General features: G+C 44.2%; 10 non-coding genes across 10 annotated transcripts; all 10 read left to right on the top strand.

The window, feature by feature from the left end:
* The first annotated feature begins 3,978 nt into the window (after positions 1 to 3,978).
* On the top strand, positions 3,979 to 4,061 carry TRNAL-CAG (transfer RNA leucine (anticodon CAG)). Its single transcript has one exon. It is a non-coding gene; the product is annotated as a tRNA-Leu (tRNA).
* A 496-nt stretch (positions 4,062 to 4,557) lies between these two features.
* TRNAF-GAA (transfer RNA phenylalanine (anticodon GAA)) lies at positions 4,558 to 4,630 on the top strand. The gene has a single exon. It is a non-coding gene; the product is annotated as a tRNA-Phe (tRNA).
* A 20,663-nt stretch (positions 4,631 to 25,293) lies between these two features.
* Positions 25,294 to 25,376, top strand: TRNAL-CAG (transfer RNA leucine (anticodon CAG)). Its single transcript has one exon. It is a non-coding gene; the product is annotated as a tRNA-Leu (tRNA).
* A 9,813-nt stretch (positions 25,377 to 35,189) lies between these two features.
* Positions 35,190 to 35,272, top strand: TRNAL-CAG (transfer RNA leucine (anticodon CAG)). The gene has a single exon. It is a non-coding gene; the product is annotated as a tRNA-Leu (tRNA).
* A 496-nt stretch (positions 35,273 to 35,768) lies between these two features.
* On the top strand, positions 35,769 to 35,841 carry TRNAF-GAA (transfer RNA phenylalanine (anticodon GAA)). The gene has a single exon. It is a non-coding gene; the product is annotated as a tRNA-Phe (tRNA).
* Positions 35,842 to 41,915: 6,074 nt separating this feature from the next.
* TRNAL-CAG (transfer RNA leucine (anticodon CAG)) lies at positions 41,916 to 41,998 on the top strand. Its single transcript has one exon. It is a non-coding gene; the product is annotated as a tRNA-Leu (tRNA).
* Positions 41,999 to 46,552: 4,554 nt separating this feature from the next.
* TRNAF-GAA (transfer RNA phenylalanine (anticodon GAA)) lies at positions 46,553 to 46,625 on the top strand. The gene has a single exon. It is a non-coding gene; the product is annotated as a tRNA-Phe (tRNA).
* Positions 46,626 to 48,485: 1,860 nt separating this feature from the next.
* TRNAL-CAG (transfer RNA leucine (anticodon CAG)) lies at positions 48,486 to 48,568 on the top strand. The gene has a single exon. It is a non-coding gene; the product is annotated as a tRNA-Leu (tRNA).
* Positions 48,569 to 50,022: 1,454 nt separating this feature from the next.
* On the top strand, positions 50,023 to 50,095 carry TRNAF-GAA (transfer RNA phenylalanine (anticodon GAA)). The gene has a single exon. It is a non-coding gene; the product is annotated as a tRNA-Phe (tRNA).
* Positions 50,096 to 53,387: 3,292 nt separating this feature from the next.
* Positions 53,388 to 53,470, top strand: TRNAL-CAG (transfer RNA leucine (anticodon CAG)). Its single transcript has one exon. It is a non-coding gene; the product is annotated as a tRNA-Leu (tRNA).
* The last annotated feature ends 18,619 nt before the right edge of the window (positions 53,471 to 72,089 follow it).

Raw genomic sequence — 72,089 nt, 5'->3', positions numbered from 1 at the left:
ATTTGGTGATATAAATTTATTCAGAAAAAATACTCTGTCAAAATGGTGCCGACAGTGCCTGCACAGTAGCATCTATCGGATCGCCAACAAATGCTGCTGTGCAGGAGCCGCCGGCACCATTTTGCTAGAGGGAAAAAATTGTCTCCTCAAAGATGCTTTCTTGTAACTAAGCTCAAAATTAGCTTAGCCTGTAAGGGATTCAAAATCAATATTAAAGTACTGTATATACTCGAGTATAAGCCGACCCGAGTATAAGCCGACCCCCCTAATTTTGCCACAAAAAACTGGGAAAACTTATTGACTCGAGTATAAGCCTAGGGTGGAAATGCAGCAACTACCGGTGAATTTCAAAAATAAAAATAGATACCAATAAAAGTAAAATTAATTGAGACATCAGTAGCTGCGTTCATATATCCCCATATCTGCCCCATACTGTGCTCTGCTGCGTTCATATATCCCCGTATCTGCCCCATACTGTGCTCTGCTGCGTTCATATATCCCCATATCTGCCCCATACTGTGCTCTGCTGCGTTCATATATCCCCATATCTGCCCCATACTGTGCTCTGCTGCGTTCATATATCCCCATATCTGCCCCATACTGTGCTCTGCTGCGTTCATATATCCCCATATCTGCCTCATACTGTGCTCTGCTGCGTTCATATATCCCCATATCTGCCCCATACTGTGCTCTGCTGCGTTCATATATCCCCATATCTGCCCCATACTGTGCTCTGCTGCGTTCATATATCCCCATATCTGCCTCATACTGTGCTCTGTTGCGCTCATATATCCCCATATCTGCCCCATACTGTGCTCTGCTGCGTTCATATATCCCCATATCTGCCCCATACTGTGCTCTGTTGCGCTCATATATCCCCATATCTGCCCCATACTGTGCTCTGCTGCGTTCATATATCCCCATATCTGCCCCATACTGTGCTCTGCTGCGTTCATATATCCCCATATCTGCCCCATACTGTGCTCTGCTGCGCTCATATTGCCCCATAGATGCTTGGTATAAGTCTGTGCCATGGCCGCTGCTGCTGCAATTAAAAAAAGAAAATGCCATACTCACCTCGCTGATTGCAGCTCCCAGCGTCCAGTCCCGGCGTTTCTCTGCTCTGACTGATCAGGCAGAGGGCGCCGCGCACACTAGTGCGTCATCGCGCCCTCTGACCTGAACAGTCAGAGCGCAGATAGACGCCGGGAAGATGGATCGGCGCCCGGCGGCTGGAACGTGGACAGGTGAATATAACATACTCACCTAGTCCTGGCGATCCTCGCGCTGTCCCCGCCTGTCACAGCTGTCTTCGGTGCCGCAGCTTCTTTCTCTATCAGCGGTCACCAGCACCGCTGATTAGAGAAATGAATAGGCGGCTCCGCCCCTATGGGAGGTGGAGCCGCCTATTCATTTTTCTAATGAGCGGTCCCACGTGACCGGTGAAGAGAGGAAGAAGCTGCAGCGCCGAAGCCCGTGGGACGGCAGGGACAGCGCGAGGATCGCTGGGACTAGGTAAGTATACCTCAGCGCCCTCTCCCCCTCACCCGCCGACCCCACCGCTACCGTGACTCGAGTATAAGCCAAGGGGGGCACTTTCAGCCCAAAAATTTGGGCTGAAAATCTCGGCTTATACTCGAGTATATACGGTAATAATAGTTCTTGAAAAAGAATGAAAATTTGCTGCAAACATTTATCCCTTCTAACTTCTAAACAAAATAAAAAGAGATTTACAAAAATGATGCAGAAATAGACATAGAAAGTAAAATAGAAATATGGGAAATGTTATTTATTGACTATTTTGACACAGCCCATGTAATATATAGCACAGCCACGTAGTATATAACACAGCCCACGTAATATATAGCACAGCACATGCAGCATATAACACAGCCCACGCAGTACAGTATATAACAAAGCACACGCAGCATATAACACAGCACATGCAGAATTTAGCACAGCCCATGCAGTATATAACACAGCCCACGTAATATAAAACACAGCCCATGCAGTATATAACACAGCCCACGCCGTATATATCTCAGCACACGTAATATAAAACACAGCCCACACAGTATATAACACAGCCCACGCAGTATATAACACAGCACATGCAGCATATAGCCAGCCCACGCAGTATAAAACACAGCCAACGCAATATATAACACAGCCCACATAAAATATAGCACAGCCCATCCAGTATATAACACAACCACGCAGTATATAACACAGGGCACACAGTATGTAACACAGCCACGTGGTATATATCACAGCCCATGTAATATATAGCACAGCACACGTAGCATATAACACAGCCCACGCAGTATATAACACAGCACATGCAGCATATAATACAGCACATGCAGCATTTAGCATAGCCCATGCAGTATATAACACAGCCCACACAGTATATAGCACAGCCCACACAGTATATAACACAGCACATGCAGCATATAGCACAGCCCACGCAGTATAAAACACAGCACACACAGCATATAGCACAGCCCACGCAGTATAAAACACAGCCCACGCAATATATAACAGAGCCCAAGTAAAATATAGCTCAGCCCACGCAGTATATAACACAGCCACGCAGTATATAACACAGGGCACGCAGTATATAACACAGCCATGCAGTATATAACACAGCCCACGCAGTATATAACACAGCCCACGCAGTATATAGCACAAGCCACGCAGTATATAACACAGGCCACGCAGTATATAGCACAGCCCACGCAGTATATAACACAGGCCACGCAGTATATAACAGTGGCCACGCAGTATATAACAGTGGCTACGTAGTATATAACAGTGGCCACACAGTATGTAACACAGCCAACGCAGTGTATAACACTGCTCACGTAGTATATAACACTGCCCACATAGTATATAGCAGCGACGCAATATATAACACAGCCCGCATAATTTATAGCACAGCCCACACAGTATATAACACAGCCCATGCAGTAAATAGCAGCCAGGCAGTGTATAACACAGCCCATGTAGTATATAGAAAAAATAATTAAAATAAAAATCGTTATATACTCACCCTCCGGCGTTCAGCGAAGCTGTCCCGATGCGCGTGTGGCTCCCGCCAGCTTCCGTTACCAGAGATGAATTGCGAAATTACCCTGATGACTTAGCGGTCTCATTAGACCGCTAAGTCTTCTGGGTAATTTTGCAATGCATCTCTGGGAACGGAAGCTGGCGGCTGCCGCATGCGCATCGGCGGTTGACTGAAGGTGAGAACAGCAGGTTTGTTTGTTTTTTATTGTTTTTAACATTAAATTTTTTACTATTGATGCTGCATAGACAGCATCAATAGTAAAAAGTTGGTCACACAGGGTTAATAGCAGCGTTAACGAAGTGCGTTATGCGGACCGTTAACGTTGCCATTAACCCTGTGTGAGCACTGACTGGAGAGGGGTATAGAGCGGGCGCCGGGCACTGACTGGACGGAAGTAGGGAGGGACTAATTCTCAGCCGAGTTGCGGCTGCGACTAATCAGCGACGCGGTATTTCCGTGACAGACAGACAGACGGAAGTACCCTTTAGACGATTATATAGATAGATTTTGTGTGATGTGACTATCTGGCTTAAGGATAAAAACAGTTAAAGTGTTAAAATGTCTAATTTCCCAAAATTTTAGACACAAAACTATAGATATTTTCAGAAAAAGGCTAAAAACATGTTGACCTAAATTTACTGCTAACATAAAGGACAATATGTCACAAACAGACACTTGCAAAATGATTGTGATATGTTGAAACATTGCAGAGTTATTAACGCATAAAATGACACTTGTCACATTGGAAAAATTGGGCTTGGTCATTAAGCTCAAAAGTGTCTCTGTCACTAAAGAGTTAATGATCAATAATAAAAATAAATTATGATACATTGCTATACATCCAAAGCAATGATCATCTCTCTACCATCTGGTTCACAAACAGTTAATAACAGAGAGAATTCAGTGAAGTCAGGATGGCCGAGCGGTCTAAGGCGCTGCGTTCAGGTCACAGTCTCCTCTGGAGGCGTGGGTTCAAATCCCACTTCTGACATCAGTTTTTTTCTGCCATCAGGTTCTTCAGCTTTATTACCCTTTACTCTTTATTACATTATTACCCTGCAAGTAACGCCTCCTTGTAAAAGACATAAACACGATCACTAAATAAAAATGCCCGTATCTCAGGACCTGTATGGAGAATTGTAAAAAAGCTAAAAAGTAGTAAACTCAAAGGAACAGTGGGAATAAAATAAGTGCAAAAACTGGCCAGTTCTGACCTTGGGACAGGTCCTCTTGAAGGCGTTTCTCTGTACAGTAAAATTTAGTATTTTAGTCTGTTCTAAATATAATAAAAAGGTCTTGTAATAAATTGTGACTATCTATACCCCGACTTGTCCACTATTGTATCACTTTCAATATGCTACTATAACTTACTGTTTTTCCACCAGGACGATAAATCTTCAGAACTACTGATGATATAAAAATAATTTTCTTTTCTGAAACTCTTCTGTACCTCAGTTCACACTGTGGAATATTGAAGACCCCCATCAGCCGAAATAGCTCAGTTGGGAGAGCGTTAGACTGAAGATCTAAAGGTCCCTGGTTTGATCCCGGGTTTCGGCATAAGGATTGGTATTTTGTTAAAGAATATTTTAAAATTTTCATTTGCACAGATATTTTTTCTAGGTCTCCACTAGAGTTGAGCGACCTTGACCTTTTTAGAGTCGAGCCGGGTTTCGCGAAACCCGACTATCTCAAAAGTCGGGTCGAGTGAAATCGGCCGATTATGACGTAAAGTTGGGATCGACCGAAACACGAAACCCAATGCAAGTCAATGGGGCAGCATAGTCGGCAGTGAGTGGGGGACAGGAAAACACCTAGAGTGCCCATTTTAATGTCAAAACCATCCATTCTCCTTAATGAAGCTTGTCAAGCGTAATTTACCTTATAATAATTGGAAGGCATTTGAAATTGGGGGTCATTTGGCTAAAGTTGTGGTGGGTAGGGCTGGTTCAAGTAATTAGTGGGCCCAGGAAATCTGGACCACGTCACGGCAGTGGAGCAGGGAGAGGTAAGTATTTCAACTTTGCAAGTGCTGTGAACCTGAGCAAGCAGGGGGGGCCCACTCGTTGGCATTGGCACTGGCACAGGGCCCCTCAAAGTACAGCGGTGTGTTTGCACGGCGGGGGCGCCTCCCACCGGCAGCAACACTTTTGCGTACCATGAGAGGCCCTGTGCCAGTGACGTCGCCAACTAGTATTCCTCCCCCCACCTGATGAAGGAACCTGCACTTTCATCTGCACCTTCCTGTTTGTCCCCGTGTAAGGTGGTATGGTATGCGGGAAGGGGGACCTGACTTTCAGCAGGGTCACAATCTTGCAGTGTAGCGTGCACGGGAAATGTTGCGTTATGGGTCAATGTACCAGCAGACTCATCTATCACTGGCTGGGCAATGGGCAGGATGAGGAGGAAACACAGATATAGGCCCAAAGAATAAAGTGGGCTAAATGCAGTTCAAAATTGGTAACACAGGACTAATCAGGGGGCATTGCAGTGGAGGACAACTGGAATGAGAGGCTGACACAGAGAGTAGGCCCAAATCAGTAAGTAGTCGAAATGCAGTTCAAAATTGGCAACCGTAGTAAACAGGCGGCACAGCTTTGTTCAGTGGAGGAGAACAGCAAGGAGTGGCAGACACCGATAGTAGGCCCCAACCCAACTAGTAGGCCAAATGCAGTCTAACATTAACAACTACTTAACGAGCGCCTGAAAATGGAATTTCAGGACAGGAAACCAGGAGAACAGCAAGGAGCGGCAGACACCGATAGTAGGCCCCAAACCAACTAGTACGCCAAATGCAGTTGTTCCGTTTAACCACAATTTAATGAGAGCCTGAAGATAGAAGTTCAGGAAAGGCAACCTGGAGAACACCTTGGAGTGGAACACACCATCTCTCTACACCCCATACCCAATTTGTAGGTCTAATGCAGCGTAGTTTCCAACAACTACTAAACGAGAGCATGATGATCGAAGCAATGGAGAGGAAACCTGGGGAACACCTTGGAGTGTAACACACCATCTCTCTACACCCCATACCCAATTTGTAGGCCTAATGCAGCGTAGTTTCCAACAACTACTAAACGAGAGCCGGAAGATCGAAGCTCAGGAAAGGCAACCTGGGGAACACCTTGGAGTGTAACAAACCCTCTCTCTATACCACGGAAGGGCTGATTCTTAGGAAGGAAGGCTGTTGGAAAGAAGCAGGGCGCGTCCGAGGGTGATTATATTCTTATTAGGTATATACTCACCCTCGGACGCGCCCTGCTTCTTTATTTGTAATGAATGTTTATTTGCAATGTGGTTTTGACTTACTCTATTTTTTTGGTAAATAATGATTTTATTATTTTCATTGTTTTGCATCTTCTTGGCAATAATATAAAGAAGACGCGACAGGACAACACTCGGTGGATGCCATATCTGTGTTTAAAATTGAAAAAACCTTTCAGTTAACTACTTGCAGGAGAAAGTTATTGTAGCTGGTGGCCATTTTTAGTACTGTACCAGATTTTTGTTGTATGTGTTTGTTTTTAATGTTAAAATGTCTGCATTTGATATCTCTCCAGTATTTTCTTTTTTATAAGCAAAATACTTATTTTTATATTTTCTGATGTTGGTTCCAGGGGTACACGGGCAGCAGTGGTGTGGTCAGTGGAGGCCTAGTGGAAGGAGTGACCGCAGACAGGCATCGAAGGCCTGAAATAATAACACATGGCTGTAGGCAATTTTAAATTGGTTCCAGGGGTACACGGGCAGCAGTGGTGTGGTCAGTGGAGGCCTAGTGGAAGGAGTGACCGCAGACAGGCATCGAAGGCCTAAAATAATAACACATGGCTGTAGGCAATTTTAAATTGGTTACAGGGGTACACGGGCAGCAGTGGTGTGGTCAGTGGAGGCCTAGTGGAAGGAGTCACCGCAGACAGGCATCGAAGGCCTAAAATAATAACACATGGCTGTAGGCAATTTTAAATTGGTTACAGGGGTACACGGGCAGCAGTGGTGTGGTCAGTGGAGGCCTAGTGGAAGGAGTCACCGCAGACAGGCATCGAAGGCCTAAAATAATAACACATGGCTGTAGGCAATTTTAAATTGGTTCCAGGGGTACACGGGCAGCAGTGGTGTGGTCAGTGGAGGCCTAGTGGAAGGAGTGACCGCAGACAGGCATCGAAGGCCTAAAATAATAACACATGGCTGTAGGCAATTTTAAATTGGTTACAGGGGTACACGGGCAGCAGTGGTGTGGTCAGTGGAGGCCTAGTGGAAGGAGTCACCGCAGACAGGCATCGAAGGCCTAAAATAATAACACATGGCTGTAGGCAATTTTAAATTGGTTACAGGGGTACACGGGCAGCAGTGGTGTGGTCAGTGGAGGCCTAGTGGAAGGAGTCACCGCAGACAGGCATCGAAGGCCTAAAATAATAACACATGGCTGTAGGCAATTTTAAATTGGTTCCAGGGGTACACGGGCAGCAGTGGTGTGGTCAGTGGAGGCCTAGTGGAAGGAGTGACCACAGACAGGCATCGAAGGCCTAACATAACAAAAATGTCAATACAATGGTATTGTCAGTGGCAGGCATTGAAGGATGTCAGCGCATAGACTAAACATTGGTGGAGCTGTGAGATAATTTTGCAAGTGGTAGAGCACTGTTTGAGCTGGGGTGGGGGGAAACTGTCTTGTGGCTGGCGGTACAGGCCCAGGGCCCCTCATATTACAACGGTGTGTCTGACGTTGGGTGCGCACCACCACCGCCAGAGACACTTTATTGTACTAGGAGGGACCCAGTGGCAGTGCCGTCGACCAAAAGCGGGCTCACCCACCTCTTCAGACAAACTGCACTCTCACGGGTGCTGTCGCCAAGTGTCGATACCACGGCCCCGTGTGGGGAGTTTGGCCATTTAGTGAGGTGTAAACATGTCGTATGCTGGACAATCAGGTGCAGAAAATTACGAGATTGGAAAAGGCATTCAGAATAGTCCACAGGCAAGACCTTTTCATAGGAAAGCTAGGTGTCAGCCGGGCAAGGTGGGGCAAAAGATTTCGAAATCCAGTTGTGGTTCATTTTAATGAAGGTTAGATCATCTACATTTTGGGTAGCCAGACGAGTCCTTTTTTCTGTTAGTATTGAACCTGCAGCACTGAATACTCTTTCTGATAGGACACTAGCTGCCGGGCAAGCAAGCTCCTGCAATGCATATTCTGCCAATTCTGGCCAGGTGTCTAATTTTGATGACCAGTAATCAAATGGGAATGACGGTTGAGGGAGAACATCGATAAGGGATGAAAAATAGTTTGTAACCATACTGGACAAATGTTGTCTCCTGTCACTTTGAATTGATGCTGCAGTACCTGTCCTGTCTGCGGTCATAGCAAAATCACTCCACAACCTGGTCAGAAAACCCCTCTGGCCAAGGCCACTTCTGATTTCTGCCCCTCTAACTCCTCTGGTCTGCTGGCCCCTGCAGCTCGTGTGAGAACGATCACGGGCGCTGTGTGCAGGGAATGCCAGAAGCAAACGGTCAACAAGAGTTGATTGTTTGGTTGCTAATATTAGTTCCAAGTTCTCATGTGGCATTATATTTTGCAATTTGCCTTTATAGCGAGGATCAAGGAGGCAGGCCAACCAGTAATCGTCATCATTCATCATTTTAGTTATGCGTGTGTCCCTTTTGAGGATACGTAAGGCATAATCCGCCATGTGGGCCAAAGTTCCAGTTCTCAAATCTGCGGTTGTGCTTGGTTGAGGGGCAGTTTCAGGCAAATCCACGTCACTTGTGTCCCTCAAAAAACCAGAACCTGGCCTTGCCGCGCCACCAATTTCCAGTGGCCCCGGAAAAGCTTCCTCATTAAAAATATAATCATCCCCATCATCCTCCTCGTCCTCCTCCTCCTCTTCGCCCGCTACCTCGTCCTGTACACTGCCCTGGCCAGACAATGGCTGACTGTCATCAAGGCTTTTCTCTTCCTCAGCTGCATACGCCTGATCCTTTATGTGCGTCAAACTTTGCATCAGCAGACGCATTAGGGGGATGCTCATGCTTATTATGGCGTTGTCTGCACTAACCAGCCGTGTGCATTCCTCAAAACACTGAAGGACTTGACACATGTCTTGAATCTTCGACCACTGCACACCTGACAACTCCATGTCTGCCATCCTACTGCCTGCACGTGTATGTGTATCCTCCCACAAAAACATAACAGCCCGCCTCTGTTCACACAGTCTCTGAAGCATGTGCAGTGTTGAGTTCCACCTTGTTGCAACGTCTATGATTAGGCGATGCTGGGGAAGGTTCAAAGAACCCTGATAGGTCTGCATACGGCTGGAGTGTACGGGCGAACGGCGGATATGTGAGCAAAGTCCACGCACTTTGAGGAGCAGGTCGGATAACCCCGGATAACTTTTCAGGAAGCACTGCACCACCAGGTTTAAGGTGTGAGCCAGGCAAGGAATGTGTTTCAGTTGGGAAAGGGAGATGGCAGCCATGAAATTCCTTCCGTTATCACTCACTACCTTGCCTGCCTCAAGATCTACAGTGCCCAGCCACGCGTTTCTTTCTGCAAGAACTCGGACAGAACTTCCGCGGTGTGTCTGTTGTCGCCCAAACACTTCATAGCCAATACAGCCTGCTGACGTTTGCCAGTAGCTGCCCCATAATGGGAGACCTGGTGTGCAACAGTGGCAGCTGCGGATGGAGTGGTTGTGCGACTGCAGTCTGTGGACGAGCTCTCGCTTCTGCAGGAGGACGAAGAGGAGGAGGAGGGGGTGCGAACGGCTACAGCCAATTGTTTCCTAGACCGTGGGCTAGGCAGAACTGTCCCAAACTTGCTGTCCCCTGTGGACCCTGCATCCACCACATTTACCCAGTGTGCCGTGATGGACACGTAACGTCCCTGGCCATGCCTACTGGTCCATGCATCTGTTGTCAGGTGCACCTTTGTGCTCACAGATTGCCTGAGTGCATGGACGATGCGCTCTTTAACATGCTGGTGGAGGGCTGGGATGGCTTTTCTGGAAAAAAAGTGTCGACTGGGTAGCTCGTAGCGTGGTACAGCGTAGTCCATCAGGGCTTTGAAAGCTTCGCTTTCAACTAACCGGTAGGGTATCATCTCTAACGAGATTAGTCTAGCTATGTGTGCGTTCAAACCCTGTGTACGCGGATGCGAGGCTAAGTACTTCCTTTTTCTAACCATAGTCTCATGTAGGGTGAGCTGGACTGGAGAGCTGGAGATCGTGGAACTAGCGGGGGTGCCGGTGGACATGGCAGACTGAGAGACGGTGGGAGATGGTTTTGTTGCCACCGGTGCCCTAGATGCAGTGTTTCCTACTACGAAACTGGTGATTCCCTGACCCTGACTGCTTTGGCCTGGCAAAGAAACCTGCACAGATACTGCAGGTGGTGCGGAAAATGGTGGCCCTACACTGCCGGAAGGGATGTTGCGTTGCTGACTAGCTTCATTGGCCGAGGGTGCTACAACCTTAAGGGACGTTTGGTAGTTAGTCCAGGCTTGCAAATGCATGGTGGTTAAATGTCTATGCATGCAATTTGTATTGAGACTTTTCAGATTCTGTCCTCTGCTTAAGGTAGTTGAACATTTTTGACAGATGACTTTGCGCTGATCAATTGGATGTTGTTTAAAAAAATGCCAGACTGCACTCTTTCTAGCATCGGATACCTTTTCAGGCATTGCAGACTGAGCTTTAACCGGATGGCCACGCTGTCCTCCAACAGGTTTTGGCTTTGCCACGCGTTTTGGGCAAGATACGGGCCCGGCAGATGGAACCTGTTGCGATGTTGATGCCTGCTGCGGCCCCTCCTCCTCAGCTTCAGAACTGCTGCCGCCTGCACCCTGTTCCCCCAATGGCTGCCAATCGGGGTTAAGAACTGGGTCATCTATTACCTCTTCTTGTAGCTCGTGTGCAACTTCGTCTGTGTCACCGTGTCGGTCGGTGGTATAGCGTTCGTGATGGGGCAACATAGTCTCATCAGGGTCTGATTCTTGATCAGCACCCTGCGAGGGCAATGTTGTGGTCTGAGTCAAAGGACCAGCATAGTAGTCTGGCTGTGACTGTGCATCAGTGCACTCCATGTCAGATTCAACTTGTAATGGGCATGGACTGTTAACTGCTTCACTTTCTAAGCCAGGGACGGTATGTGTAAAGAGCTCCATGGAGTAACCCGTTGTGTCGCCTGCTGCATCCTTCTCTGTTGTTGTTTTTGCTGAAGAGGACAAGGAAGCGACTTGTCCCTGACCGTGAACATCCACTAACGACGCGCTGCTTTGACATTTACCAGTTTCACGAGAGGAGGCAAAAGAGCTAGAGGCTGAGTCAGCAAGATAAGCCAAAACTTGCTCTTGCTGCTCCGGCTTTAAAAGCGGTTTTCCTACTCCCAGAAAAGGGAGCGTTCGAGGCCTTGTGTAGCCAGACGACGAACCTGGCTCCACAGCTCCAGACTTAGGTGCAATATTTTTTTCCCCACGACCAGCTGATGCTCCACCACTACCACTACCCTCATTACCAGCTGACAATGAACGCCCCCGGCCACGACCTCTTCCACCATACTTCCTCATTGTTTTAAAAACGTAAACAAACTAACGGTATTTGTTGCTGTCACACAAATTACACGGTGAGCTATAACTTCAGTATGATTTAGCTACCCCTTTACAGGTGAGTGAGACCACAACGAAAATCAGGCACAATGTTACACACTCTGTTGTTGGTGGCAACAAATGAGAGAGATGCCACACACGCAGGACTGTCACTGAAGCACAAATGTAAATATTAATCTCCCACTGATTTGATTTTTTTTTTTTAAGGGAGACTTTAGGAAAAAAAATAATAGAATAAAATGATTTTTTCAGGAAGAATTTAGAAACCAAATAAAATAAAATGATTTTTTCAGGGAGAATTTAGAAAACAAATAAAACAAAAAAAGGCTTTCAATGGCCCACTGAGTGAGAGATGACGCACACAGGAGTCAGGAGTGGCACACAAGCCCAGAGGCCAATATTTATCTCCCACTGATTGATGTAGTGATTTTTTCAGGTAGATTTTGGAACCCAAATCAAGCTAAAAAAAATAATAGGCTTTCTATGGCCCACAATTGGAGAGAGAGAGAGAGATGGCACACCCAGGAGTCAAGACTGGCACACAAGCAGAAAGGGCAATATTAATCTCCCACTGATTTGTTTGTTTTTTTTTTTTTTCAGGGAGACTTTAGGAAAAAAAAAAATAGAATAAAATGATTTTTTCAGGAAGAATTTAGAAACCAAATAAAATAAAATGATTTTTTCAGGGAGAATTTAGAAAACAAATAAAACAAAAAAAGGCTTTCTATGGCCCACTGAGTGAGAGATGACGCACACAGGAGTCAGGAGTGGCACACAAGCCCAGAGGCCAATATTTATCTCCCACTGATTGATGTAGTGATTTTTTCAGGTAGATTTTAGAACCAAAATCAAGCAAAAAAATAAATAGGCTTTCTATGGCCCACTGAGTGAGTGATGATGCACACAGGAGTCAAGAGTGGCACACAAGCCCTGAGGCCAATATTTTTCTCCCACTGATTGATGTAGTGATTTTTTCAGGTAGATTTTATAACCCAAATCAAGCAAAAAAATAAATAGGCTTTCTATGGCCCACTGAGTGAGAGATGACACAGACAGGGATGGCACTCTAGCAGAAATGTCAACCTTAATCTCCCACAAAAAAAAAAAAAAAACAGGGAGTGTCCAACAATTACTATCTCCCTGCAGTAATCTCAGCCAGGTATGGCAGGCAGCAATAAGGAGTGGACTGATGCACAAATTAAATAAAAAGTGTGTACAAACCAAAAAGATAGCTGTGCAGAAAGGAAGGAACAAGAGGATTTGTGCTTTGAAAAAAGCAGTTGGTTTGCACAGCGGCGTACACACAGCAATGCAGCTATCAGGGAGCCTTCTAGGGCAGCCCAATGAGCTACAGCGCTAAGGGGAAAAAAAAAAAAATGTAGCTTCCACTGTCCCTGCACACCGAAGGTGGTGTTGGGCAGTGGAAATCGCTACAGCACAAGCGGTTTGGTGGTTAATGGACCCTGCCTAACGCTATCCCTGCTTCTGACGAAGCGGCAGCAACCTCTCCCTAAGCTCAGATCAGCAGCAGTAACATGGCGGTCGGCGGGAACGCCCCTTTATAGCCCCTGTGACGCCGCAGACAGCAAGCCAATCACTGCAATGCCCTTCTCTAAGATGGTGGGGACCAGGACCTATGTCATCACGCTGCCCACACTCTGCGTTTACCTTCATTGGCTGAGAAATGGCGCTTTTCGCGTCATTGAAACGCGACTTTGGCGCGAAAGTCGCGTACCGCATGGCCGACCCCGCACAGGGGTCGGATCGGGTTTCATGAAACCCGACTTTGCCAAAAGTCGGCGACTTTTGAAAATGAACGACCCGTTTCGCTCAACCCTAGTCTCCACAATTCATATATTTTAAACACATAATATCATAACCTTAAAATTTGTAATCGCGGTTTAAAAGTCTGTAACATGTGTATGTGATACTGACATCTAGTGGCCAATATGACGACTGCAACGTTTCATTACTAATTGTTATTTACAAATCAAATCTAAACTTATAAAAAATCCTAACATGTATATGATACTTTCTAATGAAAGGCTAAAATTCCTAATTTTACTTTTTCCTGATACAGGGATCTCTAGATTTTTTTTTTTTTTTATTAGTATTTTGTGTTATAAGGAATAAACATCGCAGCAAAGAAAACAAAGAAAATATGGTTTAATTACTTTACTAATTTGAATATATTAAAAATAAAGTATAAGACTGTGTTTACATGATGCCTTCCCAAAGCATTTTATTGTTGCAAATTTAAAAAATATAGAAAAACGCAGGAGTTTTACTGCATTTTCCTTTTTGTTTGGGAATGCATTGTGTGAGCAAGTTCTTAGCGTGAATTCAGTGGTGTACCAGTAATAGTGGCAAACTACATGTCTGCTATCAGGCTTGTGAGTCGGGAGTCCACTGCCAGTGCCAGCCCCCATGCCCGGTATCACACTTTCAGCTGTATCTGTATCATGGAGGAAGATACAGGTGAATGCAATGATGGAACAAGGATCCATTCTCTGAGCTCTGATGTCTAAGGGCAGCAGGCGCTATAGAGACTGGAGCAGCGAGGGAACAAGTAAACCCCGGGCAGCAGGCTGGGAGAAGCCACCAAGGACCAGACAGTCTGACTATTCTGGATCGTGGCTCGGTCCCTGCTAGTAAACTAGCCAAGCATGAGTTTTTTTGACAAGCTGAAAACTATTTGATGTTTCCAGAGTCTATTTTGACCAATGATATCTGGGTGATGAAATCTGTCTTGTGGTTGTTGTTTAATCTTTATTTGCATCTAACTAATCAAATAAACAATATTGGACAAGGGTAACAATTCAAAATCTTTGCAACTTTCAGTTAATGAGATTCTCGTGCTCTGTGGCGGCCTGTGGCGGGGCTGTGGGCGGGGCTTTGGGAGGTGTGTGGGTGGGGCTATATGTGATTCTATGCTTACATTTGCATCTGTATGGGCTTATGACTGGTCAGTGATCCTGCAGTGACCTGCCCCCTATTTTACATACTGCATAGAATATTGTCTAGAAAAGAAAAAAGTACATTCATCATGCATGTGCTGGCACTGTAGGATGGTACAATGGATAATGTGCATGTATTTATTCATGATTTGTCATATATTATTGTGGGGGGGAAAAATTATCTTCATCAACATAGCGCTGGCGGCACTTGCGCTGTAGCATGATTGCATGTATAATGTCCACTTATTTATTTTATTTGGTGATATAAATTTATTCAGAAAAAAAAACTCTGTCAAAATGGTGCCGACAGTGCCTGCACAGTAGCATCTATCGGATCGCCAACAGATGCTACAGCGCAGGAGCCGCCGGCGCCATTTTGCTAGAGGAAAAACAATTGTCTCCTCAAAGATGCTTTTTGGTCACTAAGCTCAAAATTAGCTTAGCCTGTAAGGGATTCAAAATCAATATTAAAATAATAATAGTTTTTGAAAAAGAATGAAAATTTGCTGCAAACGTTTAACCCTTCTAACATTTAAACAAAATAAAAAGAGGTTTACAAAAATGATGCAGAAATAGATATAGAAAGTAAAATAGAAATATGGGAAATGTTATTTATTGACTACTAGATGGTGGCCCGATTCGAATGCATCGGGTATTCTAGAATATGTATGTATGCATATAGCAGCCACATAGCATATAGCACAGGCCACGTAGTATATAGGAGCCACGTAGTATATAGCAGCCATGCAGTATAGAACACAGCCACGTAGTATATAACACAGCCCACATAATGTATAGCAAGGGCCACGCAGTATATAACGCAGGCCATGCAGTATATAACACAGCCCACGCAGTATATAACACAGCCCACTCTGGCGGCAGCGGTGAGGCAGCGGCTCTGGCGGCGGTGAGGCGGTGTCATGATTATTGTAGGCTGTAGGCTTTCTTGAAGAGATAGGATTTCAGGTTCCGTCTGAAGGATCCGAGGGTGGTGGATATTCGAACGTGTTGAGGCATGGAATTTCAGAGGATGGGGGATGTTCGGGAGAAATCTTGGAGGCGGTTGTGTGAGGAACGAATAAGTGTGGAGGAGAGTAGGAGGTCTTGGGAGGATCGAAGATTACGTGAGGGAAGATATTGGGAGATTAGTTCAGAGATATAGGGAGGGGACAGGTTGTGGATGGTTGTTGTGAATTCTGTGGCTGAATTCACTCCTGTGGTCACAAGTGGTACTGCTGCTTCTGAGCTTCCTCCCTCAGGTGTTCTGGTGAGCTCGTTAACTGCTTCATTACTTAACTCCGCCTGATGCTGCTATCCTTGCTCCTTGTCAATGTTTCAGTGTTGGATCTGAGTTTCTCCTGATTGTTCCTGTGACCTGCTGCTCTGTATAGCTAAGTGCTTTTTGCTTTTTTGTTGCTTTTTTTCTGTCCAGCTTGTCTTTTGTTTTGCTGGAAGCTCTGAGACGCAAAGGGTGTACAGCCGTGCCGTTAGTTCGGCACGGTGGGGTTTTTTTGCCCCCTTTGCGTGGTTTTGCTTTAGGGTTTTTTGTAGACTGCAAAGTTCGCTTTACTGTCCTCGCTCTGTCCTAGAATATCGGGTCCCACTTTGCTGAATCTATTTCATCCCTACGTTTTGTCTTTTCATCTTACTCACAGTCATTATATGTGGGGGGCTGCCTTTTCCTTTGGGGAATTTCTCTGGGGCAAGTCAGGCCTATTTTTCTATCTTCAGGCTAGCTAGTTTCTTAGGCTGTGCCGAGTTGCCTAGGTAGTTGTTAGGCGCAATCCACAGCCGCTTTTAGTTGTGTTTAGGATAGGATCAGGTGTGCAGTCTACAGAGTTTCCACGTCTCAGAGCTCGTTCTTATTTTTTTGGGTATTTGTCAGATCACTGTGTGCGCTCTGATCGCTAAGCACACTGTGTTTCTGGATTGCCTTCATAACACCTGTCATTAGCAAACATAACAGTATAAGGAGCCTAACTAATGATTCTCAATAGAGGGAAAGAAAAAGTTCTGACATCATTTTTTTTTTTTTTCTGCTCTGTGTTCACTTTTTTTTTTTTCCCCTAGACATTTGGGTGATTCTGGACACAGGTGTGGACATGGATATTCAGGGTCTGTGCTCTTCAATGGATAATCTCGTTATAAATGTACAAAAAATTCAAGATACTATTGATCAGAAATCTATGTTAGAACCAAGAATTCCTATTCCTGATTTGTTTTTTGGAGATAGAACTAAGTTTCTAAGTTTCAAAAATAATTGTAAGCTATTTCTGACCTTGAAACCTCATTCTTCTGGTAATCCTATTCAACAGGTTTTGATTATTATTTCTTTTTTGCGCGGCGACCCTCAAGACTGGGCATTTTCTCTTGCGCCAGGAGACCCTGCATTGAGTAGTGTCGATGCGTTTTTCCTGGCGCTCGGATTGCTGTACGATGAGCCTAATTCAGTGGATCAGGCTGAGAAAAATTTGCTGGCTTTGTGCCAGGGTCAGGATGATATAGAAGTATATTGTCAGAAATTTAGGAAATGGTCAGTACTCACTCAGTGGAATGAATCTGCGCTGGCAGCTTTGTTCAGAAAGGGTCTCTCTGAGGCTCTTAAGGATGTCATGGTGGGATTTCCTATGCCTGCTGGTTTGAATGAGTCTTTGTCTTTGGCCATTCAGATCGGTCGACGCTTGCGCGAGCGTAAATCTGTGCACCATTTGGCGGTACTGCCTGAGGTTAAACCTGAGCCTATGCAGTGCGATAGGACTATGACTAGAGTTGAACGGCAGGAATACAGACGTCTGAATGGTCTGTGTTTCTACTGTGGTGATTCCACTCATGCTATTTCTGATTGTCCTAAGCGCACTAAGCGGTCCGCTAGGTCTGCCGTCATTGGTACTGTACAGTCCAAATTCCTTCTGTCCATTACCTTGATATGCTCTCTGTCGTCGTTTTCTGTCATGGCGTTTGTGGATTCGGGCGCTGCCCTGAATCTGATGGATTTGGATTATGCTAAACGTTGTGGGTTTTTCTTGGAGCCTTTGCGGTGTCCTATTCCATTGAGAGGAATTGATGCTTCACCTTTGGCCAAGAATAAACCTCAATACTGGGCCCAGCTGACCATGTGCATGGCTCCTGCACATCAGGAAGTTATTCGCTTTCTGGTGTTGCATAATCTGCATGATGTGGTCGTGTTGGGGTTGCCATGGCTACAAACCCATAATCCAGTATTGGATTGGAATTCCATGTCGGTATCCAGCTGGGGTTGTCAGGGGGTACATGGTGATGTTCCATTTTTGTCGATTTCGTCATCCACCCCTTCTGAGGTCCCAGAGTTCTTGTCTGATTATCAGGATGTATTTGAAGAGCCCAAGTCCGATGCTCTACCTCCGCATAGGGATTGTGATTGTGCTATCAATTTGATTCCTGGTAGTAAATTCCCTAAAGGTCGATTATTTAATTTATCCATGCCCGAACACGCCGCTATGCGCAGTTATGTGAAGGAATCCCTGGAGAAGGGACATATTCGCCCATCGTCATCACCACTGGGAGCAGGGTTCTTCTTTGTAGCCAAGAAGGATGGTTCGCTGAGACCGTGTATTGATTACCGCCTTCTTAATAAGATCACTGTTAAATTTCAGTATCCCTTGCCATTGTTATCTGACTTGTTTGCTCGGATTAAGGGGGCTAGTTGGTTCACTAAGATAGATCTTCGTGGTGCGTATAATCTGGTGAGAATCAGGCAAGGAGATGAATGGAAAACTGCATTCAATACGCCCGAGGGTCATTTTGAGTATCTGGTGATGCCGTTCGGACTTGCCAATGCTCCATCTGTGTTTCAGTCTTTTATGCATGACATCTTCCGTGAGTATCTGGATAAATTCCTGATTGTTTACTTGGATGACATTTTGATCTTCTCAGATGATTGGGAGTCTCATGTGAAACAGGTCAGAATGGTTTTTCAGGTCCTGCGTGCTAACTCTTTGTTTGTGAAGGGATCAAAGTGTCTCTTCGGTGTGCAGAAAGTTTCATTTTTGGGGTTCATCTTTACCCCTTCTACTATCGAGATGGATCCAGTTAAGGTCCAAGCCATCCAGGATTGGATTCAGCCGACATCTCTGAAAAGTCTGCAAAAGTTCCTGGGCTTTGCTAATTTTTATCGTCGCTTCATCTGTAATTTTTCTAGCATTGCCAAACCATTGACCGATTTGACCAAGAAGGGTGCTGATTTGGTTAATTGGTCTTCTGCTGCTGTGGAAGCTTTTCAGGAGTTGAAGCGTCGTTTTTGTTCTGCCCCTGTGTTGTGTCAACCAGATGTTTCTCTTCCGTTCCAGGTCGAGGTTGATGCTTCTGAGATTGGAGCAGGGGCGGTTTTGTCACAGAGAGGTTCTGATTGCTCAGTGATGAAACCATGTGCTTTCTTTTCCAGGAAGTTTTCGCCCGCTGAGCGTAATTATGATGTGGGCAATCGAGAGTTGCTGGCCATGAAGTGGGCATTCGAGGAGTGGCGTCATTGGCTTGAAGGAGCTAAGCATCGCGTGGTGGTATTGACTGATCATAAGAACTTGACTTATCTCGAGTCTGCCAAGCGCTTGAATCCTAGACAGGCCCGTTGGTCGTTATTTTTTGCCCGCTTCGACTTTGTGATTTCGTACCTTCCGGGCTCTAAAAATGTGAAGGCGGATGCTCTGTCTAGGAGTTTTGTGCCCGAATCTCCGGGTTTATCTGAGCCAGCGGGTATCCTCAAGGAAGGAGTCATTGTGTCTGCCATCTCCCCTGATTTGCGGCGGGTGCTGCAAAAATTTCAGGCGAATAAACCTGATCGTTGTCCAGCAGAGAAACTGTTCGTCCCTGATAGGTGGACTAATAAACTTATCTCTGAACTTCATTGTTCGGTGTTGGCTGGTCATCCTGGAATCTTTGGTACCAGAGAGTTAGTGGCTAGATCCTTCTGGTGGCCATCTCTGTCACGGGATGTACGTACTTTTGTGCAGTCCTGTGGGATTTGTGCTAGGGCTAAGCCCTGCTGTTCTCGTGCCAGTGGGTTGCTTTTGCCCTTGCCGGTCCCAAAGAGGCCTTGGACACATATTTCGATGGATTTCATTTCTGACCTTCCCGTTTCTCAAAAGATGTCAGTCATTTGGGTGAGCAAAAAAAGGGGAGAAGCCAGCGCAGCCTAAGGTTAAGGCGCAATACATAAAGTGCAAATGCACCTATTAATTTCTAACTGTATTATCAAAATGAGACATTTAGCAAACAATTGATCAATTCTTTGAGCCACCCCGCCTCTTCACGGCAATCTCATATTGGGGCAGTCCTACACTACGTTTTTTATATTCGCTGTGCCATAAAGGCCTCCTAAATGAACTAAATGCAAGACCACATTAAAAACATGCTGTACCTGGAGCATATACTGAGTCACCCCCATGGCGCCAGAGTAGGCAAGCGAGGATAAAGGTTGACCCGGTCCAAACAGACATTTCGGATCCAACCTCCACACTGCCCATCCAGAGCCACAGATGAAGAGTGAAACAGGCTGAGGCACAGGTGCATAATTAAACAAAGCCTGAGGCAGGGCAGGGCTGCTGTATGTGAACAGCAGCCTATCAATCACTGAGACACAGAAAGAATGGCGCACATAACCAGGCGCGGCGCACGGCAACAGTGGTGGTCAGCCACTTACCAATAACAGAGCAAAAAAAGGGGAGAAGCCAGCGCAGCCTAAGGTTAAGACGCAATACATAAAGTGCAAATGCACCTATTAATTTCTAACTGTATTATCAAAATGAGACATTTAGCAAACAATTGATCAATTCTTTGAGCCACCCCGCCTCTTCACGGCAATCTCATATTGGGGCAGTCCTACACTACGTTTTTTATATTCGCTGTGCCATAAAGGCCTCCTAAATGAACTAAATGCAAGACCACATTAAAAACATGCTGTACCTGGAGCATATACTGAGTCACCCCCATGGCGCCAGAGTAGGCAAGCGAGGATAAAGGTTGACCCGGTCCAAACAGACATTTCGGATCCAACCTCCACACTGCCCATCCAGAGCCACAGATGAAGAGTGAAACAGGCTGAGGCACAGGTGCATAATTAAACAAAGCCTGAGGCAGGGCAGGGCTGCTGTATGTGAGGTTCTGATTGCTCAGTGATGAAACCATGTGCTTTCTTTTCCAGGAAGTTTTCGCCCGCTGAGCGTAATTATGATGTGGGCAATCGAGAGTTGCTGGCCATGAAGTGGGCATTCGAGGAGTGGCGTCATTGGCTTGAAGGAGCTAAGCATCGCGTGGTGGTATTGACTGATCATAAGAACTTGACTTATATCGAGTCTGCCAAGCGCTTGAATCCTAGACAGGCCCGTTGGTCGTTATTTTTTGCCCGCTTCGACTTTGTGATTTCGTACCTTCCGGGCTCTAAAAATGTGAAGGCGGATGCTCTGTCTAGGAGTTTTGTGCCCGAATCTCCGGGTTTATCTGAGCCAGCGGGTATCCTCAAGGAAGGAGTCATTGTGTCTGCCATCTCCCCTGATTTGCGGCGGGTGCTGCAAAAATTTCAGGCGAATAAACCTGATCGTTGTCCAGCAGAGAAACTGTTCGTCCCTGATAGGTGGACTAATAAACTTATCTCTGAACTTCATTGTTCGGTGTTGGCTGGTCATCCTGGAATCTTTGGTACCAGAGAGTTAGTGGCTAGATCCTTCTGGTGGCCATCTCTGTCACGGGATGTACGTACTTTTGTGCAGTCCTGTGGGATTTGTGCTAGGGCTAAGCCCTGCTGTTCTCGTGCCAGTGGGTTGCTTTTGCCCTTGCCGGTCCCAAAGAGGCCTTGGACACATATTTCGATGGATTTCATTTCTGACCTTCCCGTTTCTCAAAAGATGTCAGTCATTTGGGTGGTCTGTGATCGCTTTTCTAAAATGGTCCATCTGGTGCCCTTGGCTAAATTGCCTTCCTCCTCTGATTTGGTACCTTTGTTCTTTCAGCATGTGGTTCGGTTGCATGGCATTCCTGAGAATATTGTTTCTGACAGAGGTTCCCAGTTTGTTTCAAGGTTTTGGCGAGCCTTTTGTGGTAGGATGGGCATTGACCTATCCTTTTCCTCGGCTTTCCATCCTCAGACTAATGGCCAGACCGAACGAACCAATCAGACCTTGGAAACATATCTGAGATGTTTTGTTTCTGCAGACCAGGATGATTGGGTGTCCTTTTTGCCGTTGGCTGAGTTCGCCCTAAATAATCGGGCCAGCTCGGCTACCTTGGTTTCTCCATTTTTTTGCAATTCCGGGTTCCATCCTCGTTTCTCTTCAGGACAGGTTGAGTCTTCGGACTGTCCTGGTGTGGATTCTGTGGTGGATAGGTTGCAGCAGATCTGGACTCAGGTAGTGGACAATTTGATCTTGTCCCAGGAGAAAGCTCAACTTTTCGCTAATCGCAGACGCCGTGTGGGTCCCCGACTTCGTGTTGGGGATCTGGTTTGGTTATCTTCTCGTCATATTCCTATGAAGGTTTCCTCTCCTAAATTTAAACCTCGTTTTATTGGTCCGTATAGGATTTCTGAGGTTCTCAATCCTGTGTCTTTTCGTTTGACCCTCCCAGACTCCTTTTCCATACATAATGTATTCCATAGGTTGTTGTTGCGGAGATACGTGGCACCTATGGTTCCATCTGTTGAGCCTCCTGCCCCGGTTTTGGTGGAGGGGGAATTGGAGTATATTGTGGAGAAGATTTTGGATTCTCGTGTTTCTAGACGGAAACTCCAGTATCTGGTTAAATGGAAGGGTTATGCTCAGGAAGATAATTCCTGGGTTTTTGCCTCTGATGTTCATGCTTCCGATCTTGTTCGTGCCTTTCATGCGGCTCATCCTGGTCGGCCTGGGGGCTCTGGTGAGGGTTCGGTGACCCCTCCTCAAGGGGGGGTACTGTTGTGAATTCTGTGGCTGAATTCACTCCTGTGGTCACAAGTGGTACTGCAGCTTCTGAACTTCCTCCCTCAGGTGTTCTGGTGAGCTCGTTAACTGCTTCATTACTTAACTCCGCCTGATGCTGCTATCCTTGCTCCTTGTCAATGTTTCAGTGTTGGATCTGAGTTTCTCCTGATTGTTCCTGTGACCTGCTGCTCTGTATAGCTAAGTGCTTTTTGCTTTTTTGTTGCTTTTTTTCTGTCCAGCTTGTCTTTTGTTTTGCTGGAAGCTCTGAGACGCAAAGGGTGTACCGCCGTGCCGTTAGTTCGGCACGGTGGGGTTTTTTTGCCCCCTTTGCGTGGTTTTGCTTTAGGGTTTTTTGTAGACTGCAAAGTTCGCTTTACTGTCCTCGCTCTGTCCTAGAATATCGAGTCCCACTTTGCTGAATCTATTTCATCCCTACGTTTTGTCTTTTCATCTTACTCACAGTCATTATATGTGGGGGGCTGCCTTTTCCTTTGGGGAATTTCTCTGGGGCAAGTCAGGCCTATTTTTCTATCTTCAGGCTAGCTAGTTTCTTAGGCTGTGCCGAGTTGCCTAGGTAGTTGTTAGGCGCAATCCACAGCCGCTTTTAGTTGTGTTTAGGATAGGATCAGGTGTGCAGTCTAAAGAGTTTCCACGTCTCAGAGCTCGTTCTTATTTTTTTGGGTATTTGTCAGATCACTGTGTGTGCTCTGATCGCTAAGCACACTGTGTTTCTGGATTGCCTTCATAACACCTGTCATTAGCAAACATAACAGATGGTTTTGTAGATTAGTGTTAGTTTGAACTGGATTTGTTGGGGAACTGGGAGCCAGTTGAGGGATTTGCAGAGGGGAGAAGCAGGGGAGTAGCGAGGAGAGAGGTGGATTAGCCGGGCAGCAGAGTTGAGGACAGACTGGAGTGGTGCAGGAGAGTTAGCTGGCAGGCCACAGAGGAGGGTGTTGCAGTAATCGAGGTATGAGATGATGAGGGCATGCATAAGTGTTTTGGTAGATTGTGGGCTGAGGAAGGAATGGATTCTGGCAATATTTTTGAGTTGGAGGCGACAGGAGGTGGCAAGAGCTTGAACGTGAGGTTTGAAGGACAGGGCAGAGTCGAGAGTTACCCTGAGGCAGCAGATTTCAGGTGCGGGAGAGAGCGTGATGTCGTTTACCATAATAGAAAGATCGGGTAGGGGGGATAGGTGAGGTGGGAGAAAGATTATGAATTCGGTTTTGTCTACATTGAGATTTAGGAAGCGAGAGGTGAAGAAGTAGGATATGGCTGACAGACACTTTGGGATTCTGGACAGCAGCGAGGTGACATCTGGGCCAGAGAGGTAGATCTGAGAGTCGTCTGCATACAGGTGGTACTGGAAGCCATGGGACTTTATCAGTTGTCCTAGGTCAAGGGTATAGATGGAAAAAAAGTAGGGGCCCTAGGACAGAGCCTTGGGGGACTCCAACAGAGAGAGGGCGGGATGAGGAGGTAGTGTGGGAGTGGGAAACGCTAAATGTGCGGTTGGATAGGTATGAGGCAATCCAGGACAGGGCAAGGTCTTTGATGCCAAGGGAAGAAAGAATCTGTAGCAGTAGGCAGTGATCGACTGTGTCGAAAGCAGAAGACAGGTCAAGAAGGAGGAGGATGGAGAACTGTCTGTTAGCTTTGGCTGTGACTAAGTCATTAGTAATTTTTGTCAGGGCAGTTTCGGTGGAGTGGTGGGGGCGGAAGCCAGATTGGAGGTTGTCAAGGAGAGCATTAGATGAGAGGTGGGTGGAAAGTTGAGCATGGACATGTTCATGGACACGCTGTATATAACAAAGCCCACACAGTATATAACACAGGCCGCGCAGTATATAACACAGGCCACGCAGTATATAACAGTGGCTATGCAGTATATAACACAGCTAACGCAGTATATAACTGAGACTTAGCGAGACCGCTAAGTATTCTGGGTAATTTCACAATGCATCTCTGGGAACGGAAGCTGGAGGCAGCCGCGTGCGCATCGGCGGTTGACAGAAGGTGAGAACAGCAGGTTTTTTTTTTATTATTATTTTTAACATTAGATTTTTTTACTATTGATGCTGCATAGGCAGCATCAATAGTAAAAAGTTGGTCACACAGGGTTAATAGCCGCGTTAACGAAGTGCGTTATGCGTGCCATTAACCCTGTGTGAGCACTGACTGGAGGGGAGTATGGAGCGGGCGCCGAGCACTGACTGGATGGAAGTAGGGAGGGACTAATTCTCGGCGGGCTGCAGCCGCGACCAATCAGCGACGCGGGATTTCCGTGACAGACAGACAGACGGAAGTACCCTTTAGACGATTATATAGATAGATTTTGTGTGATGTGACTATCTGGCTTAAGGATAAAAACAGTCAAAGTGTTAAAATGTCTAATTTCCCAAAATTTTAGACACAAAACTAGATATTTTCAGAAAAAGGCTAAAAACATGTTGACCTAAATTTACTGCTAACGTAAAGGACAATATGTCAGAAACAGACACTTGCAAAATGATTGTGATATGTTGAAACATTGCAGAGTTATTAATGCATAAAGTGACACTTGTCACATTGGAAAAATTGGGCTTGGTCATTAAGCTCAAAAGTGGCTCTGTCACTAAAGGGTTAATGATCAATAATAAAAATAAATTATGATACATTGCTATACATCCACAAAGCAATGATCATCTTTCTACCATCTGGTTCACAAACAGTTAATAATAAAGAGAAACCAGCAAAGTCAGGATGGCCGAGCGGTCTAAGGCGCTGCGTTCAGGTCACAGTCTCCTCTGGAGGCGTGGGTTCGAATCCCACTTCTGACATCAGTTTTTTCTGCCATGAGGTTCTTCATCTTCTCTCCTGTTGCTGATTAATTCATGTTACATTACATAATGGAATTTATATTTGTAAGCAGCAATACCAGGAACCTTCAGCTCTTCTGTCTAACTCTCCTTTAACTAATTTCAGCCTACAATGGTTTCTTACAGACACCTAAGGAATTGAAAGCTAAATAAATATTTATTTGTGTGACACCTTTAACCCTATCCCTGCCGTTTATATAGTACACCGTAATGAGAATATCACAAAGTCTAACCCTTTCTATACTGCGATCAGACCCCATACCTTGTGGATAATCACGACCTGTCTGATCCCATTCCTTATCTTAGAGTGCAGTTATGTGCGCTAACACCTGTAGCTAATGTACACACCTCAAAGATAGATCAGCTTTTCATAGATAAGGAACACGCAGGAATTGGATAATTTCTGCACTAAACACCTAACAGTTCATAAGTATAATGTGTTTGGTGGTAATGTAATCTAAAAGGAACCTGACCGACCTTTCCCACCAGTCTCCTGTGGAGCTCGGTGTCTGGTGTAAAGAAGTCCAGGGAATGTGGTCAATCAATCACCACTAAGGCCCAGTGGCCTAATGGATAAGGCACTGGCCTCCTAAGCCAGGGATTGTGGGTTCGAGTACCATCTGGGGTGGTTCAGAAAAATATTATTTTTTTTTCTTAAAACATTTCTTTATGGTCTCCATTATGTTAAGTGTAATGTTTGTACTAAGAGTGAGTTTCTTTTACTTTGCCAGTGATTGTCATTTATGTATTTATATATATAAAAATGAGTGTATCTGTGTATGTGTGTATTTGTGTGTGTATCGATGATGATGTCATAATGGTTGCCATGGCGATGATGATATCATAAAGGTTGCCATGGCGAAGATGATATCATAATGGTTGCCATGGCGACAATGATGTCATAATAGGTTGCAATGGTGACAGTTATGTTATAATGGTTGCCATGGTGACGATGATGTCATAATAGATAGCCATGGCAACGATAATGTCAGAATGGTTGCCATGGCGAAGATGATGTCATAATGGGTATATGGGCAAGGAACTGTGGGATGGAGGATATGTGATGGGTATATGGGCACAGGACTATAAGATGAAGGATATATCTGTTAGGAATATGGGCACGAGACTATGAGATGAAGGATATCTATGATGGGTATATGGACACGGGACTATGAAATGAAGGATATGTATGATGGGAATATGGGCACGGGACTATGGGATGGAGGATATGTATGATGGGAATATGGGCACGGGACTATGGGATGGAGGATAATCATTATAATTTGTTATAAGTAACCACAGTTTGTTTCTGTGCTTGGGCAATGCAGGGCTCTTCAGCTAGTACACTATAAATTCCAGGACTGCTGATTGTATTATCGACTCTTCTACAAGGAGTTAATATCTTGGTAGAAAATCTAAGGCAGGGTTAATGTTAATGTCAGGAAAGTGGCTGACCCGGTATGAAACGACCCAACCGTAGGTCAGTCACCAACAGCACAACAAACAAGGGAACACTGGGGACACAATTACAATGGTGGGCCCTGCGATAGGGAACGGGGAAATGGACACCTCCTGCACTCTCCTAAGGATGTGCCCTGATCTCCCTGACGTCCCTATACAGGTTCTTTCAACCTGTCGCCGAGCAGGATACTTAACCCTCGCTTGCCCTGCACATATCCCTAAGTTAGGAATTGGCAAGTGAGGACACTGGTCCAACCGCTACACTAATAAAACACAAAGGGAAGGTATGACAAACAAGGTAAAGGAAAACAACACTTAGCTCACTGCTGCAAAGCACAGAAGGAATAAAACACCAGATTCACCGGACTCAGCTGAAGAACAACTGCTCCCAGCAAGCTCCTTCTCCCAGCTTGGTCACGGCAGAATGATCTAACACCGACAGTCAGCTGATGCATCAGGTGACCTCTTGAAGGATGGTGGGAGTGGTCGCCACCCACATCAGCTGACCCAGCACAAATTTTATCACTATCATGAAGTACAATATGTCATGAAAAAATATCTCAGAATCATCGAGATCCATTGAAGCGCTCAAAAGTTAACTGATAAAGTGACACTGGTCAGAATGGTAAAATGTGGCCTCGTCATGAAGTTAAAAAGCTGCTTGGGGGATGAAGGGGTTAAAGATGACCTATCACCAGGTCAAAACTTTCCGTATTTTCCCCCTTGTTTTATTTCCGCTGCTTCTCTCATTATTTATCTTTTTTTTTAATCTGCCATGCAGTTCCAGAGATCTGGGATCTTTATGTTTAGTTCTTATTTTAATGTCCTTTACAAAGGTGCGTGGCTCACAGGGTTCTCTGTCGGCGTGTCTTTAGGCTGCTCTGCATTATTACCCTGCAAGTAACGCCTCCTTGTAAAAGACATAAACACGATCACTAAGTAAAAATGCCCATATCTCACGACCTGTATGGAGAATTGTAAAAAAGCAAAAAAGGTAAACTCAAGGGAACAGTGGGAATAAAATAAGTGCAAAAACTGGCCAGTTCTGACCTTGGGACAGGTCCTCTTGAAGGTGTTTCTCTGTACAGTAAAATTTAGTATTTTAGTCTGTTCTAAATATAATAAAAAGGTCTTGTAATAAATTTCGAGTATCTATACCCCGACTTGTCCACTATTGTATCACTTTCAATATGCCACTATAACTTACTGTTTTTCCACCAGGACAATTAATCTTCAGAACTACTGATTATATGCAAATAATTTTCTTTTCTGAAACTCTTCTGAACCTCAGTTCACACTGTTGAATCTTATAGACCATCATCAGCCGAAATAGCTCAGTTGGGAGAGTGTTAGACTGAAGATCCAAAGGTCGCTGGTTTGATCCCGGGTATTGCCATAAGGATTGGTACTTTGTTTAAGAATATTTTTACGTGTTCTTTTGCATAGATATTTTTTCTAGGGCTCCAAAATTCATAGATTTTAAACAAATAATATCATAACCTTAAAAATTGTAATCGTGGTTTAAAAGTCTGTAACATGTGTATCTGATTCTGACATCAAGTGGCCAATATGACGACTGCAACGTTTCATTACTAATTGTTATTTACAAATTAAATCTAAACTAATAAAAATCCTAACATGTATATGATACTTTCTAATGAAAGGCTAAAATTCCTAATTTTACTTTTTCCTGATACAGGGATGTCTAAATTTGTTGTTTTTTTTAATTAGTATTTTGTGTTATAAGGAATAAACATTGCAGCAAAGAAAATAAAGAAAATATGGTTTAATTACTTTACTAATTTGAATATCATAAAAATAAAGTATAAGGCTGTGTTTACATGATGCGTTCCCAAAGCATTTTATTGTTGCAAATTTAAAAAAATATAGTAAAACGCAGGAGTTTTACTGCATTTTCCTTTTTGTTTGGTGAATTCATTGTGTGAGCAAGTTCTTAGCGTGAATTCAGTGGTGTACCAGTAATAGTGGCAAACTACGTGTCTGCTATCAGGCCTGTGAGTCAGGAGTAGGGTTGAGCGAAATGGGTCGGCCAGATTCAGAAGTCGCCGACTTTTGGCAAAGTCGGGTTTCATGAAACCCGACCTGACCCCTGTATGGGGTCGGCCATGAGGTCGGCGATCTTCTTATCTGGAATCGGAATTCCGATACCGAGTTTCGATATGTTTAAGATATCGGGAATCGGTATCGGAATTCATATTTAAGTGTAAAATAAAGAATAAAAATCAAAAAATATTGATATACTCAACCTCGGACGCGCCCTGGTTCTCACCGGCAGCCTTCCTTCCTAAGAATGAGCGCCTGAAGGGCCTTTGATGACGTCGCAGCTTGTGATTGGTCGTGTGAGCGGTCACATGGGCGGTCACGCGACCAATCACAAGCCGCAACGTCATCTAAGGTCCTTCAGGCGCTAATTCTTAGGAAGGAAGCGTCCGAGGGCGCGTCCGAGGGTGAGTATATTCCTAATAGGTATATACTCACCCTCGGACGCGCCCTGGTTCTAACCCGCAGCCTTCCTTCCTAAGAATGAGCACCTGAAGGACCTTAGATGACGTCGCGGCTTGTGATTGATCGTGTGACGCCCATGTGACCGCTCACGCGACCAATCACAAGCCGCGACGTCATCGAACGTCCTTCAGGCGCTCATTCTTAGGAAGGAACGCTGCCGGTGAGAACCAGGGCGCGTCCGAGGGAAAGTATATCAATATTTTTTATTTTGATTCTTTATTTTACACTTAAATATGGATCCCAGGGCCTGAAGGAGAGTTTCCTCTCCTTCAGACCCTGGGAACCATTAGAAACCCAATGCACTGCATTGGGTTTCGTGTTTCGGCCGACCCCGACCCCGACTTTTCTATAGGATCGGCCGATTTCACTCGACCCGACTTTTGAAAAAGTCGGGTTTCGTGAAACCCGACCCGATCCTATAAAAAGAAAAGTCGCTCAACCCTAGTCAGAAGTCCACTGCCAGTGCCCAGTCCCCCTGCCCGGTATCACACTTTCAACTGTATCTGTATCATGGAGGAAGATACAGGTGAATGCAATGATGGAACAAGGATCCATTCTCTGAGCTCTGATGTCTAAGGGCGGCAGGCGCTATAGAGACTGGAGCAGCGAGGGAACAAGTAAACCCCGGGCAGCAGGCTGGGAGAAGCCGCCAAGGACCTGACAGTCTGACTATTCTGGATCGTGGCTCGGTCCCTGCTAGTAAACTAGCCAAGCATGAGTTTTTTTGACATGCTGAAAACTATTTGATGTTTCCAGAGTCTATTTTGAAAGGAAAAATTCAGGACATTTCAAATTTGCCCCAAGGATCCTCAGGAATTCTGCAAAAATGCCAACTTTGGGGACTGGTTTAGCTGCTCAGGATGTCTCTTGAGAGAAATAATATGTAGCAAAAATATATCATCAGGCATTAGATCAATCAGATGAGCAATAAATGCTATTTAGTGTCAAATATATTTTCCTGCACAAAAACTAAAAGAAAACAAAAAACCCTTATTAGGAAACGCCATCACTATAATAGCCTGAGAAAGTAATTAATAAGAATACTTAGTGCAAGGCCGGGTTCAGATGAGCGTATGAATATTCATCATATTTTCACCCAGAAAACTCAATCATTCGGATCTGTATTCCATCCGTGTGTCTGTTTTATTACATTCATAATTATACATTAACAGTTTAAAATTAAAATAATCAAATACAGTTTCTAGTGATACAGCAGTGACCCATAAGGAGAGAGAGAGCTCGGGTACAGTTCTGGTACCGGATACAAAATCCAAAACTGATGAACCTGAAATGAAGGGTTAACACATTTACTAACAGCCATTTTGCAGTTTTTCACATGGTATCACTACTGGGGGTTTTCCTATAGGCCCCTCACAGTCACTTCAAAACTGAATAGATCTGTAAAAAATAGGACTTGGAAATTTTCTTGAGAAGAAAATGAAATCTTGCTGCTAAATTTTGACGTCTCTAACATTCTAACAAAATAAAAGGAGGTTTGAGAAATAATGCTGAAAAAAAGTACACATATGGGAAATGTTATTTATTAACTATTTTGTGTGGCGCAACAAGTTGGTTTAAAGTGAATCGGTCAGCAGTAAACTACAGATACTGTCAGGTCAGCGCAGTTATACTGATTACAATGATATCTGGGTGATGAAATCTGTCTTGTGGTTGTTGTTTAATCTTTATTTGCAACTTTCAGTCAATGAGATCCTCGTTCTCTGTGGTGGCCTGTGGCGGGGCTGTGGGAGGTGTGTGGGTGGCCTGTGGTGGGGTTGTGCGCGGGGCTGGGGAGGTGTGTGGGTGGGGCTTTATGTGATTCTATGCTTACATTTGCATCTGTATGGGCTTATGACAGGTCAGTGATCCTGCAGTGACCTGCCCGCTATTTTACATACTGGATAGAATATTGTCTAGAAAAGAAAAAAGTAGATTCATCATGCAGGCGCTGGCGCTGTAGGATGGTACAATGGATAATATGCATGTATTTATTTATGATTTAGTCATATATTATTGTGGGGGGAAAAAAATTATCTTCATCAACATAGCGCTGGCGTGTGTGGGCGGTATCTGTAGCATGATTGCATGTATAATGTGCACTTATTTATTTTATTTGGTGATATAAATTTATTCAGAAAAAAAAACTGTCAAAATGGTGCTGACAGTGCCTGCACAATAGCATCTATCAGATTGCCAACAAATGCTACAGCGCAGGAGCCGCCGGCACCATTTTGCTAGAGGAAAAAATTGTCTCCTCAAAGATCCTTTCTTGTCACTAAACTCAAAATTAGCTTAGCCTGTAAGGGATTCAAAATCAATAATAAAGTAATAATAGTTCTTGAAAAAAGAATGAAAATTTGCTGCAAACGTTTATCCCTTCTAACTTCTAAACAAAATAAAAGAGGTTTACAAAAATGATGCAGAAATAGACATAGAAAGCAAAATAGAAATATGGGAAATGTTATTTATTGACTATTTTGACACAGCCCACGTAATATATAACACAGCCACGTAGAATATAACACAGCCCACGTAATATATAGCACAGCACATGCAGCATATAACACAGCCCACGCAGTATATAACACAGCACATGCAGCATATAACACAGCACATGCAGAATTTAGCACAGCACATGCAGTATATAACACAGCCCACGTAATATAAAACACAGCCCACGCAGTATATAACACAGCCCACGCCGTATATATCACAGCACACGTAATATAAAACACAGCCCACACAGTATATAACACAGCCCACGCAGTATATAACACAGCACACGCAGCATATAGCACAGCCCACGCAGTATAAAACACAGCCAACGCAATATATAACACAGCCCACATAAAATATAGCACAGCTCACGCAGTATATAACACAGGGCACGCAGTATATAACACAGCCACATAGTATATAACACAGCCCACGCATTATATAACACAGCCCACGAAGTATATTTCACAGCACATGCAGCATATAACACAGCACATGCAGCATTTAGCACAGCCCATGCAGTATATAACACAGCCCACATAATATAAAACAGCCCACGCAGTATATAACACAGCCCACACAGTATATAACACAGCACATGCAGCATATAGCACAGCCCACGCAGTATAAAACACAGCCAACGCAATATATAACACAGCCCAAGTAAAATATAGCACAGCCCACGCAGTATATAACACAGCCACGCAGTAATTAACACAGGGCACGCAGTATATAACACAGCCACGCAGTATATAACACAGCCCACACAGTATATAGCACAAGCCACGCAGTATATAACACAGGCCATGCAGTATATAGCACAGCCCACGCAGTATATAACACAGACCACGCAGTATATAACAGTGGCCACGTAGTATATAACAGTGGCCACGCAGTATGTAACACAGCCAACGCAGTATATAACACTGCTCACATAGTATATAACACTGCCCACATAGTATATAGCAGCCACGCAATATAAAACACAGCCCGCATAATTTATAGCACAGCCCACACAGTATATAACACAGCCCACGCAGTAAATAGCAGCCAGGCAGTGTATAACACAGCCCACATAGTATAAAGCAAAAATAATTAAAATAAAAAATAGTTATATACTCACCCTCCGGCGTTCAGCGAAGCTGTCCCGATGCGCGTGTGGCTGCCGCCAGCTTCCGTTATCAGAGATGAATTGCGAAATTACCTTGATGACTTAGCGGTCTCGTAAAGTTTACCTAAATGATGCAGAAATAGACATAGAAAGTAAAATAGAAATATGGGAAATGTTATTTATTGACTATTTTGACACAGCCCACGTAATATATAACACAGCCACGTAGTATATAACACAGCCCACGTAATACATAGCACAGCACACGCAGCATATAACACAGCACATGCAGAATTTAGCACAGCCCATGCAGTAAATAACACAGCCCACGTAATATAAAACACAGCCCACGCAGTATATAACACAGCCCACGCCGTATATATCACAGCATACGTAATATAAAACACAGCCCACACAGTATATAACACAGCACATGCAGCATATAGCACAGCCCACGCAGTATAAAACACAGCACACGCAATATATAACACAGCCCACATAAAATATAGCACAGCCCACGCAGTATATAACACATGGCACGCAGTATATAACACAGCCACATAGTATATAACACAGCCCATGTAATATATATCACAGCACACGCAGCATGTAACACAGCCCACGCAGTATATAACACAGCACATGCAGCATATAACACAGCACATGCAGCATTTAGCACAGCCCATGCAGTATAAAACACAGCCCACGTAATATAAAACACAGCCCACGCAATATATAACACAGCCCAAGTAAAATATAGCACAGCCCATGCAGTATATAACACAGCCACGCAGTAAATAACACCGGGCACGCAGTATAAAACACAGCCACGCAGTATATAACACAGCCCACACAGTATATAACACAGCCCACGCAGTATATAGCACAAGCCACGCAGTATATAACACAGGCCACGCAGTATATAGCAAAGACCACGCAGTATATAACACAGGCCACACAGTACATAACACAGGTCACGCAGTATATAACACAGGCCACGCAGTATATAACAGTGGCCACGCAGTATATAACAGTGGCCACGCAGTATATAACACTGCCCACGTAGTATATAACACTGCCCACATAGTATATAGCAGCCACGCAATATATAACACAGCCCGCATAATTTATAGCACAGCCCACACAGTATATAACACAGCCCACGCAGTAAATAGCAGCCAGGCAGTGTATAACACAGCCCACATAGTATATAGCAAAAATAATTAAAATAAAAAATAGTTATATACTCACCCTCCGGCGTTCAGCGAAGCTGTCCTGATGCGCGTGTGGCTGCCGCCAGCTTCCGTTACCAGAGATGAACTGCGAAATTACCCTGATGACTTAGCGGTCTCGTGAGATCGCTAAGTCTTCTGGGTAATTTAACAATGCATCTCTAGGAACGGAAGCTGGCGGCTGCCGCATGCACATCAGCGGTTGACTGAAGGTGAGAACAGCAGGTTTGTTTTTTTTAATTATTTTTAACATTAGATTTTTTACTATTGATGCTGCATAGACAGCATGAATAGTAAAAAGTTGGTCACACAGGGTTAATAGCAACGTTAACGAAGTGCGTTATGCGGACCGTTAACGTTGCCATTAACCCTGTGTGAGCACTGACTGGAGAGGGGTATAGAGCGGGCGCCGGGCACTGACTGGATGGAAGTAGGGAGGGACTAATTCTCGGCCGGGCTGCGGCTGCGACCAATCAGCGAAGCGGGATTTCCGTGACAGACAGACAGACAGACGGAAGTACCCTTTAGACGATTGTATAGATAGATTTTGTGTGATGTGACTATCTGGCTTACGGATAAAAACAGTTAAAGTGTTAAAATGTCTAATTTCCCAACATTTTAGACACAAAACTATAGATATTTTCAGAAAAAGGCTAAAAACATGTTGACCTAAATTTACTGCTAACGTAAAGGACAATATGTCAGAAACAGACACTTGCAAAATGATTGTGATATGTTGAAACATTGCAGAGTTATTAACGCATAAAGTGACACTTGTCACATTGGAAAAATTGGGCTTGGTCATTAAGCTCAAAAGTGGCTCTGTCACTAAAGGGTTAATGATCAATAATAAAAATAAATTATGATACATTGCTATACATCCAAAGCAATGATCATCTTTCTACCATCTGGTGCACAAACAGTTAATAATAAAGAGAAATCAGTGAAGTCAGGATGGCCGAGCGGTCTAAGGCGCTGCGTTCAGGTCGCAGTCTCCTATGGAGGCGTGGGTTCGAATCCCACTTCTGACATTAGTCTTTTTCTGCCATGAGGTTCTTCAGCTTTATTACCCTTTACTCTTTATTACATTATTACCCTGCAAGTAACGGCTCCTTGTAAAAGACATAAACACGATCACTAAATAAAAATGCCCGTATCTCAGGAACTGTATGGAGAATTGTAAAAAAACTAAAAAGTAGTAAACTCAAAGGAACAGTGGGAATAAAATAAGTGCAAAAACTGGCCAGTTCTGACCTTGGGGCAGGTCCTCTTGAAGGCGTTTCTCTGTACAGTAAAATTTAGTATTTTAGTCTGTTCTAAATATAATAAAAAGGTCTTGTAATAAATTGTGAATATCTATACCCCGACTTGTCCACTATTGTATCACTTTCAATATGCTACTATAACTTACTGTTTTTCCTCTAGGACAATTAATCTTCAGAACTTCTGATGATAGAAAAATGATTGTATTTTCTGAAACTCTTCTAGACCTCAGTTCACACTGTCAAATATTGTAGACCACCATCAGCCGAAATAGCTCAGTTGGGAGAGCGTTAGACTGAAGATCTAAAGGTCCCTGGTTTGATCCCGGGTTTCGGCATAAGGACTGGTATATTGTTAAAGAATATTTTCTTTTGCACAGATATTTTTTCTAGGGCTCCACAATTCATAAATTTTAAACACATAATATCATAACCTTAAAAATTGTAATCGCGGTTTAAAAGTCTGTAACATGTGTATCTAAGGGTGGTTTCACACTTGCGTTTTTGTCTGCAGCGTTTTTTTTCAAAAAAACGCATGCGTTTTTTTTCCTATATTTAACATTGAAAACACATGCGTTTTTTTGTGTACGTGTTTGGTCGCGTTTTTTGACGCATGCGTTTTTTTACTGCATGCGTTCATTTTCTGAAATGCTACTTGTAGTATTTTTACAAGCATTTTTTTGACCAAAAAAAACCGCATGCGTTTTCATGCGTTTTTTTGGGGTCAAAAAATACATTGGAGTCAATGGGGACGCATGCGTTTTTTGGTGCATGCGTTTTTTGCGGTAAAAAACGCATGCGTTTTTTTATTAAAAAACCCAGAAAACACATTGATATGCCACCCCCCAACATAAAGGTGATAAAGGGAACCTAACCCTACCCCTAACCCTACCCCTAACCCTAACCCTAAGGGATCCTAACCCTAACCCTACCCCTAACCCTACCCGTAACCCTACCCCTAACCCTAACCCTACCCCTAACCCTAAGGGATCCTAACCCTAACCCTAACCCTAACCCTAATCCCTTTATGGTTAGGGTTAGGGTTAGGGGTAGGGTTAGGGTTAGGGTTAGGATCCCTTAGGGTTAGGGTTAGGGGTAGGGTTAGGGTTAGGATCCCTTAGGGTTAGGGGTAGGGTTAGGGGTAGGGTTAGGGTTAGGATCCCTTAGGGTTAGGGTTAGGATCCCTTAGGGTTAGGGTTAGGGGTAGGGTTAGGGGTAGGATCCCTTTAGGGTTAGGGTTAGGGTTATGATCCCTACCCCTAACCCTACCCCTACCCCTAACCCTAACTATTTCTGTTTACAGTGGGTTTTTTACTTTATTTTGATGATTGGCAGCTGTCACACATTTCTCAGCATGCGTTTAAAAAACGCAAACGCATGTAAAAACGCATGTTAACGCGTCAAAACGCCACGTTTTTTTCACCACATGCAAAAACGCATGCGTCATAAAAACACAGCGTTTACACGCGTTTACATGCGTTTTTTCACCATGCGTTTCTTTGCGTTTTTTACCGCAAAAACGCACCCGAAAAAACGCCAATGTGAAACCAGCCTGATACTGACATCAAGTGGCCAATATGACGACTGCAACGTTTCATTACTAACTGTTATTTACAAATCAAATCTAAACTTAAAAAAATCCTAACATGTATATGATACTTTCTAATGAAAGGCTAAAATTCCTAATTGTACTTTTTCCTGATACAGGGATCTCTAGATTTGTTGGGTTGTTTTATTGGTATTTTGTGTTATAAGGAATAAAAATCGCAGCAAAGAAAATAAAGAAAATATGGTTTAATTCCTTTACTAATTTGAATATTATAAAAATAAAGTATAAGGCTGTGTTTACATGATGCGTTCCCAAAGCATTTTATTGTTGCAAATTTAAAAAAAATAGAAAAACGCAGGAGTTTTACTGCATTTTCCTTTTTGTTTGTTGAAAGCATTGTGTGAGCAAGTTCTTAGCGTGAATTCAGTGGTGTACCAGTAATAGTGGCAAACTACGTGTCTGCTATCAAGCCTGTGAGTCGGGAGTCCACTGCCAGTGCCAGCCCCCCTGCCCGGTATCACACTATGAGCTGTATCTGTATCATGGAGGAAGATACAGGTGAATGCAATGATGGAACAAGGATCCGTTCTCTGATCTCTGATGTATAAGGGCAGCAGGCGCTATAGAGACTGGAGCAGCGAGGGAACAAGTAAACCCCGGGCAGCAGGCTGGGAGAAGCCGCCAAGGACCAGACAGTCTGACTATTCTGGATCGTGGCTCGGTCCCTGCTAGTAAACTAGCCAAGCATGAGTTTTTTTGACACGCTGAAAACTATTTGATGTTTCCAGAGTCTATTTTGACCAATGATATCTGGGTGATGAAATCTGTCTTGTGGTTGTTGTTTAATCTTTATTTGCATCTAACTAATCAAATAAACAATATTGGACAAGGGTAACCATTCAAAATCTTTGCAACTTTCAGTTAATGAGATCCTCGTGCTCTGTGGCGGCCTGTGGCGGGGCTGTGGGCGGGGCTTTGGGAGGTGTGTGGGTGGAGCTTTATGTGATTCTATGCTTATATTTGCATCTGTATGGGCTTATGACTGGTCAGTGATCCTGCAGTAACCTGCCCCCTATTTTACATACTGCACAGAATATTGTCTAGAAAAGAAAAAAGTACATTCATCATGCAGGCGCTGGAGCTGTAGGATGGTACAATGGATAATATTCATGTATTTATTCATGATTTGTCATATATTATTGTGGGGGGGAAAATTATCTTCATCAACATAGCGCTGGCGGCACTTGCGCTGTAGCATGATTGCATGTATAATGTCCACTTATTTATTTTATTTGGTGATATAAATTTATTCAGAAAAAAAACTCTGGCAAAATGGTGCCGACAGTGCCTGCACAGTAGCATCTATCGGATCGCCAACAGATGCTGCTGCGCAGGACCCGCCGGCGCCATTTTGCTAGAGGAAAAAAAATTGTCTCCTCAAAGATGCTTTTTGGTCACTAAGCTCAAAATTAGCTTAGCCTGTAAGGGATTTAAAATCAATATTAAAATAATAATAGTTTTTGAAAAAGAATGAAAATTTGCTGCAAGCGTTTAACCCTTCTAACATTTAAACAAAATAAAAAGAGGTTTACAAAAATGATGCAGAAATAGACATAAAAAGTAAAATAGAAATATGGGAAATGTTGTTTATTGACTACTAGATGGTGGCCAGATTCTAATGCATATGGTATTCTAGAATATGTATGTATGCATATAGCAGCCACATAGTATATAGCACAGGCCACATAGTATATAGGAGCCACGTAGTATATAGGAGCCACATAGTATATAGCAGCCATGCAGTATAGAACACAGCCACGTAGTATATAACACAGCCCATATAATGTATAGCAAAGGCCATGCAGTATATAACACAGGCCATGCAGTATATAACACAGCCCACGCAGTATATAACACAGCCCACACAGTATATAACACAGCACATGCAGCATATAGCACAGCCCACGCAGTATAAAACACAGCCTATGCAATATATAACACAGCCCAAGTAAAATATAGCACAGCCCACGCAGTATATAACACAGCCACGCAGTAATTAACACAGGGCACGCAGTATATAACACAGCCACGCAGTATATAACACAGCCCATGCAATATATAACACAGCCCACGCAGTATATAGCACAAGCCATGCAGTATATAACACAGGCCACGCAGTATATAGCACAGCCCATGCAGTATATAACACAGGCCACACAGTACATAACACAGGTCACGCAGTATATAACACAGGCCACGCAGTATATAACAGTGGCCACGCAGTATATAACAGTGGCCACGTAGTATATAACAGTGGCCATGCAGTATGTAACACAGCCAACACAGTATATAACACTGCCCACATAGTATATAACACTGCCCACATAGTATATAGCAGCCACGCAATATATAACACAGCCCGCATAATTTATAGCACAGCCGACACAGTATATAACACAGCCCACGCAGTAAATAGCAGCCAGGCAGTGTATAACACAGCCCACGTAGTATATAGCAAAAATAATTAAAATAAAAAATAGTTATATACTCACCCTCCGGCATTCAGCGAAGCTGTCCCGATGCGCGTGTGGCTGCCGCCAGCTTCCGTTACCAGAGATGAATTGCGAAATTACCCTGATGATTTAGCGGTCTCGTGAGGTTTACAAAATTGATACAGAAATAGACATAGAAAGTAAAATAGAAATATGGGAAATGCCATTTATTGACTATTTTGACACAGCCCACGTAATATATAACACAGCCCCGTAGTATATAACACAGCCCATGTAATATATAGCACAGCACATGGAGCATATAACACAGCCCACACAGTATATAACACAGCACACACAGCATATAACACAACACATGCAGAATTTAGCACAGCCCATGCAGTATATAACACAGCCCACGTAATATAAAACACATCCCACGCAGTATATAACACAGCCCACGCCGTATATATCACAGCACACGTAATATAAAACACAGCCCACACAGTATATAACACAGCCCACGCAGTATATAACACAGCACACACAGCATATAGCACAGCCCACGCAGTATAAAACACAGCCAACGCAATATATAACACAGCTCACATAAAATATAGCACAGCCCATGCAGTATATAACACAGGGCACGCAGTATATAACACGGCCACATAGTATATAACACAGCCCATGTAATATATAGCACAGCACACGCAGCATATAACACAGCCCACGCAGTATATAACACAGCACATGCAGCATATAGCACAGCACATGCAGCATTTAGCACAGCCCATGCAGTATATAACACAGCCCACGTAATATAAAACACAGCCCACGCAGTATATAACACAGCCCACACAGTATATAACACAGCACACGCAGCATATAGCCCAGCCCACGCAGTATAAAACACAGCCCACGCAATATATAACACAGCCCAAGTAAAATATAGCACAGCCCACGCAGTATATAACACAGCCACGCAGTAAATAACACAGGGCACGCAGTATATAACACAGCCACGCAGTATATAACACAGCCCACGCAGTATATAACACAGTCCACACAGTATATAGCACAAGCCATGCAGTATATAACACAGGCCACGCAGTATATAGCACAGCCCACACAGTATATTACACAGGCCACACAATACATAACACAGGTCACGCAGTATATAACACAGGCCACGCAGTATATAACAGTGGCCACGTAGTATGTAACACAGCCAACGCAGTATATAACACTGCCCACGTAATATATAACACTGCCCACATAGTATATAGCAGCAACGCAATATATAACACAGCCCGCATAATTTATAGCACAGCCCACACAGTATATAACACAGCCCACGCAGTAAATAGCAGCCAGGCATTGTATAACACAGCTCACGTAGTATATAGCAAAAATAATTAAAATAAAATATAGTTATATACTCACCCTCCGGCGTTCAGCGAAGCTGTCCCGATGCGCGTGTGGCTGCCGCCAGCTTCCGTTACCAGAGATGAACTGCGAAATTACCCTGATGACGTAGCGGTCTCGTGAGACTGCTAAGTCTTCTGGGTAATTTTGCAATGCATCTCTAGGAACGGAAGCTGGCGGCTGCCGCATGCGCATCGGCGGTTGACTGAAGGTGAGCACAGCAGGTTTTTTTTTTTTTATTATTTTTAACATTAGATTTTTTACTATTGATGCTGCATAGACAGCATCAATAGTGAAAAGTTGGTCGCACAGGGTTAATAGCAGCGTTAACGAAGTGCTTTATACGGACCGTTAATGTTGCCATTAACCCTGTGTGAGCGCTGACTGGAGGGGGGTATAGAGCGGGCGTGGAGCACTGACTGGACGGAAGTAGGGAGGGACTAATTCTCAGCCGGGCTGCGGCTGCGACCAATCAGCGACACGGGATTTCCGTGACAGACAGACAGACGGAAGTACCCTTTAGACGATTGTATAGATAGATTTTGTGTGATGTGACTATCTGGCTTAAGGATAAAAACAGTAAAAGTGTTAAAATGTCTAATTTCCCAAAATTTTAGACACAAAACTATAGATATTTTCAGAAAAAGGCTAAAAACATGTTGACCTAAATTTACTGCTAACGTAAAGGACAATATGTCAGAAACAGACACTTGCAAAATGATTGTGATATGTTGAAACATTGCAGAGTTATTAACGCATAAAGTGACACTTGTCATATTGGAAAAATTGGGCTTGGTCATTAAGCTCAAAAGTGGCTCTGTCACTAAAGGGTTAATGATCAATAATAAAAATAAATTATGATACATTGCTATACATCCAAAGCAATGATCATCTTTCTACCATCTGGTTCACAAACAGTTAATAGTAAAGAGAGCTCAGCAAAGTCAGGATGGCCGAGCGGTCTAAGGCGCTGCGTTCAGGTCGCAGTCTCCTCTGGAGGCGTGGGTACGAATCCCACTTCTGACATCACTTCTTTTATGCCATGAGGTTCTTCAGCTTTATTACCCTTTACTCTTTATTACATTATTACCCTGCAAGTAACGCCTAAGGTTGAGCGAAACGGGTCGTCCAGATTCAGAAGTCGCTGATTTTTGGCAAAGTCGGGTTTCATGAAACCCGACCCGACCCGACCCCTGTGTGGGGTCGGCCATGAGGTCGGCGATCTTCTGATCTGGAATCGGAATTCCGATACCGAGTTCCGATATGTTTAAGATATCAAGGAATCGGTATCGGAATTCATATTTAAGTGTAAAATAAAGAATAAAAATAAAAAAATATTGATATACTCACCCTCGGACGCGCCCTGGTTCTCACCGGCAGCCTTCCTTCCTAAGAATGAGCGCCTGAAGGGCCTTCGATGACGTCGCGGCTTGTGATTGGTCACGTCAGCGGTCACATGGGCGTCACGCGACCAATCACAAGCCGCGACGTCATCTAGGGTCCTTCAGGCGCTAATTCTTAGGAAGGAAGCGTCCGAGGGCGCGTCCGTGGGTGAGTATATTCCTAATAGGTATATATACTCACCCTCGGATATGCCCTGGTTCTAACCCGCAGCCTTCCTTCCTAAGAATCAGTGCGTGAAGGACCTTAGATGACGTTGCGGCTTGTGATTGGTCGCGTGATGCCCATGTGACCGCTGACGCGACCAATCACAAGCCGCAACGTCATCGAAGGTCCTTCAGGCGCTCATTCTTAGGAAGGAAGGCTGCCGGTGAGAACCAGGGCGCGTCCGAGGGTGAGTATATCAATATTTTTTATTTTGATTCTTTATTTTACACTTAAATATGGATCCCAGGGCCTGAAGGAGAGTTTCCTCTCCTTCAGACCCTGGGAACCATTAGAAACCCAATGCACTGCAGTGGGTTTTGTGTTTCGGCCGACCCCGACCCCGACTTTTCTATAGGATCGGCCGATTTCACTCGACCCGACTTTTGAAAAAGTTGGGTTTCGTGAAACCCGACCCGATCCTATAAAAAGAAAAGTCGCTCAACCCTAGTAACGCCCCCTTGTAAAAGACATACACATGATCACTAAATAAAAATGCACATATCTCAGAAACTGTATGGAGAATTGCAAAAAAGCTAAAAAGTGGTAAACTCAAGGGAACAGTGGGAATAAAATAAGTGCAAAAACTGGCCAGTTCTGACCTTGGGACAGGTCCTCTTGAAGGTGTTTCTCTGTACAGTAAAATTTAGTATTTTAGTCTGTTCTAAATATAATAAAAAGGTCTTGTAATAAATTTTGACTATTTATACCCCGACTTGTCCACTATTGTATCACTTTCAATATGCTACTATAACTTACTTACTTACACCTCAACAAACCTGGGAAACACACACTCGCTACACTCATCAGGAGGGCGTTAAACTAGAAGAAGAGGGGACGGGAAGAAAAACATTAGACTCGAACAAAGACGACCCAGGAAAACATACTCTGAAGGGAGGTAAGAACATTTCTAAAACAATCCACAGTGAGGAGATTGGAACAAAACAAAATCCTCTAAACTGCATGCTCGCAAACGCCAGAAGCCTGACAAACAAGATGGAAGAACTAGAAGCAGAAATATCTACAGGTAACTTTGACATAGTGGGAATAACCGAGACATGGTTAGATGAAAGCTATGACTGGGCAGTTAACTTACAGGGTTACAGTCTGTTTAGAAAGGATCGTAAAAATCGGAGAGGAGGAGGGGTTTGTCTCTATGTAAAGTCTTGTCTAAAGTCCACTTTAAGGGAGGATATTAGCGAAGGGAATGAGGATGTCGAGTCCATATGGGTTGAAATTCATGGAGGGAAAAATGGTAACAAAATTCTCATTGGGGTCTGTTACAAACCCCCAAATATAACAGAAAGCATGGAAAGTCTACTTCTAAAGCAGATAGATGAAGCTGCAACCCATAATGAGGTCCTGGTTATGGGGGACTTTAACTACCCGGATATTAACTGGGAAACAGAAACCTGTGAAACCCATAAAGGCAACAGGTTTCTGCTAATAACCAAGAAAAATTATCTTTCACAATTGGTGCAGAATCCAACCAGAGGAGCAGCACTTTTAGACCTAATACTATCTAATAGACCTGACAGAATAACAAATCTGCAGGTGGTCGGGCATTTAGGAAATAGCGACCACAATATTGTGCAGTTTCACCTGTCTTTCACTAGGGGGACTTGTCAGGGAGTCACAAAAACACTGAACTTTAGGAAGGCAAAGTTTGAACAGCTTATAGATGCCCTTAATCTGGTAGACTGGGACAATATCCTCAGAAATAAGAATACAGATAATAAATGGGAAATGTTTAAGAACATCCTAAATAGGCAGTGTAAGCGGTTTATACCTTGTGGGAATAAAAGGACTAGAAATAGGAAAAACCCAATGTGGCTAAACAAAGAAGTAAGACAGGCAATTAACAGTAAAAAGAAAGCATTTGCACTACTAAAGCAGGATGGCACCATTGAAGCTCTAAAAAACTATAGGGAGAAAAATACTTTATCTAAAAAACTAATTAAAGCTGCAAAAAAAGGAAACAGAGAAGCACATTGCTAAGGAGAGTAAAACTAATCCCAAACTGTTCTTCAACTATATCAATAGTAAAAGAATAAAAACTGAAAATGTAGGCCCCTTAAAAAATAGTGAGGAAAGAATGGTTGTAGATGACGAGGAAAAAGCTAACATATTAAACACCTTCTTCTCCACGGTATTCACGGTGGAAAATGAAATGCTAGGTGAAATCCCAAGAAACAATGAAAACCCTATATTAAGGGTCACCAATCTAACCCAAGAAGAGGTGCGAAACCGGCTAAATAAGATTAAAATAGATAAATCTCCGGGTCCGGATGGCATACACCCACGAGTACTAAGAGAACTAAGTAATGTAATAGATAAACCATTATTTCTTATTTTTAGTGACTCTATAGCGACAGGGTCTGTTCCGCAGGACTGGCGCATAGCAAATGTGGTGCCAATATTCAAAAAGGGCTCTAAAAGTGAACCTGGAAATTATAGGCCAGTAAGTCTAACCTCTATTGTTGGTAAAATATTTGAAGGGTTTCTGAGGGATGTTATTCTGGATTATCTCAATGAGAATAACTGTTTAACTCCATATCAGCATGGGTTTATGAGAAATCGCTCCTGTCAAACCAATCTAATCAGTTTTTATGAAGAGGTAAGCTATAGGCTGGACCACGGTGAGTCATTGGACGTGGTATATCTCGATTTTTCCTAAGCGTTTGATACCGTGCCGCACAAGAGGTTGGTACACAAAATGAGAATGCTTGGTCTGGGGGAAAATGTGTGTAAATGGGTTAGTAACTGGCTTAGTGATAGAAAGCAGAGGGTGGTTATAAATGGTATAGTCTCTAACTGGGTCGCTGTGACCAGTGGGGTACCGCAGGGGTCAGTATTGGGACCTGTTCTCTTCAACATATTCATTAATGATCTGGTAGAAGGTTTACACAGTAAAATATCGATATTTGCAGATGATACAAAACTATGTAAAGCAGTTAATACAAGAGAAGATAGTATTCTGCTACAGATGGATCTGGATAAGTTGGAAACTTGGGCTGAAAGGTGGCAGATGAGGTTTAACAATTATAAATGTAAGGTTATACACATGGGAAGAGGGAATCAATATCACCATTACACACTGAACGGGAAACCACTGGGTAAATCTGACAGGGAGAAGGACTTGGGGATCCTAGTTAATGATAAACTTACCTGGAGCAGCCAGTGCCAGGCAGCAGCTGCCAAGGCAAACAGGATCATGGGGTGCATTAAAAGAGGTCTGGATACACATGATGAGAGCATTATACTGCCTCTGTACAAATCCCTAGTTAGACCGCACATGGAGTACTGTGTCCAGTTTTGGGCACCGGTGCTCAGGAAGGATATAATGGAACTAGAGAGAGTACAAAGGAGGGCAACAAAATTAATAAAGGGGATGGGAGAACTACAATACCCAGATAGATTAGCGAAATTAGGATTATTTAGTCTAGAAAAAAGACGACTGAGGGGCGATCTAATAACCATGTATAAGTATATAAGGGGACAATACAAATATCTCGCTGGGGATCTGTTTATACCAAGGAAGGTGACGGGCACAAGGGGGCATTCTTTGCGTCTGGAGGAGAGAAGGTTTTTCCACCAACATAGAAGAGGATTCTTTACTGTTAGGGCAGTGAGAATCTGGAATTGCTTGCCTGAGGAGGTGGTGATGGCGAACTCAGTCGAGGGGTTCAAGAGAGGCCTGGATGTCTTCCTGGAGCAGAACAATATTGTATCATACAATTATTAGGTTCTGTAGAAGGACGTAGATCTGGGTATTTATTATGATGGAATATAGGCTGAACTGGATGGACAAATGTCTTTTTTCGGCCTTACTAACTATGTTACTATGTTACTATGTTACTGTTTTTCCACTAGGAAAATTTGTCTTCAGAACTACTGATGATAGAAAAATGATTGTCTTTTCTGAAACTCTTCTCAACCTCAATTAACACTGTTGAATATTGTAGACCACCATCAGCCGAAATAGCTCAGTTGGGAGAGCGTTAGACTGAAGATCTAAAGGTCCCTGGTTCGATCCCGGGTTTCGGCATAAGGATTGGTATTTCTTTAAAGAATACGTGTTCTTTTGCATAGATATTTTTTCTAGGGCTCCACAATTCATACATTTTAAACACATAATATCATAACCTTAAAAATTGTAATCGCGGTTTAAAAGTCTGTAACATGTGTATCTGATACTGACATCAAGTGGCCAATATGACGACTGCAACGTTTCATTACTAATTGTTATTTACAAATCAAATCTAAACTAATAAAAAATCCTAACATGTATATGATACTTTCTAATGAAAGGCTAAAATTCCTAATTTTACTTTTTCCTGATACAGGGATCTCTAGATTTGTTGGGGTTTTTTTATTAGTATTTTGTGTTATAAGGAATAAACATCGCAGCAAAGAAAACAAAGAAAATATGGTTTAATTACTTTACTAAATTGAATATCATAAAAATAAAGTATAAGACTGTGTTTACATGATGCCTTCCCAAAGCATTTTATTGTTGCAAATTTAAAAAATATAGAAAAACGGAGGAGTTTTACTGCATTTTCCTTTTTGCTTGGGAATGCATTGGTGTGAGCAAGTTCTTAGCGTGAATTCAGTGGTGTACCAGTAATAGTGGCAAACTACGTGTCTGCTATCAGGCCTGTGAGTCGGGAGTCCACTGCCAGTGCCCAGCCCCCCTGCCCGGTATCACACTTTCAGCTGTATCTGTATCATGGAGGAAGATACAGGTGAATGCAATGATGGAACAAGGATCCATTCTCTGAGCTCTGATGTATAAGGGCAGCAGGCGCTATAGAGACTGGAGCAGCGAGGGAACAAGTAAACCCCGGGCAGCAGGCTGGGTAAAGCTGCCAAGGACCTGACAGTCTGACTATTCTGGATCATGGCTCGGTCCCTGCTAGTAAACCAGCCAAGCATGAGTTTTTTTGACAAGCTGAAAACTATTTGATGTTTCCAGAGTCTATTTTGACCAATGATATCTGGGTGATGAAATCTGTCTTGTGGTTGTTGTTTAATCTTTATTTGCAACTAACCAATCAAATAAACAATATTGGACAAGGGTAACCATTCAAAATCTTTGCGACTTTCAGTTAATGAGATCCTCATGCTCTGTGGCGGCCTGTGGCGGGGCTGTGGGCGGGGCTTTGGGAGGTGTGTGGGTGGAGCTTTATGTGATTCTATGCTTACATTTGCATCTGTATGGGCTTATGACAGGTCAGTGATCCTGCAGTGACCTGCCCTCTATTTTACATATTGCATAGAATATTGTCTAGAAAAGAAAAAAGTACATTCATCATGCATGTGCTGGCGCTGTAGGATGGTACAATGGATAATATTGATGTATTTATTCATGATTTAGTCATATATTATTGTGGGGGAAAAAAATTATCTTCATCAACATAACGCTGGCGGCACTTGCGCTGTAGCATGATTGCATGTATAATATCCACTTATTTGTTTTATTTGGTGATATAAATTTATTCATTTTGTGTGATGTGACTATATGGCTTAAGGATAAAAACAGTAAAAGTGTTAAAATGTCTAATTTCCCAAAATTTTAGACACAAAACTATAGATATTTTCAGAAAAAGGCTAAAAACATGTTGACCTAAATTTACTGCTAACGTAAAGGACAATATGTCACAAACAGACACTTGCAAAATGATTGTGATATGTTGAAACATTGCAGAGTTATTAACGCATAAAGTGACACTTGTCACATTGGAAAAATTGGGCTTGGTCATTAAGCTCAAAAGTGGCTCTGTCACTAAAGGGTTAATGATCAATAATAAAAATAAATTATGATACATTGCTATACATCCAAAGCAATGATCATCTTTCTACCATCTGGTTCACAAACATTTAATAGTAAAGAGAGCTCAGCAAAGTCAGGATGGCCGAGCGGTCTAAGGCGCTGCGTTCAGGTCGCAGTCTCCTCTGGAGGCGTGGGTTCGAATCCCACTTCTGACATCACTTCTTTTATGCCATGAGGTTCTTCAGCTTTATTACCCTTTACTCTTTATTACATTATTACCCTGCAAGTAACGCCTAAGGTTGAGCGAAACGGGTCGTCCAGATTCAGAAGTCGCTGATTTTTGGCAAAGTCGGGTTTCATGAAACCCGACCCGACCCGACCCCTGTGTGGGGTCGGCCATGAGGTCGGCGATCTTCTGATCTGGAATCGGAATTCCGATACCGAGTTCCGATATGTTTAAGATATCAAGGAATCGGTATCGGAATTCATATTTAAGTGTAAAATAAAGAATAAAAATAAAAAAATATTGATATACTCACCCTCGGACGCGCCCTGGTTCTCACCGGCAGCCTTCCTTCCTAAGAATGAGCGCCTGAAGGGCCTTCGATGACGTCGCGGCTTGTGATTGGTCACGTCAGCGGTCACATGGGCGTCACACGACCAATCACAAGCCGCGACGTCATCTAGGGTCCTTCAGGCGCTAATTCTTAGGAAGGAAGCGTCCGAGGGCGCGTCCGTGGGTGAGTATATTCCTAATAGGTATATATACTCACCCTCGGATATGCCCTGGTTCTAACCCGCAGCCTTCCTTCCTAAGAATCAGTGCCTGAAGGACCTTAGATGACGTTGCGGCTTGTGATTGGTCGCGTGACGCCCATGTGACCGCTGACGCGACCAATCACAAGCCGCAACGTCATAGAAGGTCCTTCAGGCGCTCATTCTTAGGAAGGAAGGCTGCCGGTGAGAACCAGGGCGCGTCCGAGGGTGAGTATATCAATATTTTTTATTTTGATTCTTTATTTTACACTTAAATATGGATCCCAGGGCCTGAAGGAGAGTTTCCTCTCCTTCAGACCCTGGGAACCATTAGAAACCCAATGCACTGCAGTGGGTTTTGTGTTTCGGCCGACCCCGACCCCGACTTTTCTATATGATCAGCCGATTTCACTCGACCCGACTTTTGAAAAAGTCGGGTTTCGTGAAACCCGGCCCGATCCTATAAAAAGAAAAGTCGCTCAACCCTAGTAACGCCCCCTTGTAAAAGACATAAACATGATCACTAAATAAAAATGCACATATCTCAGGAACTGTATGGAGAATTGCAAAAAAGCTAAAAAGTGGTAAACTCAAGGGAACAGTGGGAATAAAATAAGTGCAAAAACTGGCCAGTTCTGACCTTGGGACAGGTCCCCTTAAAGGTGTTTCTCTGTACAGTAAAATTTAGTATTTTAGTCTGTTCTAAATATAATAAAAAGGTCTTGTAATAAATTTCGACTATCTATACCCCGACTTGTCCACTGTTGTATCACTTTCAATATGCTACTATAACTTACTGTTTTTCCACTAGGAAAATTTGTCTTCAGAACTACTGATGATATACAAATAATTGTCTTTTCTGAAACTCTTCTGCACCTCAATTAACACTGTTGAATATTGTAGACCACCATCAGCCGAAATAGCTCAGTTGGGAGAGCGTTAGACTGAAGATCTAAAGGTCCCTGGTTCGATCCCGGGTTTCGGCATAAGGATTGGTATTTCTTTAAAGAATATTTTTACGTGTTCTTTTGCATAGATATTTTTTCTAGGGCTCCACAATTCATACATTTTAAACACATAATATCATAACCTTAAAAATTGTAATCGCAGTTTAAAAGTCTGTAACATGTGTATCTGATACTGACATCTAGTGGCCAATATGACGACTGCAACGTTTCATTACTAATTGTTATTTACAAATCAAATCTAAACTAATAAAAAATCCTAACATGTATATGATACTTTCTAATGAAAGGCTAAAATTCCTAATTTTACTTTTTCCTGATACAGGGATCTCTAGATTTGTTGGGGTTTTTTTATTAGTATTTTGTGTTATAAGGAATAAACATCGCAGCAAAGAAAATAAAGAAAATATTGTTTAATTACTTTACTAATTTGAATATCATAAAAACAAAGTATAAGGCTGTGTTCACATGATGCATTCCCAAAGCATTTTATTGATGCAAATTTAAAAAATAAAGAAAAACGGAGGAGTTTTACTGCATTTTCCTTTTTGTTTGGTGAAAGCATTGTGTGAGCAAGTTCTTAGCGTGAATTCAGTGGTGTACCAGTAATAGTGGCAAACTAAGTGTCTGCTATCAGGCCTGTGAGTCGGGAGTCCACTGCCAGTGCCAGCCCCCCTGCCCGGTATCACACTATGAGCTGTATCTGTATCATAGAGGAAGATACAGGCGAATGCAATGATGGAACAAGGATCCATTCTCTGATCTCTGATGTATAAGGGCAGCAGGCGCTATAGAGACTGGAGCAGTGAGGGAACAAGTAAACCCCAGGCAGCAGGCTGGGAGAAGCTGCCAAGGACCTGACAGTCTGACTATTCTGGATCATGGCTCGGACCCTGCTAGTAAACCAGCCAAGCATTAGTTTTTTTTTGACAAGCTGAAAACTATTTGATGTTTCCAGAGTCTATTTTGAAAAGAAAAATTCACGACATTTCAAATTTGCCCCAAGGACCCTCAGGAATTCTGCCAAAATGACAACTTTGGGGACTGGTTTTGCTGCTCAGGATGTCTCTTGAGAGAAATAATATGTAACAAAAATATATCATCAGGCATTAGATCAATCAGATGAGCAATAAATGCTATTTAGTGTCAAATATATTTTCCTGCACAAAAACTACAAGAAAACAAATAAAACCTTACTAGGAAACGACGTCACTATAATAGCCTGAAAAAGTAATTAATCCGAATACTTAACGTAAGGCCGGGTTCAGATGAGCAAATTAATATTCATCCTATTTTCACCCAGAAAACTCAATCATTCGGATCTGTATTCCATCCGTGTGTCTGTTTTATTACATTAATAATTACACATTAACAGTTTAAAATTAAAATAATCAAATACAGTTTCTAGTGATACAGCGGTGACCCGTAAGGAGAGAGCTCGGGTACAATTCTGGTACCGAATACAAAACCAAAAACTGATGAATCCGAAATGAAAGGTTAACACATTTACTAACAGCCATTTTGCGGTTTTTCACATGGTATCACTACTGGGGGGTTTCCTATAGGCCCCTCACAGTCACTTCAAAACTGAACAGATCTGTAAAAAATAGGTCTTGGAAATTTTTTTGAGAAGAAAATGAAATCTTGCTGCTAAATTTTGACGTCTCTAACATTCTAACAAAATAAAAGGAAGTTTGAGAAATAATGCTGACAAAAAGTACAGATATGGGAAATGTTATTTATTAACTTTTTTGTGTGATGCAACAAGTCAGGGCAAGGTCTTTGATGCCAAGGGAAGAAAGAATCTGTAGCAGTAGGCAGGGATTGACTGTGTCGAAAGCAGAGGACAGGTCAAGAAGGATGAGAATGGAGAACTGTCTGTTAGCTTTGGCTGTGACTAAGTCATTAGTAATTTTTGTCAGGGCAGTTTCGTTGGAGTGTGGAGGCAGAAGCCAGATTTGAGGTTGTCAAGGAGAGCGTTAGATGAGAGGTGGGAGGAAAGTTGAGCATGGACATGCTGTATATAACACAGCCCACACAGTATATAACACAGGCCATGCAGTATATAGCACAGCCCACGCAGTATATAACACAGGCCATGCAGTATATAACACAGGCCCTGCAGTATATAACAGTGGCCACGCAGTATATAACAGTGGCCACGCAGTATATAACAGTGGCCACGCAGTATATAACACAGCCAACGCAATATATAACACTGCCCAAGTTGTATATAACACTGCCCACATAGTATATAGCAGCCACGCAGTATATAACACAGCCCACGCAATATATAACACTGCCCACGTAGTATATAGCAGCCAGGCAATGTATAACACAGCCCACTTAGTATATAGCAAAAATAATTAAAATAAAAAAGTTATACACTCACCCTCCGGCGTTCAGCGAAGCTGTCGCGATGCGCGCAGCTGCCGCCAGCTTCCGTTACCAGAGATGAATTGCGAAATTACAATGATGACTTAGCGGTCTCGCAAGACCGCTAAGTCTTCTGGGTAATTTTGCAATGCATCTCTGGGAACGGAAGCTGGCGGCAGCCGCGTGAGCATTGGCGGTTGACGGAAGGTGAGAACAGCAGGTTTTTTTTAATTATTTTTAACATTAGATTTTTTACTATTGATGCTGCATAGACAGCATCAATAGTAAAAAGTTGGTCACACAGGGTTAATAGCAGCATTAACGAAGTGCGTTATGCGGTCCGTTAACGCTGCCATTAACCCTGTGTGAGCACTGACTGGAGGGGAGTATAGAGCGGGCAACGGGCACTGACTGGACGGAAGTAGGGAGGGACTAATTCTCGGCCGGGCTGCGGCCGCGACCATTCAGCGACGCGGGATTTCCGTGGCAGACAGGTAGACGGAAGTACCCTTTACACGATTATATAGATAGATTTTGTGTGATGTGACTATCTGGCTTAAGGATAAAAACAGTTAAAGTGTTAAAATGTCTAATTTCCCAAAATTTTAGACACAAAACTATAGATATTTTCAGAAAAAGGCTAAAAACATGTTGACCTAAATTTACTGCTAACATAAAGGACAATATGTCAGAAACAGACACTTGCAAAATGATTGTGATATGTTGAAACATTGCAGAGTTATTAACGCATAAAGTGACACTTGTCACATTGGAAAAATTGGGCTTGGTCATTAAGCTCAAAAGTGGCTCTGTCACTAAAGGGTTAATGATCAATAATAAAAATAAATTATGATACATTGCTATACATCCACAAAGCAATGATCATCTTTCTACCATCTGGTTCACAAACAGTTAATAATAAAGAGAAACCAGCAAAGTCAGGATGGCCGAGCGGTCTAAGGCGCTGCGTTCAGGTCGCAGTCTCCTCTGGAGGCGTGGGTTCGAATCCCACTTCTGACAACAGTTTTTTCTGCCATGAGGTTCTTCAGCTTCTCTCCTGTTACTGATTAATTCATGTTACATTATATAATGGAATTTATATTTGTAAGCAGCAATACCAGGAACCTTCAGCTCTTCTGTCTAACTCTCCTTTAACTAATTTCAGCCTACAATGGTTTCTTACAGGCACCTAAGGAATTGAAAGCTAAATAAATATTTATTTGTGTGACACCTTTAACCCTATCTCTGTTGTTTATATAGTATACCGTAATGAGAATATCACAAAGTCTAAGGGTACCGTCACACAGTGGCACTTTGGTCGCTAGGACGGCACGATCAGTGACGTTCCAGCGATATCTTTACGATCTCGCTGTGTCTGACACGCTACTGCGATCAGGGACCCCGCTGAGAATCGTACGTTGTAGCAGATTGTTTGAAACTTTATTTCGTCGCTGGATCTCCCGCTGACATCGCTGAATTGGCGTGTGTAACGCTGATTCAGCGATGTCTTCACTGGTAACCAGGGTAAACATCGGGTTACTAAGCGCAGGGACGCGCTTAGTAACCCGATATTTACCCTGGTTACCAGTGTAAATGTAAAAAATAAAAAAAACACTACATACTTACATTCCCGGTGTCTGGTCAGGTCCCTCGCCTTCAGCTTCCCGCACTGACTGGTGAGCGCCGGCCGGCCGTAAAGTACAGCGGTGACATCCCCGCTCTGCTTTACGGCTGACGCTCAGTCAGTGCGGGAAGCTGAAGGCGAGGGACATGACCAGACACCGGGAATGTAAGTATGTAGTGTTTTTTTTTTTTTTTACATTTACAACGGTAACCAGGGTAAACATTGGGTTACTAAGCGCTGCCCTACGCTTAGTAAACCCAATTTTTACCCTGGTTACCGGGGACTTCGGGATCATTGGTCGCTGGAGAGCTGTCTGTGTGACAGCTCTCCAGCGACCAAACAGCGACGCTGCAGCGATCGACATCATTGTCGGTAGGGTTGAGCGACCTTTACTTTTATAGGATCTGGTCGGGTTTCACGAAACCTGACTTTTGAAAAAGTCGGGTCGAGTGAAATCGGCCGATCCTATAAAAAAGTCGGGGTCGGGGTCGGACGAAACTCGAAACCCAATGCAGTGCATTGGGTTTCCATGGTTCCCAGGGTCTGAAGGAGCGGAAACTCTCCTTCAGGCCCTGCAATCCATATTTTAGTGTAAAATAAAGAATAAAAATAATAGGAATATACTCACCCTCGGACGCGCCCTGCTTCTTTCCGGCAGCCTTCCTTCCTAAGAATCAGCCCTTCCAGGACATTTGGTGACGCCGCGGGTGACGTCGCGGCTTGTGATTGGCCGCGCGAGCAGTCACATGGGCGGCCGCGCGGCCAATCACAAGCCGCGACGTCACCGCGACGTCACCTCAGGGTCCTGGAAGGCTGATTCTAAGGAAGGAAGGTTCCCGGGTAGTACCAGGGCGCGTCAGAGGGTAAGTATTGCGATATTTTTTATTTGAATTCTTTATTTTACACTTAAATCTGAATTCCGATACCAATTCCCGATATCTTAAACATATCGGGAATCGGTATTGGAATTCCGATTCTAGATTCAAAAGATCGCCGACTTCATGGCCGACCCCACACTGGGGTCGGGTCGGGTTTCATGAAACCCGACCTTGCCAAAAGTCGGCGACTTTTGAAAAATTTCGACCCGTTTCGCTCAACCCTAATTGTCGGTATCGCTGCAGCGTCGCTTAGTGTGACGGTACCCTAACCCTTTTTATACTGCGATCCGACCCCATACCTTGTGTGGACAATCACGACCTGTCTGATCACATTCCTTATCTTAGAGTGCCGTTATGTGTGCGCTAACACCTGTAGCTAATGTAGGCACTAGGGTTGAGCGACCTTGACCTTTTTAGAGTCGAGCCGTGTTTCGCGAAACCCGACTATCTTAAAAGTCGAGTCGAGTGGAATCGGCCGATTATCGCAAAAAGTCGGGTATCGACCGAAACACGAAACCCAATGGAAGTCAATGGGGGAGCATAGTCGGCAGTGGGTGGAGGCCAGGAAAACACCTACACTGCCCATTTTAATGGCAAAAACATCCATTCTTGTTACAGAAGCTTGTCAATCGTAATTTAGCTTATAATAATTGGAAGGCATTTGAAATTGGGGGTCATTTGGCTAAAGTTGTGGGGGGTAGGGCTGGTTCAAGTAATTAGTGGGCCCAGTAAATCTGGACCACGTCACGGCAGTGGAGCAGGGAGAGGTAAGTATTTCAACTTTGCAAGTGCTGTGATCCTGAGCAAGCAGGGGGGCCCACTCGTTGGCATTGGCACTGGCACAGGGCCCCTCAAAGTACAGCGGTGTGTTTGCACGGCGGGGGCGCCTCCCACCGGCAGCAACACTTTTGCGTACTATGAGAGGCCCTGTGCCAGTGACGTCGCCAACTAGTATTCCTCCCCCCACCTGATGAAGGAACCTGCACTTTCATCTGCACCTTCCTCTTTGTCCCCGTGTAAGGTGGTATGGTATGCGGGAAGAGGAACCTGACTTTCAGCAGTGTCACAATCTTGCTGTGTAGCGTGCACGGGCAATGTTGCGTTATGGGTCAATGTACCAGCAGACTCATCTATCACTGGCTGGGCAATGGGCAGGATGAGGAGGAAACACAGATATAGGCCCAAAGAATAAAGTGGGCTAAATGCAGTTCAAAATTGGTAACACAGGACTAACCAGGGGGCATTGCAGTGGAGGACAACTGGAATGAGAGGCTGACACAGAGAGTAGGCCCAAATCAGTAAGTAGTCGAAATGCAGTTCAAAATTGGCAACAGTAGTAAACAGGCGGCACAGCTTTGTTCAGTAGAGGAGAACAGCAAGGAGTGGCAGACACCGATAGTAGGCCCCAACCCAACTAGTAGGCCAAATGCAGTCTAACATTAACAACTACTTAACGAGAGCCTGAAAATGGAATTTCAGGACAGGAAACCAGGAGAACAGCAAGGAGCGGCAGACACTGTTAGTAGGCCCCAAACCAACTAGTACGCCAAATGCAGTTGTTCCATTTAACAACTATTTAACAAGAGCCTGAAGATAGAAGCTCAGGAAAGGCAACCTGGAGAACACCTTGGAGCGGAAGACACCGTCTCTATAACCCAGACCCAACTTGTAGGCCTAATGCAGTGTTGTTTCAAAAACTACTTAACGAGAGCTAGAAGATCGAAGCTATGGAGAGGCAACCTGGAGAACACCTTGGAGCGGAAGACACCGTCTCTATGACCCAGACCCAACTTGTAGGCATAATGTAGTGTTGTTTCAACAACTACTTAACACGAGCATGAAGATTGAAGCAATGGAGAGGCAACCTGGAGAACACCTTGGAGCGGAGGACACCGTCTCTACAACCCAGACCCAACTTGTAGGCCTAATGCAGAGTAGTTTTCAACAACTACTAAACGAGAGTAGGAAGATCGAAGCAATGTGGACGAAATCTGGGGAACACCTTGGAGTGTAACACACCGTCTCTCTACACCCCATACCCAATTTGTAGGCCTAATGCAGTGTAGTTTGCAACAACTACTAAACGAGAGTCGGAAGACCGAAGCAATGGCGAGGAAACCTGGGGAACACCTTGGAGTGGGACACACCGTCTCTACACCCCATACAAAATTTGTAGGCCTAATGCAGTGTAGTTTGCAACAACTACTAAACGAGAGTCGGAAGACCGAAGCAATGGCGAAGAAACCTGGGGAACACCTTGGAGTGGAACACACCGTCTCTACACCCCATACCCAATTTGTAGGCCTAATGCAGTGTAGTTTGCAACAACTACTAAACGAGAGTAGGAAGATCGAAGCAATGTGGACGAAACCTGGGGAACACCTTGGAGTGTAACACACCGTCTCTCTACACCCCATACCCAATTTGTAGGCCTAAATCAGTGTAGTTTGCAACAACTACTAAACGAAAGTAGGAAGATCGAAGCAATGTGGACGAAACCTGGGAAACACCTTGGAGTGTAACACACCCTCTCTCTACACCCCATACCCAATTTGTAGGCCTAAATCAGTGTAGTTTGCAACAACTACTAAACGAGAGTAGGAAGATCGAAGCAATGTGGACGAAACCTGGGGAACACCTTGGAGTGTAACACACCGTCTCTCTACACCCCATGCCCAATTTGCAGGCCTAATGCAGTGTAGTTTGCAACAACTACTAAACGAGAGTAGGAAGATCGAAGCAATGTGGACGAAACCTGGGGAACACCTTGGAGTGTAACACACCGTCTCTCTACACCCCATACCCAATTTGTAGGCCTAATGCAGTGTAGTTTGCAACAACTACTAAACGAGAGTAGGAAGATCGAAGCAATGGCGAGGAAACCTGGGGAACACCTTGGAGTGGGACACACCGTCTCTACACCCCATACCCAATTTGTAGGCCTAATGCAGTGTAGTTTGCAACAACTACTAAACGAGAGTAGGAAGATCGAAGCAATGTGGACGAAACCTGGGGAACACCTTGGAGTGTAACACACCGTCTCTCTACACCCCATACCCAATTTGTAGGCCTAATACAGTGTAGTTTGCAACAACTACTAAACGAGAGTAGGAAGATTGAAGCAATGGCGAAGAAACCTGGGGAACACCTTGGAGTGGGAGACACCGTCTCTACACCCCATACCCAATTTGTAGGCCTAATGCAGTGTAGTTTGCAACAACTACTAAACGAGAGTCGGAAGACCAAAGCAATGGCGAGGAAACTTGGGGAACACCTTGGAGTGGAACACACCGTCTCTACACCCCATACCCAATTTGTAGGCCTAATGCAGTTTAGTTTGCAACAACTACTAAACGAGAGTCGGAAGACCGAAGCAATGGCGAGGAAACCTGGGGAACACCTTGGAGTGGGACACACCGTCTCTACACCCCATACCCAATTTGTAGGCCTAATGCAGTGTAGTTTGCAACAACTACTAAACGAGAGTAGGAAGATCGAAGCAATGGAGAGGAAACCTGGGGCACACCTTGGGGCGGCAGACACCGTTAGTAGGCCCTACCAAAGTAGTAGCCCCAATGCAGTTTTAAAATTCCTAGAGGCTGAAAACAAGACTATTGACGCTCTGCTTTTTTCAAAGGAGGACTGCTGTGGTGGTGCAGACAGACACAGGTAGTAGGCCTTAAACCAAAAATGTGGCTCACTGCAGTTTAAAAAAGGTTACAGGGGTACACAGGCAGCATTGCTCTGGGCAGTGGAGGACAATTTCAATAGTGGACCGCAGACAGACTTTGTACGCCTACTATTAAAAAAAGGATGCTCTATGCAATTAAAAATAGGTTCCAGGGGTCCACGGGCAGCAGTGGTGTGGTCAGTGGACGAGTATTGGAAGGAGGGACCGCAGACAGGCGTAGTAGGCCTAACATAACAAAATTAGGTTGTAGGCACTTTAAAATTGGTTCAAGGGGTACACGTGCAGCAGTGGTGAGGACAATTTGAATTAGGGACTGCAGACAGACTTTGTAGGCTGTCCCCTGTGGACCATGCATCCAACACATTAACCCAGTGCGCCGTAATGGACACGTAACTGTTTGATTGCCTGAGTGCTATGACAATGCAGACTTTTTCATGCCGGTGGAGGGCTGGGATGGCTTTTCTCGCAAAAGAAATGTCGACTGGGTAGCTTGAACCGTGGTACAGCGTAGTTCATCTGGGCTTTCTAAATATAAAACAAAGAAAAAAAGGAGGCTCCATGCACTTTCAGCTGGGTTCCAGGGGTACACGGCCAGCATTGGTCTGGTCAGTGGAGAACTATTGGAAGGAAGGACCGCAGACAGGCTTCGAAGGCCTAACATAATAAAATTGGGCTGTAGGCGCTTTATAATTGGTTCCAGGGGTACACGGGCAGCAGTGGTCTGGTCAGTGGAGGAGTAGTAGAAAGAACGGACCGCATACAGGCTTCGAAGGCCTAACATAATAAAATTGGGCTGTAGGCACTTTATAATTGGTTCCAGGGGTACACGGGCAGCAGTAGACAGGTCAGTGGAGGCCTAGTGGAAGGAGGGACCGCAGACAGGCTTCGAAGGCCTAACATAATAAAATTGGGCTGTAGGCACTTTAGAATTGGTTCCAGGGGTGCACGGGCAGCAGTAGACTGGTCAGTGGAGGCCTAGTGGAAGGAGGGACCGCAGACAGGCTTCGAAGGCCTAACATAATAAATTAGGGCTGTGGGCACTTTAACATCGGTTCCAGGGGTACACGGGCAGCAGTAGACTGGTCAGTGGAGGCCTAGTGGAAGGAGGGACCGCAGACAGGCTTCGAAGGCCTAACATAATAAAATTGGGCTGTAGGCACTTTAGAATTGGTTCCAGGGGTGCACGGGCAGCAGTAGACTGGTCAGTGGAGGCCTAGTGGAAGGAGGGACCGCAGACAGGCTTCGAAGGCCTAACATAAAAAAATTGGGCTGTAAGCACTTTTAAATAGGTTCCAGGGGTACATGGGCAGCAGTGGTCTGGTCATTGGAGGAGTAGTAGAAAGAAGGGACCGCAGACAGGCTTCGAAGGCCTAACAAAAAAAAATTGGGCTGTAGGCACTTTTAAATAGGTTCCAGGGGTACACGGGCAGCAGTGGTCTGGTCAGTGGAGGAGTAGTAGAAAGAACGGACCGCAGACAGGCTTCGAAGGCCTAACATAATAAAATATGGCTGTAGGCACTTTAGAATTGGTTCCAGGGGTGCACGGGCAGCAGTAGACTGGTCAGTGGAGGCCTAGTGGAAGGAGGGACCGCAGACAGGCTTCAAAGGCCTAACATAATAAATTAGGGCTGTGGGCACTTTAACATTGGTTCCAGGGGTATACGGGCAGCAGTAGACTGGTCAGTGGAGGCCTAGTGGAAGGAGGGACCGCAGACAGGCTTCGAAGGCCTAACATAATAAAATTTGGCTGTAGGCACTTTAAAATTGGTTCCAGGGGTACACGGGCAGCAGTAGACAGGTCAGTGGAGGCCTAGTGGAAGGAGGGACCGTAGACAGGCTTCGAAGGCCTAACATAATAAAATATGGCTGTAGGCACTTTAGAATTGGTTCCAGGGGTGCACGGGCAGCAGTAGACTGGTCAGTGGAGGCCTAGTGGAAGGAGGGACCGCAGACAGGCTTCGAAGGCCTAACATAAAAAAATTGGGCTGTAGGCACTTTTAAATAGGTTCCAGGGGTACACGGGCAGCAGTGGTCTGGTCAGTGGAGGAGTAGTAATAATAATAATCTTTATTTTTATATAGCGCTAACATATTCCGCAGCGCTTTACAGTTTTGCACACATTATCACCACTGTCCCCGATGGGGCTCACAATCTAGAATCCCTATCAGTATGTCTTTGGAATGTGGGAGGAAACCGGAGTGCCCGGAGGAAACCCACGCAAACACGGAGAGAACATACAAACTCTTTGCAGATGTTGTCCTGGGTGGGATTAGAACCCAGGACCCCAGCGCTGCAAGGCTGCTGTGCTAACCACTGCGCCACCGTGCTAGTAGAAAGAAGGGACCGCAGACAGGCTTCGAAGGCCTAACATAAAAAAATTGGGCTGTAGGCACTTTTAAATAGGTTCCAGGGGTACACGGGCAGCAGTGGTCTGGTCAGTGGAGTAGTAGAAAGAACGGACCGCAGACAGGCTTCGAAGGCCTAACATAATAAAATATGGCTGTAGGCACTTTAGAATTGGTTCCAGGGGTGCACGGGCAGCAGTAGACTGGTCAGTGGAGGCCTAGTGGAAGGAGGGACTGCAGACAGGCTTCGAAGGCCTAACATAATAAATTAGGGCTGTGGGCACTTTAACATTGGTTCCAGGGGTACACGGGCAGCAGTAGACTGGTCAGTGGAGGCCTAGTGGAAGGAGGGACTGCAGACAGGCTTCGAAGGCCTAACATAATAAATTAGGGCTGTAGGCACTTTAACATTGGTTCCAGGGGAACACGGGCAGCAGTAGACAGGTCAGTGGAGGCCTAGTGGAAGGAGGGACCTCAGACAGGCTTCGAAGGCCTAACATAATAAAATTGGGCTGTAGGCACTTTGAATTCTCTTGCAGGGGTACACAGGCAGTGGGCACCATTGGTGTTGTCAGCGGCGGCCGATTGTAATGAGTGTCTGCCAGTTAGTAGTCCCAAAAAATCAATACATGTTAATGTCTAGCATTACAACAAAAAGAAAAACCAAAAGGGTGCAATCATTAGGTACAGGGTTGGGCTCCTCTGCGTAGTTTCAGACCTAGTAATTTTGCACAAAGTATTTACTTGGGTAAATATAGGACACTGCCCCTGACTATGTTAAGTACCATCATACATGTCAACACAATGGTATTGTCAGTGGCAGTAATTTACGGATGTCAGCGCATAGACTAAACATAGGTGTAACTGTGAGAGATAATTGTGCAAGTGGTAGAGCAATGTTTGAGCTGGGGGTGGGTGAACTCTCTTGTGGCCGGCGGTACAGGCCCAGGGCCCCTCATGTTACAAGTGTGTCTGACATTGGGTGCGCACCACCACCACCAGAGACACTTTATTGTACTATGAGGGACCCAGTGGCAGTGCCGTAGACCAAAAGCGGGCACACCCACCTCTTCAGACAAACAGCACTCTTACAGGTGCTTGCGCCAAGTGGCGATACCACGGCCCCGTGTGGGGAGTTTGGCCATTTAGGGAGGTGTAAACATGTCGTATGCTGGACAATCAGCTGCTGCAAATTACGAGATTGGTTAAGTCATTCAGAGTAGTCCACAGGCAATACCTTTTCATAGGAAAGCTAGGTGTCGGCCGGGCAAGGTGGGGCAAAAGAATTCGAAATCCAGTTGTGGTTCATTTTAATGAAGGTTAGATCATCAACATTTTGGGTGGCCAGACGAGTCCTTTTTTCGGTTAATATTGAACCTGCAGCACTGAATACTCTTTCTGATAGGACACTAGCTGCCGGGCTAGCAAGCTCCTGCAATGCATATTCTGCCAATTCTGGCTAGGTGTCTAATTTGGATGCCCAGTAATCAAATGGGAATGACGGTTGAGGTAGAACATCGATAAGTGATCAAAAATAGTTAGTAACCATACTGGACAAATGTTGTCTCCTGTCACTTTGAATTGATGCAGCACTACCTGTCCTGTCTGCGGTCATAGCAAAATCACTCCACAACCTGGTCAGAAAACCCCTCTGTCCAACGCCACTTCAGATTTCTGCACCTCTAACACTTCTGTTCTGCTGCCCCCTGCTGCTCGTGTGAGAACGATCACGGGCGCTGTGTGCTGGGAATGCCTGAAGCAAACGGTCAACAAGAGTTGATTGTTTGGTTGCTAATATTAGTTCCAAGTTCTCATGTGGCATAATATTTTGCAATTTGCCTTTATAGCGAGGATCAAGGAGGCAGGCCAACCAGTAATCGTCACCGTTCATCATTTTAGTAATGCGTGTGTCCCTTTTGAGGATACGTAAGGCATAATCCGCCATGTGGGCCAAAGTTCCAGTTGTCAAATCTGCGGTTGTGCTGGGTTGAGGGGCAGTTTCAGGCAAATCTACGTCACTTGTGTCCCTCAAAAAACCATAACCCGGCCTTGCCACGCCACCAATTTCCAGTGGCCCCGGAAAAGCTTCCTCATTAAAAATATACTCATCCCCATCATCCTCCTCGTCCTCCTCCTCTTCGCCCGCTACCTTGTCCTGTACACTGCCCTGACCAGACAATGGCTGACTGTCATCAAGGCTTTCCTGTTCCTCTGCTGCAGACGCCTGATTTTTTATGTGCGTCAAACTTTGCATCAGCAGACGCATTAGGGGGATGCTCATGCTTATTATGGCGTTGTCTGCACTAACCAGCCGTGTGCATTCCTCAAAACACTGAAGGACTTGACACATGTCTTGTATTTTCGACCACTGCACACCTGACAACTCCATGTCTGCCATCCTACTGCCTGCCCGTGTATGCGTATCCTCCCACAAAAACATTACAGCCCGCCTCTGTTCACACAGTCTCTGAAGCATGTGCAGTGTTGAGTTCCACCTTGTTGCAACGTCTATGATTAGGCGATGCTGGGGAAGGTTCAAAGACCGCTGATAGGTCTGCATACGGCTGGAGTGTACGGGCGAACGGCGGATATGTGAGCAAAGTCCGCGCACTTTGAGGAGGTCGGATAACCCCGGATAAGTTTTCAGGAAGCACTGCACCACCAGGTTTAAGGTGTGAGCCAGGCAAGGAATGTGTTTCAGTTGGGAAAGGGAGATGGCAGCCATGAAATTCCTTCCGTTATCACTCACTACCTTGCCTGCCTCAAGATCTACTGTGCCCAGCCACGACTGCGTTTCTTTCTGCAAGAACTCGGACAGAACTTCCGCGGTGTGTCTGTTGTCGCCCAAACACTTCATAGCCAATACAGCCTGCTGACGCTTGCCAGTAGCTGCCCCATAATGGGACAACTGGTGTGCAACAGTGGCAGCTGCGGATGGAGTGATTGGGCGACTGCGATCTGTGGACGAGCTCTCGCTTCTGCAGGAGGACGAGGAGGAGGAGGAGGGGGTGCGAACGCCTATAGCCAACTGTTTCCTAGACCGTGGGCTAGTCAGAACTGTCCCGAAATTGCTGTCCCCTGTGGACCCTGCATCCACCACATTCACCCAGTGTGCCGTGATGGACACGTAACGTCCCTGGCCATGCCTACTGGTCCATGCATCTGTTGTCAGGTGCACCTTTGTACTCACAGATTGCCTGAGTGTATGGACGATGCTCTCTTTAACATGCTGGTGGAGGGCTGGGATGGCTTTTCTCGAAAAGAAGTGTCGACTGGGTAGCTCGTAGCGTGGTACAGCGTAGTCCATCAGGGCTTTGAAAGCTTCGCTTTCAACTAACCGGTAGGGTATCATCTCTAACGAGATTAGTCTAGCTATGTGTGCGTTCAAACCCTGTGTACGCGGATGCGAGGCTAAGTACTTCCTTTTTCTAACCATAGTCTCATGTAGGGTGAGCTGGACTGGAGAGCTGGAGATCGTGGAACTAGCGGGTGTGCCGGTGGACATGGCAGACTGAGAGACGGTTGGAGACGGTATTGTTTCCGCCTGTGCCCTAGATGCAGTGTTTCCTACTACGAAACTGGTGATTCCCTGACCCTGACTGCTTTGGCCTGGCAAAGAAACCTGCACAGATACTGCAGGTGGTGCGGAAAATGGTGGCCTTACAGTGACGGCAGGGATGTAGCGTTGGTGAGTAGCTTCATTGGCCGAGGGTGCTACAACCTTAAGGGACGTTTGGTAGTTAGTCCAGGCTTGCAAATGCATGGTGGTTAAATGTCTATGCATCTATGCATGCAACTTGTATTCAGACTTTTCAGATTCTGACCTCTGCTTAAGGTAGTTGAATATTTTTGACAGATGACTTTGTGCGGATCAATTGGATGTTGTTTAAAAAAATGCCAGACTGCACTCTTTCGAGCCTCGGATCCCTTTTCAGGCATTGCAGACTGAGCTTCAACTGGATGGACACGCTGTCCTCCAACAGTTTTTGGCTTTGCCACACGTTTTGTCCCATCCACGGGCCCGGCAGATGGAACCTGTTACGATGTTGATGCCTGCTGCGGCCCCTCCTCCTCCGCTTCAGAACTACTGCCGCCTGCACCCTGTTCCCCCAATGGCTGCCAATCGGGGTCAACAACTGGGTCATCTATAACCTCCTCTTCTAGCTCGTGCGCAACTTCGTCTGTGTCACCGTGTAAGTCGGTGGTAGTGCGTTCGTGACGGAGCAACATAGTCTCATCAGGGTCTGATTCTGGATCAGTACCCTGCGAGGGCAATGTTGTGGTCTGAGTCAAAGGACCAGCATAGTAGTCTGGCTGTGGCTGTGCATCAGTGCACTCCATGTCAGATTCAACTTGTAATGGGCATGGCCTGTTAACTGCTTCACTTTCTAAGCCAGGGACGGTATGTGTAAAGAGCTCCATGGAGTAACCCGTTGTGTCGCCTGCTGCATCCTTCTCTGTTGTTGTTTTTGCTGAAGAGGACAAGGAAGCGACTTGTCCCTGACCGTGAACATCCACTAACGACGCGCTGCTTTTACATTTACCAGTTTCAAAAGAGGAGGCAAAAGAGCTAGAGGCTGAGTCAGCAAGGTAAGCCAAAACTTGCTCTTGCTGCTCCGGCTTTAAAAGCGGTTTTCCTACTCCCAGAAAAGGGAGCGTTCGAGGCCTTCTGTAGCCAGACGACGAACCTGGCTCCACAGCTCCAGGCTTAGGTGCAATATTTTTTTTCCCACGACCACCTGATGCTCCACTACCACTACCATCATTACCAGCTGACAATGAACGCCCACGGCCACGACCTCTTCCACCAGACTTCCTCATTGTTTTAAAACCTAACCAAAGTAACGGTATTTGTTGCTGTCAAACAACTTACACGGTGAGCTATAACTTCAGTATGATTTAGATATCCCTTTACAGGTGGGTGAGACCGCAAGGAAAATCAGGCACAATGTTACACACTCTGTTTTCGGTGGCACCAAATGAGAGAGATGCCACACACGCAGGACTGTCACTCAAGCAGAAATGTCAATATTGATCTACCACTTTTTTTTTTGATTTGTTCAGGGAGAATTTAGAAACCAAATAAAAAAAAATAGGCTTTCAATGGCCCACTATTTGAGAGAGAGAGAGAGAGATGGCACACCCAGGAGTCAAGACTGGCACACAAGCAGAAAGGGCAATATTAATCTCCCACTGATTTTTTTTTTTTTTTTCAGGGAGACTTTAGAAACAAAATAAAATAAAATGATTTTTTCAGGAAGAATTTAGAAACCAAATAAAATAAAATGATTTTTTAAGGGAGAATTTAGAAACCAAATTAAAAAAATAGCCTTTCTATGGCCCAGTTCCCACTATTTGAGAGAGAGAGATGGCACACCCAGGAGTCAAGACTGGCACACAAGCAGAAAGGGCAATATTAATCTCCCACTGATTTTTTTTTTTTCAGGGAGACTTTAGAAACAAAATAAAATAAAATGATTTTTTAAGGGAGAATTTAGAAACCAAATAAAAAAAAAATAGCCTTTCTATGGCCCAGTGCCCACTATTTGAGAGAGAGAGATGGCACACCCAGGAGTCAAGACTGGCACACAAGCAGAAAGGGCAATATTAATCTCCCACTGATTTTTTTTTTCAGGGAGACTTTAGAAACAAAATAAAATAAAATGATTTTTTAAGGGAGAATTTAGAAACCAAATTAAAAAAAATAGCCTTTCTATGGCCCAGTGCCCACTATTTGAGAGAGAGAGATGGCACACCCAGGAGTCAAGACTGGCACACAAGCAGAAAGGGCAATATTAATCTCCCACTGATTTTTTTTTTTTCAGGGAGACTTTAGAAACAAAATAAAATAAAATGATTTTTTCAGGAAGAATTTAGAAACCAAATAAAATAAAATGATTTTTTAAGGGAGAATTTAGAAACCAAATTAAAAAAATAGCCTTTCTATGGCCCAGTTCCCACTATTTGAGAGAGAGAGATGGCACACCCAGGAGTCAAGACTGGCACACAAGCAGAAAGGGCAATATTAATCTCCCACTGATTTTTTTTTTTTTTTCAGGGAGACTTTAGAAACAAAATAAAATAAAATGATTTTTTAAGGGAGAATTTAGAAACCAAATAAAAAAAAAATAGCCTTTCTATGGCCCAGTGCCCACTATTTGAGAGAGAGAGATGGCACACCCAGGAGTCAAGACTGGCACACAAGCAGAAAGGGCAATATTAATCTCCCACTGATTTTTTTTTTCAGGGAGACTTTAGAAACAAAATAAAATAAAATGATTTTTTAAGGGAGAATTTAGAAACCAAATTAAAAAAAAATAGCCTTTCTATGGCCCAGTGCCCACTATTTGAGAGAGAGAGATGGCACACCCAGGAGTCAAGACTTGCACACAAGCAGAAAGGGCAATATTAATCTCCCACTGATTTTTTTTTTTTTTTTTCAGGGAGAATTTAGAAACACAATAAAAAAAATAGGCTTTCTATGGCCCACTATTTGAGAGAGAGAGATGGCACACCCAGGAGTCAGGAGTGGCACACAAGCAGAAAGGGCAATATTAATCTCCCACTGATTTCTTTTTGATTTTTTCAGGGAGAATTTAGAAACACAATAAAAAAAAAATAGGCTTTCTATGGCCCAGTGCCCACTATTTGAAAGAGAGAGATGGCACACCCAGGAGTCAGGAGTGGCACACAAGCAGAAAGGGCAATATTAATCTCCCACTGATTTCTTTTTGATTTTTTCAGGGAGAATTTAGAAACACAATAAAAAAAAATAGGCTTTCTATGGCCCACTAGTTGAGAGAGAGAGATGGCACACCCAGGAGTCAGGAGTGGCACACAAGCAGAAAGGGCAATATTAATCTCCTACTGATTTTTTTTAATTTTTTCTGGGAGTATTTAGAAACCCAATTAAAAAAAAAAATTAATAGGCTTTCTATGGCCCACTATTTGAGAGAGAGATGGCACACTCAGGACTGGCACAGAAGCCCAAAGGCCAATATTAATCTCCCACTGTATTTTTTTTATTAGGGAGAATTTATAAACCCCACAAAAAAAAAAAAAAACAGAAAAATGAAAAGGCTTTCTATGGCCCACTATGTGAGAGAGATGGCACACACAGGGATGACACTCTAGCAGAAATGCCAATCTTAATCTCCCACAAAAAAAAAAACAGGGAGTGTCCAACAATTACTATCTCCCTGCCTGCAGTAATCTCAGCCAGGTATGGCAGGCAGCAATAAGGAGTGGACTGATGCACAAATTAAATAAAAAGTGTGGACAAACAAACAAGATAGCTGTGCAGAAAGGAAGGAACAACAGGATTTGTGCTTTGAAAAAAGCAGTTGGTTTGCACAGCGGCGTACACACAGCAATGCAGCTATCAGGGAGCCTTCTAGGGCAGCCCAATGAGCTACAGCGCTGAGGAAAAAAAAATGTAGCTTTCACTGTCCCTGCAAACAAAAGGTGGTGTTGGACAGTGGAAATCGCTACAGCACAAGCGGTTTGGTGGTTAATGGACCCTGCCTAACTCTATCCCTGCTTCTGACGAAGCGGCAGCAACCTCTCCCTAGGCTCAGATCAGCAGCAGTAAGATGGCGGTCGGCGGGAACGCCCCTTTATAGCCCCTGTGACGCCGCAGACAGCAAGCCAATCACTGCAATGCCCTTCTCTAAGATGGTGGGGACCAGGACCTATGTCATCACGCTGCCCACACTCTGCGTCCACCTTCATTGGCTGAGAAATGGCGATTTTTGCATCATTGAAACGCGACTTTGGCGCGAAAGTCGCGTACCGCATGGCCGACCCCACACAAGGGTCGGATCGGGTTTCATGAAACCCGACTTTGCCAAAAGTCGGCGACTTTTAAAAATGAACGATCCGTTTCGCTCAACCCTAGTAGGCACCTCAAAGATAGATCAGCTTTTCATAGATAAGGAACACACAGGAATTGGATAATTTCTGCGCTAAACACCTAACAGTTCATAAGTAGGGTTGAGCGAAATGGGTCGGCCATTTTCAGAAGTCGCCGACTTTTGGCAAAGTCGGGTTTCATGAAACCCGACCCGACCCCTGTGTGGGGTCGGCCATTAGGTTGGCGATCTTCTGAATCTGGTATCGGAATTCCGATACCGAGTTCTGATATCTTTGCAATATCGGAAATCGGTATCGGAATCCATATTTAAGTGTAAAATAAAGAATTAAAATAAAAAATATTGCTATACTCACCCTCTGACGCGTCCTGGTACTAACCGGCAGCCTTCCTTCCTTAGAATCAGCGCGTGAAGGACCTTAGATGACGTCGCGGCTTGTGATTGGTCGCGCGACCGCCCATGTGACCGCTCACGCGACCAATCACAAGCCACGACGTCACCGAAGGTCTTTCAAGCGCTGATTCTTAGGAAGGAAGGCTGCCGGAAAGAAGCAGGGCGAGTCCGAGGGTGAGTATATACCTAATAGGACCAATCACAAGCCGCAACGTCATCTAAGGTCCTTCACGTGCTGATTCTAAGGAAGGAAGGCTGCCGGTTAGTACCAAGGCACGTCAGAGGGTGAGTATAGCAATATTTTTTATTTTAATTCTTTATTTTACACTTAAATATGGATCCCAGGGCCTGTAGGAGAGTTTCCTCTCCTTCAGACCCTGGGAACCATAGTATCCCATTGCACTGCATTGGGTTTCGTGTTTCGGCTGACCCCAACCCCGACTTTTCTATAGGATCGGCCGATTTCACTCGACCCGACTTTTGAGAAAGTCGGGTTTCGTGAAACCCGACCCGATCCTATAAAAGTAAAAGTCGCTCAACCCTATTCATAAGTATAATGTATTTGGCGGTAATGTAATCTAAAAGGAACCTGACCGACCTTTCCCACCAGTCTCCTGTGCAGCTCGGTTCCTGGTGTAAAAAAGTCCAGGTAATGTGTGCAATCAATCACCACTAAGCCCTAGTGGCCCAATAGATAAGGCACTGGCCTCCTAAGCCAGGGATTGTGGGTTTGAGTCTCAGGTGGTTCATAAAAACATTGCTTTTTTTTCTTAATACATTTCTTTATGGTCTCCATTATGTTAAGTGTAATGTTTGTACTAAGAGTGAGTTTCTTTTACTTTGCCAGTGATTGTCATTTATGTATCTATATATATATAAAAATGAGTGTATCTGTGTATGTGTGTATTTGTGTGTGTATCGACGATGATGTCATAAAGGTTGCCATGGCGATGATGCTCTCATAAAGGTTGCCATGTCGAAGATGATGTCATTTTGGTTGCCATGGTGATGATGATGTCATAATAGGTTGCAATGGTGACAGTTATGTCATAATGGTTGCCATGGTGACGATGATGTCATAATAGATTGCCATGGCAATGATGATGTCAGAATGGTTGCCATGATGAAGATGATGTTACAACGGGTACATGGGCACGGGACTATGAGATGAAGGATAATCATTATAATTTGTTATGACTAACCACAGTTACTATGCCCGGTTCTTCAGCTAGTACACTATAAATTCCAGTACTGCTGATTGTATTATCGACTCTTCTACAAGGAGTTAATATCTTGGTATAAAATGTAAGGCTGGACAGTCCAGTGGTTGTAAAGGTGCTGTCCGCTACTGGAAAACCCCTTTTCAATGCTCCAAGTGTACAGAATAAAGGAAGAAAAAATTAAAATCCCGCACAAGCGCAACTTCTCTTTGTTCGCTGTGTTACCTGGGGATCTGGTTACATTGCTTGTCAAGTGAACGCTGCAGCCCACTAGCAGACTAGATAGATTATCTTTCCTTACAAATATTTACTTCGTTCCCCATTTGCAGATTGTAATGGATCTGGGAAAAATACAAAAATGGTTCCTGCCAAAAAGTCTAGTTTATTGGTTTCATCACAGATTTCCAATAATAACATAGTAACATAGTAACATAGTTAGTAAGGCCGAAAAAAGACATTTGTCCATCCAGTTCAGCCTATATTCCATCATAATAAATCCCCAGATCTACGTCCTTCTACAGAACCTAATTGTATGATACAATATTGTTCTGCTCCAGGAAGACATCCAGGCCTCTCTTGAACCCCTCGACTGAGTTCGCCATCACCACCTCCTCAGGCAAGCAATTCCAGATTCTCACTGCCCTAACAGTAAAGAATCCTCTTCTATGTTGGTGGAAAAACCTTCTCTCCTCCAGACGCAAAGAATGCCCCCTTGTGCCCGTCACCTTCCTTGGTATAAACAGATCCTCAGCGAGATATTTGTATTGTCCCCTTATATACTTATACATGGTTATTAGATCGCCCCTCAGTCGTCTTTTTTCTAGACTAAATAATCCTAATTTCGCTAATCTATCTGGGTATTGTAGTTCTCCCATCCCCTTTATTAATTTTGTTGCCCTCCTTTGTACTCTCTCTAGTTCCATTATATCCTTCATGAGCACCGGTGCCCAAAACTGGACACAGTACTCCATGTGCGGTCTAACTAGGGATTTGTACAGAGGCAGTATAATGCTCTCATCATGTGTATCAAGACCTCTTTTAATGCACCCCATGATCCTGTTTGCCTTGGCAGCTGCTGCCTGGCACTGGCTGCTCCAGGTAAGTTTATCATTAACTAGGATCCCCAAGTCCTTCTCCCTGTCAGATTTACCCAGTGGTTTCCCATTCAGTGTGTAATGGTGATATTGATTCCTTCTTCCCATGTGTATAACCTTACATTTATCATTGTTAAACCTCATTTGCCACCTTTCAGCCCAGGTTTCCAACTTATCCAGATCCATCTGTAGCAGAATACTATCTTCTCTTGTATTAACTGCTTTACATAGTTTTGTATCATCTGCAAATATCGATATTTTACTGTGTAAACCTTCTACCAGATCATTAATGAATATGTTGAAGAGAACAGGTCCCAATACTGACCCCTGCGGTACCCCACTGGTCACAGCGACCCAGTTAGAGACTATACCATTTATAACCACCCTCTGCTTTCGATCACTAAGCCAGTTACTAACCCATTTACACACATTTTCCCCCAGACCAAGCATTCTCATTTTGTGTACCAACCTCTTGTGCGGCACGGTATCAAACGCTTTGGAAAAATCGAGATATACCACGTCC

The sequence above is a fragment of the Ranitomeya imitator genome, chromosome 10, assembly GCF_032444005.1.
Source record: "Ranitomeya imitator isolate aRanImi1 chromosome 10, aRanImi1.pri, whole genome shotgun sequence".
NCBI classification, from domain to species: domain Eukaryota; kingdom Metazoa; phylum Chordata; class Amphibia; order Anura; family Dendrobatidae; genus Ranitomeya; species Ranitomeya imitator.
Note: the sequence above shows the minus strand (reverse complement) of the source record. Positions and strands in the feature narration are given on the sequence as shown.